Genomic DNA, 59,115 nt, shown 5'->3' on the forward strand with positions numbered 1-59,115 from the left:
AATTCCTTTGTTTTCACTGTTTTATTGAAGGAAATTATTTTTGAGGTGTCATTACATCAGAAAATATTAGCTTCAGATTCAGTGATGTGCTTGAAATGCTTCATTTCACAAAAGGCTCAATATCTCAGCTTCTAAATTGAAACGTGTGTTTTTGCTGAAATCCACCTATCTTCTCCGGCTGATAACTAAAGAACGGAAAATGATATCAATAAACTTTTTTTTGCTGATGATAGAAGAGAGTCTCCTTGTTCTTTGAGCGTGTTCGGTGTTTACATAGTAATATCACACAATATTCTGTGGGCCTCGAGAAATCACTGAAAACGCTCTGAAACTCTGGCACTGGGAGCGTCCGTTCTCCAAAAGTGGCTGGCACTCAATGAGTTAAGGAGCCGCGTGACGTAACATGAAACCGTCTGGGAGAACTGAGTGTAAGGGGGCGTGGCTTGAAGGAGACTGCAGGGAAGCTGGATAGGGAGAAATCCAACTCTGACAGTTCTGAGGTTGTGAGCACTCATTACAGGGAGGGATGACAACAGCATATATGCATTTAGAAGTAAAAACAGCTTTTGCACGGAATGGGACCTTTAACTAACAAACGACTTCTAAATAGCTTCTTGCTATTGGCAAATTAGGCTTGTGTTCCCTTCTTTAGTAGAGGAAGTCCTGCCTCAAACACCATACACAAATCATATATCTATAGCTTATTCTGTCAGCTTTCATTGGATGTTTTCAAGGAACAAAATGGTGGTTGTACCGTACGACGGTGATATTAAGCCTTAAACCATCAGAAACGAATTTCCGATTTCTGAATGGGCAGAGTCTATATAAGAACTGTTCATTTGTTAGCAGCGAGTAAATTATCAAATGATCTAAATGTTCCTTTAACTCTGTTCTGACTGCAGGTAATGCCCCGCCCATCACCATGGAAATGGCCCCGCCCAACCCGGCTGATGAAGGACTGGATGATGACATCACTGCTGATGTCACCACTGAGCATGACTTCTGAGATGAATGGACAAAGGAGAGGCAGAGAGAGGAAGAGCAGTTGTTATTTTGTCAGTTGCTTATACGTTTCTCTAATTTAGGCTAATTGATTAAAAAGTTAGTTCAGTTAGACATATTTGGCTGTTTATGAGTTGAGGCCACGTCTCGTCATAGACGCTGGTTTAGTTGGCTCAGCCTGGCTGGGGGCGGGGTCAGGGTGGGGTAAAAACCCCCATTCTATCCATTCAGCAAAGTTAGAATTTAGCTGATAGCCCAGCCCAGGCAGACACGATCAGGGATTTAACCACCGCAGTAAACGCACATCTGAGCAGACGTCTTGTGTTCTGCTCTAGAACCCCCAAACATGTAGTTTAGAGCCGCAGCACCGTCTTTTGGTGAGTCAGCCTATGAGATATATGGGCGGTTTTACCCCACTCGCGCGCCAGCCGTTTAGCATTTTGTGGGCGTTCCCAGACATGCGGACTGTCTCTATATGAGCACAACTGTGAGTAAAGCAGTTGTCTGTTTAAGGCAGCCATTTACATCATGCATAAACTGACAACTGCCCATATAATAATAATCCTGTTTACATGACTGACACATTTATTTTCATTATCCAGACAGAAGGGCCGAGGTTCTTGTAAAAAATACAGACCCAGACAGACAGACAGACAGACAGACAGACAGACAGACAGACAGACAGACAGACAGACAGACAGACAGACAGACAGACAGACAGACACACACACACACACACACACACACACACACACACACACACACACACACACACACACACACACACACACACACACACACACACACACACACGGTGGCACTGTCAAAGTGAGACTGTATGGTTTCTGATAATAAAGCAAAGAAAGGTTGACCACTGGATGGGAAACAGAAGGGTCAAAACATTTTTGTTTTACATGATCAGAGAGGGTTTAGCAGCTCTATGAGTCTGCAGTGTTATTTCTCTTATAACAGCTCTATTTATTAGCTCTGTCTGTCTGTCACTCTGTCTGTCTGTCACTCTGTCTGTCTGTCTGTCTGTCTGTCTGTCACTCTGTCTGTCTGTCTGTCTGTCACTCTGTCTGTCACTCTGTCTGTCTGTCTGTCTGTCTGTCTGTCTGTCTGTCTGTCTGTCTGTCTGTCACTCTGTCTGTCTGTCACTCTGTCTGTCTGTCTTTCTGTCACTCTGTCTGTCTGTCTGCCATAGCTTAATCTGACAAATGGACAATGATACCAAGGATACAATATTAAACATGATCGTCTCCAGATTGACAGGCTGCCTACAGACTGAACAATATTTAGACAGTTTTGTTTGCATCAGTCTTTTGCAATCCTTACAATTGCAGTCCATGGAGTAGAAGCTTGTGAATGTGCCCCAGACTCCCAAACACTGGCACAATAATCTGGTAGGGTCATAATATGTCAACAAAGGGCTGATACTGTATTTCATATTTGGATATTTGGACTTTAGCTGTGAAAAAAGTGTTCATATACCAGGTCAAATGAGCAGCCACTTTTTATTCCTCTGTTCTGTTTTATTTTTGCCTTGGTTATTTTGTTTTGTCGTCCGTTCTCCTGTTTTTATTTATTGAATGAAATTAAATTAAATTAAATGAAGCACTTAGATTTGAGGCTACCATAAAACAAATGTATTATGATTACTATTATACTTGTGTTATTTTGTCATGTCAAGACAGGAGATTGTACTACTACTGGTTTATATTTGTTTGGATTAATGTTCCAGTTTCAATAAAACTTCAAATATTTACACCTTGTATTTCTATGTTTTAGAGGCGTGTAATTCAGATCAACTTTATGTTATTGGGTTACCCACATTCTGACTATTTGGTGATGTAGTTCAGCCGTCTTTTAGGCGTTTAGCGGAGGAATACGGTAGTGTTAGTTGGGAGGAAATGTATATTCTATTCACATAGATTCATGATATATTATGGTATACAGCCTACCTGTGACATCAATGTTTTGATTAATCTACTGTCTAAATGTAGCCTATTACTGCATGACTGATGCTATGATGTCATTGTAATCACACTCAGGTGTGCTTTCACAGGACAGGTGGTGTCCATTCAATCAGCCTACCTGTCTTTATAATGGCTGTCTTGGCTATGGCCGAAACTGTTGTCAAATAGCGTTAAATTACACTTTCTTGCATCTGGAACCAGCAGATTCCCCTTCTTATCAACATACTCGTTTAGTTACATTCCAATTCATCAACTTTGGAGGTTATTTACCCCCCCTTCCCGACATGCTATAGGTTGACATGCTTGGTCCCACTCGATTCCTTATTTCTTCTACTTTCATATGGTATAAAGATCACCACTCTAGCTTTAAAAATGAGCTCACTGTCAGCCATCGATTTACTGGCCAAATTCAGTTTAAAAATGTGGGAGTTTAAGGTCGGGGTTTTTATTAGGAAAAATGACAGGCTATGCAGCATGAAACATTAATAGGAAAAGATAGCGCTGCTTGGTGGACCATTTGCACACCAAATTTACAGACCCGGATAACTTGAACTTAATTGACTTACTTGCACACGTTGCATATATCTCAGTGTTTGCGAAGATTTCTGTGTTTACCGCGGCCGCCCGCTCTAAACTCTCGTGTTGGTCACGTAATGCAATCCAACAACTGTCTGGCTTGTGAGCTAACTTACTGCTTGATAAAAAATAATAAAAAGAGGAAGGGGAAAATATAATATGCTGCTACTGTCATGTAAATCTATCTATTAGGCTACTGTCATGTCATCACAGCAAAGTAGAATCTTGATGTCAGCATTCACTTTCTACAATGGAGCTGGATTCAACAAGGTTTTGAGACTCATTCATCATTGGACAATACAATGTCCATCTTACCGATCTATCCAATCAACATCCCTGTGAAGTGCATGTGTTTTTCAACCAATCATATTTAGCATGAGATAAATTGCAGAGGAAATGAAACGCCCTAGGGGGGAATGTTTTTCTACTGTACCCCTGAGGGCACGACAGACAGACCCACTGGCACAGACCTGGCACAGACTCTGTCTGCATGCCGCTCCATCAGTGCCCTACAGGTGTCACTGTTGTTGAAGCATTTTAACTCATTGAGTGCCAGCCACTTTTGGAAAACGATGCTCCCAGTGCCAGCCCTTTCAGAGGGTTTTCAGTGATTTCTCGAGGCCCACAGAATATTGTGTGATATTACTATGTAAACACCGAACACGCCTAAAGAACGATGAGACTATCTTCTATCATCAGCAAAAAAAAGTTTATTGATATCATTTTCCGTTCTTTAGTTATCAGCCGGAGAAGATAGGTTGATTTCAGCAAAAACAGACGTTTCAAATTAGAAGCTGAGATAATGAGCCTTTTGTGAAATGAAGCATTTCAAGCACATCACTGACTCTGAAGCTAATATTTTCTGATGTAGTGACACCTCAAAAATAATTTCCTTCAATAAAAGAGCGAAAACAAAGGAATTTTGATGGCAAAATAATATTTTTTAGCTGCAACCAGCAGCGCTGGCCCCTGCGTGCGCAGACCCTACACCTTCTTGCTGGTCTTGATTTACTGCTGGTGGGCATCAGATATTCTAGCTTGTGTTTGTTGCCAATCTGTCCATCGAGCCTGCTGTCTGGGTCTGTGTTGTATGCTGCCCTGCATGCCCCACCCCCCTCCTCCTCCGTGGGAGTGTCTCTGGTGGCTCTCTGCTGCGTTTGCTCTGCACTGAAAAGTGCGCTACGCCCAGCTTTTTCACAGCGTTCCGCCCTTTTTGTCGCCGGCTCCCAGCTGAGAATAATGTAACTTTTCAGAAAGACGCTGGTGTCGGCAACTAAATCATGTGGAGGGGCTATCGCAGTGGAGACGGAGGGGCTCAATTGTGGCAGCAGATTGGCTGCTGTTCACAGGCACAGCTAACGTTATGCTTCATACATATCGATGCATACCGATGCCGTTTCCGTTTCCCCATGACTTCTCTGTTTTTTCCTCACCTTTCTCTAATCTGGAGAGCACTGTCGCCACCTAATGGGTCTGTAAAATAGCTTCTACACATTTGACATCCCCCATATTTTCACAGGAGATGCATCAGGCTTTGATCCACGTCCCACCGTCAAAAAACGCAATTGACGTCTTTAGACGTCATTGGCACTCTACGTTATTATTTGAATTGACGTCTTTAGACGTCATTGGCACTCAATGAGTTAAGAATACCATGAATTTTTATTAAGAAAAAACACATTTGATTGATATTTTATAAAAAAATATATATTATTATATAAAATCCTGCATCTCCTCTCAAAAATAAGGGAGGACCATCCTCCATAGGATACATTAATAACCTCCACTGGTACAGGTCAACCATCTATCTATCTATCTATCTATCTATCTATCTATCTATCTATCTATCTATCTATCTATCTATCTATCTATCTATCTATCTCCTCTATCTCTGAAGCTGTACATTTAAACACAATGGACACAATAAATAGACCCTTCTCACAGGGGCCATTTTGTGTTAAAAAGGCAGGGTAAACACAGGTGCAAGCAAAACACCAATGAGGGTTTCAAACTTCCATGATTGGAATTAGGAAACCCTAATTAGTGTTTTGCTTGCACCTGTGTTTATTCTGCCTTTTTGACACAAAATGTCCCCCATGAAAAGGGTCTATAGTTCTCAGACAGCTGAGCTGAGGTCCTCCAATATGCCCACCAGAGGGCGCTACATCACCTGACATCCTTCACCTCCCCCCCCCCCCTTTATTGGCATGAGAAACATGTTTACATTGCCAAAGCAGTTAAATACATAGAAGAATAAAGAAGTGTGTAAACAGCTGTAACATTGCACTCAAATTTTATATACATACGAGGAGGTAGGCTAAAGTTAGCTTAAAAGTGTGCTTACGATTAAAGATACAGTGGTTCTCAACCTGGGGGTCGGGACCCCCCAGGGGGTTGCAAGATTATTTTGGGGGGTCGCGGGATGGTTGTCAAAGGAGAAAAAAGAAAAAAATAAGAAATGATTTCTCTCCCATGATGATTGAAAAACGTTCTGCAAAAAAACCACTGCAGTAAGGAAGTGTGTAAACAGCTATATGGAACCTTGCACTCAAATGTATAGGCCTACATAAGTACATAACTTAAACACGTGCATACAATTGAAGATCTATAAAGAAGTGTGCAACATTGTAGGAAAATGAAATGCACATAAGAGTTGGTAAAATTAACTAAAAGGCTACTTTTAGGAGTCAATGTTTACATGTGTGTCCTCAGTTGCTATACACATGTTGTCATGCTGTAGCGATAGTGTTCTGTACATAAGTTTACTCTGGGTGCGGTGTTGTGATTGTGCCACTTTGAGGCGCTAAAATGCTACATAAGGACCCATGCTTCATCATCACTGTGAGTGGAGAGAGGTGTGCCCATGGCCACCTGGCTTGTTCAGTGTTCCTGTGCCAACTCAGCCGAGCTAAGTGCCAGCAGCAGTACTAAATAAATAAGCCACGAGGCTAAAGAGAAGATAAGCCGTGTAAACAGGGCCTAAGTCTCCACAAGTTTGACTGTCAAGAGTAGTTTTCTCCGGGTGCAATGCATGAGAAGTTGTGCATCTGCCACCTTTACCGTCACAGGTACAAAGAGAAAAATTGTGCTTAAATGGCTGTTGAGTGAAATACAGGTAAGGAAAGGTAACTAACTGAAAATAGAAGGTAGAAAAAATTTGGACATTGCACATAAGTTGGAACTGTGTAAACACTGCAATGTTTGATATTTTTACAAATGTATTTAAAGCTATGTGTTGTGTTTGTACAGTATGACTGAGGAGACTCTCTCTCTCTCTCCGCAGGTCGTACGGTCCTCCCAACAAGATGTATTTTGGCACCACGGCCCGAACACACCGAGCACACCGGCCTCCTCTCGTCAACCTCCCAGGACCCCGTCGCCACGGCGACCGCCTCCATGCCCTCCTCTCCTTCCTCTAGGGGGCGGTACCAAGGCCTAGGCCACACCCCCAACTCCACCCCACATTCCATTTCTGCGTGATTTCTATTTGCACATAGGTTACGCAATAACCACGCCCTGTGCCCGCCTACGCAGCAGTCAAGTGCCGGGATTGGCCAGGAGCAAGTATCTATGGTTTTATATTGCATGTTTTGTATATGCTATTGGTGTTTTACTTTATTGCTATTTATAATTTATTTTACTTTTGGTTTTATTGGTTGTGGTGTGTGTTCAACTTTATCTATGGTTTTATATTGCATGTTTTTGTAGTTTTTTGTTGGGACTGGAACAGGGATTCCCAGCTGTTCTGTAGAGCTGGACTTTAGAAAAAACACTGTATTCTTTTATTGTATTTGATTTGAGATAAAATGTCTGCTTGTTAAAGCTTGGGACTAAAGCACCTGGGTTTTTTCATCTTTTAAAATAAAGATGTTTAAAAAAACTATAGCTTGTTACATTTTCAGTGCTGTACCTTTTCTCTGGGTAAGAATTGAGCTTGAGTACATTGTGTAGATTATTATTATTACAATTATTATGCTGCCTATTATTATTAGCCTACTATGCTAAGGAAGGTAGGTGACCATAATTCATTTCAATGTCCGCTCTCGAAATCGCTGTCCGTTCTCAAGAGCTATTCAGTTGGTTCATGAAATCGCTGGGCTGCGTGCCCTCCAGTGTTTGCGGTGTGGGAGATTCCAGCTGTCAAAAGAAGAAGACAAAAGACTTGCTCCTGGCCAATCACGGCGCTTGACTGCTGCGTAGGCGGGCACAGGGCGTGGTTATTGCGTAACCTATGTGCGAATAGAAATCACGCTCATTTCTGCTCCCGCAGGGTTCACTACTTCCTCTTCCTGGGATGACGACAGCAGCGACCAATCTGGTTCCTCGCCGCCGCAGGGGGGCGTGACATCACTGCAAGTGTGACGCCTGTGGCGGGGCTACTAGGCGAGTACTCTTCTATTAAAAACCGACAACGCCACCTAGGTTTAAAACAAGAGCCTAGGACTCCATTTAAATAACACTAAAATTTGGATGGGATAAGGGTGACAAGGTATAAGGTACAGGGGGAAAAGTCACAATGAATCGATCCAAACAAATATTAAAACAGGTTCGTTCTATCGGGTGGAGAGCAGTGGTGTATAAAAAAAAGGTGGACAAGAACACAGTGCCAAGGAAGGAGTAACAATGTTTAATGTCTAAAATATTAAAATACAAAAACAGTGACTATCTAAATCTAAAAATAAAAAGACAGGGAGTTCAAATGCAGCAGCTAAAATGTCCTCTTTAAAATGCAGCAGCTAAAAATGGCCCGGCTAAAACTCTGGGCCAAGCCCACAAAGTGCACGTGCTGGATCACTGGGGGGAATCCTGCGTCCATCGGGGCCTCCTTTCCTCCTCAGGTCGACCCTGCAGGCGGAGACTGGACGGGAGTCAACTGTCCTATGTTATAACACCCTTATTACGCGGTAATTCCACCGACACAGGAAACACATCTGAGACTTACGCGGAAGGGAGAGATTTGACTCTCTCCCTCTGCTGGCCGCTAGAGAGCGGTGTCTCAAGGCTGGGTCTGGTCCAGGTCTGCCCCACTTGCTCTGGGTCACCGGGGGGATCCTGCATCCCCCGTCCAGGGGCCTCCTCTCTTCAGGTCGGACCTATAGGCGGGAACTGGAGGGGAGTCAACTGTCCCTTTATGTTACCCCTATAGAGAAGGAATGAGTCCGGAAATCATCGATGCTAACAGTCCTGGTTCTTCACAGTTTTCGCCTATGGGAGTTTTGAATGGGTTTTTGGCGCAATGCTTCTAATAATCTCTCTGGGCAACGCTGGCTTAATCAAACGCGAACCAGTGTTTAGTAATATCAATGACATGTTCAGAAATACAGAAGCCTCTATATACGAAAACATGTAAATATGCCGGAGTTAGCTAATGCTAATTTACATCCGTAGTCCCCAATAAATATCAAAACAATCACTCATTACATTCATTCAACGCACAAACTGAAATATGTAACGTGTCATCGCAAAAGATACCACAACATTACAGACATCAAAATTACAGCAAAACACAGACAGGATGTACGCAACAAACTGATATACCAGTAACGTGTCATCGCAAGAGATACCACACATTACAGACATCAAAATTACAGCAAAACACAGACAGGATGTACATGCAGCATGTCAGTGCTAAAAGAAGAATACTACACCTTCGACAGGTTACATGATAACAATACATAGATACAATATGAAGGCTACTCTACTCTCTCTTAAGTGCTACACTTAAGTGGTGAAGTGCCTAGTGCAGGAAGAGAAGAAGATTTGGAAGGCAGCTATTAAGCTAGTGTTCACAAAATTGGTTTGTTTTAAGCCATTTTTTGAGCTGGCTTTTGAATGCCGCAAAAGTGGGGCTTTCCCTAATAGCCATAGGCAGTGTGTTCCAGCTAGTGCTGCCATTGATCGACCAGTTGTTTTTTGAGAACGTGGATTTTCTAGCTTGGACTTCGCAGTCCCCCCTAGCTGCTGCCCTTGTGCTCAAATTTCTATTCTTCCTTCTAATGAACTCCCCTAGAGGAGGAGGAGCCAAGCCGTGTAAACATTTATAGATTAGACACATGCTTTTAAATGTTCTAAAATTGTTAAAGCTAAGGAGCTGATATTTCTCTAAGATTTCACAGTGATGATGTGATTGTGGTTTTTTGTCAAACACCTTGATGGCTTTTTTATAGAGCTGTTCAAGGGGTTGGAGCACAGTGACACCAGCGAAGGACCAAACAGTGGAGCAGTAGTCTATGTGAGAGAGGATCAGTGGAGATAGGCTTTAGCCGCATCCGTTAAAGGGCCTGATTTGTTTGAAATTCTGTATGTTAAATCTAACTGTATTTGACACCTTTTTTTACATGTTTTTTGAAAGTGAGGTTAGAGTCCAAAATAACTCCAAGGTACTTGAACTGTGGTACCAGTTCCAGTTCTTCTCTCTCCAGGAAGACATAGGATCTGCTCAACTTATGTGGTTGCTTGGTGAACATCATACAGTTTTGTTTGACATGAGTCTCGTAACCATGCTTGTACCTGGGCCAATGCACTAGTTAGCTTGGATGCAGTTAACATGGCATCCTTACCATGCGCAATGATGGCTGCATCGTCAGCATACATCAGGACGCCTAATTCCTTACAAACATCTGGAAGGTCATTTATATATAAGGAGAACAGTAAAGGCCCTAAAATGGATCCTTGAGGGACACCGACATGATTGTTAAGGTAAGTAGATTTAACACCATCAACAGAAACACACTGTGTTCTGTTTGAAAGATATGACTTGAACCATAACAAAGCATCCGCTGAGAAATTGAAATAAGAGAGTTTAGATAGTAGAACCTGATGGTTGACAGTGTCGAAAGCCTTCTTGAGGTCAAGAAATACAGTTCCTACACATGGATTTTTATCTAAAAGGCACTTAACCCGTTCAGTGAAAAGGCAGTTCGCTGTTTCAGTGGAGTGGTTAGCCCGGAATCCAAACTGCATTGGATGTAACATGGAGGGGCTATTGTCAAGATGTGAAATCAATTGGCTCGCAATCCATTTCTCCGCGATCTTAGAGATGATTGGCAGGATGCTTATAGTCCGATAATTGGCCACAAGCGTTTTGGACCTGGATTTAAAAATGGGTGCCACGGTAGCTACTTTCCATGATGATGGAACTGAATTTTGACTGATTGACTGATTGACCATGATGGTGATGGGTGGAGCTAAGGCATTGATGTGCGTTTTCACAAAGTTGGTATCAATCCCATGTACATCCCTAGCTTTGGAGCCTTTGAGGGCACCAGTGATCTTTAAGACATCAGCTTCTGTAATAGAAATAATCTGGAAAATTGGTTTATCCTTATCTAATTGACATGGTAGGATGGTAGAAGGACTAAAAGAGGTTGTGATCTCTGAAACACTGTCTATGAAATAATTATTAAAAGAGTTTCCCACTGCCGTGGGATCCTTTACCAGGACACCGTTTAGTTCTAGTTCAAGTGCCTTACTATCCTGTTGGTTGCAAGCCGAAAGAGGAAATCGTTAAAAATGCCCGACTTTGCAGTGCTCTTCATAATCAGGTAAGCTGCCTGAACTGAAACTGTAGGCTGCTCAGCCACATCGCTAGGTTAGTTAACGACCAAGTAACGTTAAATAATGTCATTATTAAGTTGAACTGATTGGAACGAGGACATCATTAAAAATGCCCGACTTTGTAGTGCTCTTCATAATCAGGTAAGCTGCCTGTAGCTGTAGGCTGCTCAGCCACATCGCTCGGTTAGTTAACGACCAAGTAACGTTACATAATGTCATTGAATTGTGTGCATTATCAACATAACAATATATCTTTGCAAGTTACAGAATAATTATCTACGCTATCCCCAGTTATAAAGGAATGCACGATATGTATTGCCGGCCACTAGGCTTGGCCAATTGACAGCGCCAGTGCGTATGGGTCTGTAAGACATGTCCCATTAAACAACGTTAATTTCGATGCATAACATTGCTTATCACCAGGCGATAAGCTGTGGTAGTAAGCCGAGAACTGCATTTTAAAACTAAAATATAACTGTGTGTTGCAGATGGGCATAGAGCAGTCCTGACAGCGGGGCTTTGACAGAGTTTTTGCTGTCTGTCTATGCAAAGCTTACTGCTTTCTGCCTACACGTTGCGCGCGCAGCTCAATGTTGACAAGCTGTATAAGGGGTCTATAGCTTGTGTAGCTTTGTTACGCGCATGAGGGAATTTTTGCCTGTCGGTAGACAACCTGGAATGCAGGCTTTGTTTGAGCAGCTGATCTCTAGATTTTATTAGAGTTCTACAGTGGTTATCTAACCATGGTAAGCTGCCACCTTCCTTGGTCCTACGGCTCCCTCTACTGGCAAAAGAGGACATCACCTCCTTGAGTTTGTTATCAAAGGAATCACAGTTAGAGTCTATATTGGTGGAGGACAGAATTTCCATCCAGTCTACAGTTTTCAATGCAGCATTGAGATTCTGTGTCTGGTTCTTGGGGATAACATTATAAGCTGTGTGGGGTGTACCTCTATGAGAATTTACGAACCTCAGCTTGGTAAGCTTTCTTGAGAAAAAAATACAATTATGGTCCGATAGGCCCGTCAGAAAATTAAAGGTCTTAGGGATTCTGTCTGGTTTGTTAGGGAATACTAAATCAATCCTAGTCTGGGAAGAGTTTGTTATTCTGGTAGGTTTCTCTATGAGTTGCACTAGATTGTGGTACTCTGTGGTTCGTTTGAGGTTACTTCTGTCTCTTTTATCATCCCAGTTAACGTTAAAGTCACCTAATAAAATAATCTCTTTGTTGGAATCGCATGAATTCAACATGGTTTTTAGATGGTCATAGAACTCAACTTTGGCACTAGGGTGTCGATACAGGCAAAATAAAATAAAAGACATTTCGTGTGATAGACTGATTATTACACCAACACAGTCAAACATAATGTTCGCTGGCAATTCTAACTGTCTGCAAGTTAAGCTGTTCTTTACATATAATAGTACGCCTCCACCTTTGCCTTTTTCCCTATCCTTCCTAAACACGTGATACCCAGGCATGGTAGAGAGGGTTGCAGCAGATGAAGGTTTCAACCAAGATTCCGAGATCCCAAAACAGTCAATATTAGAATTACATAGTAAATGTTCAACCTGCTCATATTTGTTTCCGATGCTTCTGATATTTAAATGTCCGCATAACAGGTCCTTTGGTTTACTACGAGGGTCCCATACAATTCTGTGTGATTTAGAGTCTGAAACATTTTGATTCTGCTGTGTTTTTTGAGGACCGGATTTCTGGGATTTACCTTAGTAGCTGTGTGGGTTGAAAAGGTTGCTGGTTGGGGAGACAGGTAGGAGGCCGTATTCAGAGTCCTTCTGCCTCGCGTAGAGGTAGCCAAGTCCCTGTGCTTCGCTAGTGTTCGCTGGTGTTCACTTGTAGAGACCGGGTGGCCGATCATAGGCCGCGGGGGCCCAGCCCGCAACCGTGTTGTGGCGGCCGGATGGCCAGGCGCTGCTAAGCCATCACCAGATGATAGCTCGATGCAGGCTCTAGCCAGATGGTCTGCCGCCGGCCGCGGGGGCCCAGCCCGCGTCCGTGTTGTAGCTGTCGGATAGTCTGCCGTGTCGGATGTGGCTGGCGCTGCTAAGCTATCGCCAGGTGATAGCTCGATGAAGGCTCTAACCGGGTGATCAGCCGCCGGCCGCGGGGGCCCAGCCCACGACGGGGGCCCAGCCCGCGACCGTGTTAAAGTTGTCGGATGGTCAGCCGTAGTTGTCGGATGTTCAGCCATGGGTCGCGGCGGCCCAGCCCGATCCCGTGTTATAGATGACGGATGGTCTGCCGAGAGCCGTGGGGGCCCGGTAGGCCTACCTAGCAGCCTAGCTAGCGGCCTACCTGGCTGCGGGCGCTCGTTGTAACCACACTGCAGCACGCTCCGATGCGGACGCTCACCTGGATCGACTCCCCTGAACTGCCACGGATTGGAGGGAAGATACGGCTGGCTGCCCGATGGACCCTCCATGGAGTTTTGGGACGAGGTAGGGTGGAAGAGATTACCTCCGGCGGGTTCTATTCCACTTAACCACCTGAAGACCGGTGGAGGTAAGTGAAGCCATGCTAATATGTTAGCTACTGACTGTTGAGGGAGCCAGGCTATTTGTTGGATTGAGCGGTAGTTGTTATTAGCCTCCGTACCTCCGGTATACGGTGTGCCCTTAGCAAAAAGAAGTTTATACAAGTGTACAATTAGTATACTTTAGTATACTTCTTTTAAACTTAAAATGAGAGAGTATACTTTCAGTTTACTTTGTATATACTTATCAAATATATACTTATAAAAATGTTACTTAAGTATACTTACACTTGAGTATACTTATACTTAAGTGTACTTACACATTATCAAGTATACTTACATTTAAGTATACTTATACTTAAGTATACTTACACAGTACACAGTATACTTACACCCAAGTATACTTACACCCAAGTATACTTACACCCAAGTATACTTATACTTAAGTATACTTACACCTAAGTATACTTATACTTAAGTATACTTACACAGTACACAGTATACTTACACCCAAGTATACTTACACCCAAGTATACTTACACCCAAGTATACTTACACCCAAGTATACTTATACTTAAGTATACTTACACCTAAGTATACTTATACTTAAGTGCACTTACACAGCACACAGTGGGCTCTATTCTCCCACAGGCCATCGGCGCTATTACGGGCCTTAACCGCAAAAAAACGTGCCTTGCGCCTGTTTCGGCAAGATAGCAATAGGCTTTAGGCTGCCAAATGCGCTTTAGGCCGAATGGGCGTGGCGCAGTCCCAAAGTGGGCGTGTCGGCGCTAAATACCAGCCTAGTAATATCTTGGGAGCTGGCCTACATTTAGCGCTTTGCGCTTTTGAAAAGCAGGCCTATTCTCTGCCTTCACTGCTTCTTCTCTGTCACCCTTCTCTCTCTCTCTCTCTGAGTTCCCAGCATGCATTGTGTTTCTTCATTTCGCTACTAAATAGCCACCAAATGAGCCAAAATAGATATAAAAGGTAGTTCTAAATTAATGTGTAATGGTAACACAGCCTGCCATTGTCAACATTTCAATATTGGACCAAATAAAACCTCGAAATGAAAACACCACCCTATGTGAAACATATATGTCCTCCTGGGCCTATATATATCCCTTGTCGAGTTAACGTGATTTAGAGAAGTAACAGCGGAACGCGCTTCGGAACGCGCTTCTAATGGCATCTGCTATACTGTGATGTCCATCCAATAACTTTTAAAAACACATTTATGCAATGACTTGACATAATGTAGGGTATATTTATGTGCATCATCCTTCCTGCAGCAGGCGAGAGAAAATGATATCTTTCTGGACAAACTTTCACCAATCTAATAGGCTATATTTTTCTAGCTGATGCATAGAACATTATTTTCACTTTGATCTTGCTTGTGTAGCGTATTTACATGCTTGCAGTATTGAAACTGCAGTTAGATTGGTTTGAGAAGCATAATAATATGGAATAATAGCCTATAATGCAGACAGACAGGCTGGATGAAGGGAGGGGGGGGGGGGGGGGCAGAGCGTTTGGCTTTCGTCTGGTTTTGCGGGATCACTGGAATTGGAGCTAAAAAGGCAAGCGTGCGATTCGTTTATTGCACTTATCCAATGAGCATGACGGTGCATAATTTTACGCCTAAAAGGCGTGGTTGTAATGCTTTGGGCTGCATCTAGCGCCAGCACGACGATATCAAGTGCGCCTTTCCACGCCCACTGCTTTGATCTGCGCCTGCCGCTCGGCCTAGAAACTGCGCCGATGCAACGATAGGGGCCAGTATACTTACACTTAAGTATACTTATACTTAAGTGTACTTACACAGTATACAGAAAAGTCTAAGTATACTTGGCTTGTACTTGTACTTAAACTTGTGATTGAGATACACACAAGAAAAGTATAAATAAGTATTCTTGCCTTATACAGAAATTATAAGTATACTTGGCTTGTAGTTGATTTGTTTTATTTGAAGTAGGCTACAGCAGTTCTGCATATAAAATGGAAAAATCAGGATATCACAATAAATCCCAGAGGCTTATTTCCATGTGGTCCCTTATAGTCGATAGATTATAGCCGATTAAATACTTTTTCAGACATATCGGTTTCTTTGAGGTAGTATACACCATACACATTTGGCTGGTTTTATTGACAATTCTCCCATATATGAGAGTAGCAGACTTGATGTATACTGGCTGCTAAGGCTACCAGAATATATGGAGTGCTTGAGTGATGTCACTCAGCACACAATTGCTCAACATCATATGTGACATCATCAGTGATGATGTCATAGACATTAATTCATGAATGAAATCATCAGAGGGACAATTGAAACAGAGAAACAAACAGACAAACAGAGCCCATGCTCCCTTTTATAGGCACAATTAAAGCAATACAACTGTGACTTTTGCTTCGCTGGAAATTATGGTGGTGTCCAGACATGGTTTCCAGAAGTACACAACCTGCCTATGACCATCCCCTGATCACAACCCACCGCCATGCAAATATTCAGTACAATGCCACCTGGGATGTGGGTGTCAGGTGTTTTCCAGGACTTTCCAAGTGGTTCCAGGACTTGATGAAGTGCCCATGACCTTCTCCGGATCATAACCCCCTGCCATGCAAGATTTCAGCCCAATCTGACCTGGGGTGTGGATGTGAAGTATTTTCCAGGTGGTTTCCAGGATTTTCCAGGACTTTCCAGGTGGTTCAAGGACTTGGTGATGGACCCATGACCTTCCCCAGATCCTAACACCCCGCCATGCAAAATTTCAGCCCAATCCGTCCTGGGGTGTGGGCGTAAGGTGTTTTCCAGGTGTTTTCCAGGATTTTCCAGGTCTTTCCAGGTGGTCCCAGGACTTGATGACATGCCCATGACCTTCCCCAGATCACTACCCCCCTCCATGCAAAATTTCAGCCCAATCCGAACTGGGCTGTGGGCATGAGGTGTTTTCCAGGTCGTTTCCAGGATTTCCCAGGACTTTCCAGGTGATTCCAGGACTTTCCAATCTGCTCATGACCTTCCCCAGATCATAACCCACCTCCATGCAAATTTTCAGCCCAATCCGACCTATAGTGTTAGAATAGAGACAGATACACATATAGTGGTATGGTCAACATTCACTACTTTACTCAGCTGAACGGATAGCCAAGTGGATAAGACACAGGACAATCTGCTGAAAGGAAGGGGCCCTGAGTTCGATCGTACTTTTTCCTTAAACTTAAAGTATACTAGTAGTATACTTACTTAGTATACTACTAGTATACTGAATTAGGCCGATTTAGTGCCAATTTAGTGTCAAGAAGTATTAGGCAAGTACACTTGGAGTATACTACTAGTATATTTATATTAGTATACTTGGTGCATAAAGTATACTGAATTGGGCCAATTAAGTTCTAGAAGTATTAGGCAAGTACACTTGGAGTATACTACTAGTATATTGATATTAGTATACTTGGTGCATAAAGTATACTTGGGTATATAAGTATACTTGCATAAAAGTACACTTGGTCTTTACTTAAGTTTACTTAATAAAATAAACTTGAAGTATACTTCTTTTTGCTAAGGGGGGGCCTGGGCACGGATGGATGTCGCCCGAAATCAGCAGACAGATGGAAGTAATGTGTCTGCTATCTCCACTTCCCTTTGCAATGAGGGGCCGCCATTTACGCCGTAGTAAAGAGTCATACGTTGCCACAAGTCCATAGCCAAAGTGTTTGTTGCTTGTCGTACTGTCATCGGAAAGGTAGAACGTCGGAAAGTTCTCCATGGATTCATCAACTATCTTCTGATGTAGAAGTGTTGGTCGCAAGTTTTTTACCGTGGCTGTGATTAAAATCAAGGTGCAAAAAATATTTAAAAAGCTCAATAATAGGCTTGTTGGACGCCGCTGCGAGCACACAGGCTGCTGCTGTTGCAGCTGCCGCCATGATAGAGGAGGAGTCATGACTCCTGTGATGTGATCTGAGCTGAGTGATCTTCACACACGAGGACCACTTTTATGAGTTTTTAAGCTTTTACGTGCCGTTAATAGGGCGGCTAGCTAGCAAACAGCTAAATGAGACTACACTGTTGAGTCGATGGGATATTATATATGTCAATAACGTCACCACTTCAAAGGACGAACACGGAAATTCTCTTTCCCTCACCTGGTTCAGCCCGTTCAGCCCGGGGTAATTAGTGCACAGCAGCGCACACAACAACAGTCCAGTTGAGCGCTGACGTGACGTGGAAGCCTATGTACTGTGTGTAGTTCTGGATTAGCTTAGCTCAAGCTTTTTACTTCTAGGGCTCGCATTTACGCTACAAAACTCATGGAAGTGGTCCTCATGTGTGAAGATTATCCGACTGAACTCTGGTTTGCGTTTCATTAAGCCAGCCTTGCCCAGAGAGATTATTAGAAGCATCGCGGCAAAAACCCATTCAAAAATCCCATAGACAGAAACAGTGAAGAACCAGGAAGTCCGGGACTTCCGCGTTCTGACGACAAAAATACGTCATCCCTGCGGCTCTCTATTACTCCGCAATACCACAGGTACAAGAAACACCAGAATAGACTGAGACTTACACGGAAGGGAGAGATTTGACTCTCTCCCTCTGCTGGCCGCTAGCGAGCGGTGTCTCAAGGCTGGGTCTGGTCCAGGTCTGCCCCACTGCTTCTCGTCCGTTCCTCTGGCCAAGTTGGCTGCTGCTGCTGCTGCTGCTGCTGCTGCTGGGTTCTGCTGGTCTGGTGTGCTCCACTGTCAGTCACTGTCTCCTGTGTGTTCCTGTATCAACAGTTTATATACTCTCAACCAACAGGTTAAGTCCCGCCTCTGGAGCCAGCCAATTGGTTGGCTCAGCTCTCTCTTTTTTCTAATAGGCCACCTGCACTGTCCATCTCCCTTGCACAGGTGTGTTTCACTCAGCACAGATTGGTGGTAATTGATGCCAAATGGGCAACAGGTGTGTAGCCATGGTCAAGCTTGAGACAATTAACAAAAAAACAAGTCTAGACAATAAGAGCATGCATAAATTCAAAAGGAAACACAACAAAACAACCCAAAAATAATTAACACGTTCACTCCCGTGGACGAGATATCTTGTCAAGCAGAAACCAACGGTTGACTGCCGTGGACGAGATATCTCGTCCAAAATTTTTTTTTTTTTTTTTGACGGTGGGACGTGGATCTAACCCTTTTACATCTCCTATATAAATATGGGAGCCACCGAAAGTGTACAACCCATTCCACTGACCCAATAAGTGGCGACAGTGCTCTCCAGAGTAGAAAAAGCCGAGCCAAAACTGCAGGGGAAAGCGCGAGGAAACCATTCTCATACTGTAGAATGGTTTGGCGAAAACGCTTTCGCGCTGGCGCACAACGGTGGCGCACAACGGTGGGGGGTTCCAAAAATAGACTGGGTGCACACTTTGAAACACGCAGCATAAATAAGCCCAGAATCGCAAAAGCTTCATCAAAGCTCTCAACCGAAACCCCAAGAAACGAGCGAGCCCATCCAGACTCGCCCGACGAGGGGCAGCCAGGCAGCAGCCAGGCAGCAGAAACTTGCTTGTGACACGCCCGCTGCAGCAGGAGGAGAACACACACGGAGGGAGGAGTTTGAAGGAGAGGGGGGTTTCCTGCTGTTATGGAGGAAATTACTGTTCAAAACTATTGTTTAGATGTCTGACGTCTTACTGATGCGAAAAATAAATGGTTAAAGTGACTGTTCTATCGAATTTCACAAAAAGCCATTTATCTCAGCTTAAATTTTCAGACGCTGAAACCATGCTGTATTCAACTGCTAATGCTTACATAACTACTAACTCTACAAACTAACTCTTTTAGACAGAGAAAGCACACATTGTATTAGTTCTTTTGAGATATTTTGTATTCACAAAATCCTAGCAGAAAATAATCCTCGGCTCTTGAAATATGAGCCAGAATCCTCAAAAAAAAAACTTGGCAGAAGCTACCTACAGTAAAAAAAAAAACTGTTGGCAGTGAATGTGTTAAACACTGCAAACAAAACCTACACATGCTTGTAAGTAAAGCACTGCAAAGGAAATAATAAAGAAATACAAAACACTGTCTCACTGCCCGGCTCACACAAGCACTTAGGAAGGGGATCATGGAACTATGTGTCGTTCTATCCTTTCCTTCTGTCCTTTCCTTGTCTCCTCCCACCTCCCTCCCCTGCTTTGTGGTGATGAACAAAGAAACTATACGATTCTGTCAGTTTCTATAGCAGTTTCCAAATGAAGACATAAGTGTGGACTCGTCTGAACTCTCCTTCCCAGTTTATGACAAGGAAGGAATCAAAGCTGGATGGATGGAGACAATTAAAAGCACAGAGAAAGGAAAGCAGAGCAAAGTTAAAGTTGAAAAGTTTACATTTGGAAAATGTCAGCCATGTTTGTTGAGAACCTAAAAGTATGCTTTTTTTGTAATTATTACCCAGTTTTAAATGTTTGAAATCTGTATTTTGATGTCATGATAAAGCTAATATGTAACAAATGATGTCATTTTGAGAAGTGTTTCAGTGAGCAGTTGTTGTCATAAGAAGGTGTTGTGACCTCAGAGAGAATCAGGTCCTGTTCAATGTGTCTTCAGTTGAGGAGGGAACAGGCCTAATGGACAAAGAGACTGTTCTCTGGGGTCAAACCCACAGCCTACTTGAAGCTTCCTCATTGCTCCATGGTGAAAACATCTACATCAATAAATGGCATTGTTGTCCAAAATGCATTCTAGATGTGGGATTAGTAACCTTAGACAGTTTTGGCTTTAGAGGGACTTGATCAGACAGACGTCTGAAAAACCGGAACAATCCCACAATATGTTCAGTTTTAACTTGATGTAAAACTGTTAACATCATTTCAATGTTTGACCTTTTCTAAAAGAAAAGCCCTCCTGCTGTTTCTGACTGAAGTGATCATGTCATCACTGATCCATCTGGTTGATTTAATGTCTAGATCATGTTCAGCGTGTTACATGTAGCTCATTTGGTCAGCTATTGCCTTGTTAAAAACTGTTGGAAGTTTGGTCTTAGTATGTAACTTCTATAGTATAGAAGTAAGATTGTTGTATGTGCTAAATGTGGGGAGGAGTGTTTTGGAGAGTGTGGGTAGGAGCTAGACTAGAGTGTCTTCTCTGCAAAGATAATTGCACTATGAGTTTTGATTGGGAAATACCAGCTCTGGTGACGTCACCGTCCCAGCTCATGACCTTTGAACCATAAGATTACCAGTTCCCAGTTATGAAGGAATGCACGATTAACCTGCCAAGGTCCTTGGCTGGCCTGGCAGGCAGTCGAGCCAATCGAACATCGCTGCATCTGTAAGTGGAGAGAGAGTCTCTGCCTCCACATCAGTGTCAGTTCTCACTAAACTCCTCAACTCTCCAAATCCCAGCAACATGGTCAGCACTGAAGATAAATGAGACTCAGGTTGGTTTGAGGTTTTGCACGCAGTCAGACAAGACTTCTGAGAAAACAAAGACTTTACTCCCACATCCCATGTGGTCTCATAAACCGTTCTGACCCCAGACTAATACCTTTTTTACCATAAGAGCTTTCGGGAGTCCAGCTCAACCTGAGTTGAAAGCCAGGGAGAAAAAGTGAGTCTTCAAAGAAGACTTAAAGATCTCTAGGGTCTGAGCAGATCTAATGTGCCAGGGCAGGCTATTCCAGAGCCTAGGGGCAGTAATTATTATTACTGTCATATATTGCAGACTGTGTTCCAGATCCAGTCTACTCAGCAGTGAAAGGAATCTGAGATATTGCTTATGGTCAAATCACCATCAAACCACCCAACAAGAGAGGTAGATGTCCTCTTCATATAGAAATATACATTTTTATGACAAACCTGCTACCAAGTAGGTGTGCCTTCATCATGGAGGAACACCTTATCACTTACATCACATTACCAAACAGCTGATTGTATATTAGGCATACATTACATACATAGAATGCAGTATCATTAGCAAACAAAGGTTATAGCATTTTACATACATACATACATACATACATACATACATACATACATATATACTATACTTTTCACACTACATTTAGCCGGGGTTAAGTCAGTCAGTCTCTTAGCCTGGGGCTAAGAGAGCTGTTAGCCCAGGGCTAAGAAAGCTTTCACACTCGCACAATCCTGGCCCACTCCAAAGTGGGCTAAGTCCTGCTCTGGAGCGACTTTCCATCTAAACAAACACAGGGCTAAAAGTTGCCAGTGTGAAATGGGGACAGAGACGGGGCCAAGGAAACAATCGACCTGAACCTGGGTTAACAATGCGTGTGTGAAAAGGGGCTAAGTTAGCCTGGAGCTATCTTAGCCCTACTCTTAGCCCGGGGCTTAGATAGCCCCAGGCTAAGAACATGTAGTGTGAAAACCCCTTTATGGCCCATTTCCACCGCTGGTATCAATGCGGCCCCACCTAGCTCGTCTCGCTTTTTTGTCTCATTCCACCGATCAAAAACCTAGCCAGCCCGGGTTGAGTCGGGGTTGAGTCGCGCTAGTTTTGGTCGTTTTTAATTTTAACGTTATACGCTATAGCCTACTTCGGCTATGGGCGGAGGGCAGATATGCGGTCGCTATGACGACCAGGTGTGGGTGGAGACAAGTAAACTTGCTATGGAAACAGAGTCTATATCAAGTAGAGACGTGTAAGACCAGGTCGAGTAGAGCTGTACTGTGCTGTTATATGTGGTGGAAATGAGCCATTAGTGTACTAACTTCACCAAACTCTTAACCCATTGATACCTGATGCAGCATTTGCGTGTATATCCCTCATTTGTGTGTGTATCCCTTTAAGGCCGCGAACCGTGTGACACGGTCTTAAAGGGATACACACACAAATACTGCATCAGGTATCAATGGGCTAAGTGGGGGGCATCACCTGAAAGCCCTTTATTGCTGTTCCAATTCTTCCAGATGTTTTAAGTGTGTGTGTGTGTGTGTGTGTGTGTGTGTGTGTGTGTGTGTGTGTGTGTGTGTGTGTGTGTGTGTGTGTGTGTTCAGACTCTCCGTCAGAACCAAAGGTCTTCAACCAGTTCAACGACTGATGTGCAACTGCAACTGAACCCCGAAGCCTCTTAAACCCGGTTTCGGTCAACAACGTTTCGGTCAACATCGTTTCGGTCCTTCGACCTTCATCAGGTAAAAGGTACCTGATGAAGGTCTAAGGACCGAAAGTTGTATTAATAAAGTGTATTGCAAGTAAAGGACAGTGTGCGCGGGAATCCTCTTTTCTCTGGCCTAGTGTGTAGAGGTAAAAGTACTTGCCTACCACCACCACCACGGAGACCAGGGGGCAATTCCCGGCAGTGGTACTTCCGGTTTGGTCAGACGTTCCTACAGACACCATTGGGTGTCTGCGGGTGGGAGGTCGCTGTGCTGCCTCTTCTGGTCAGTTGGCCAAGTACAACTGGGTTGAAAATGGGTGAAAAATATATACAGTAAAAAATGTAGTCAGACTGTAGAGTTTTCCATCACCCAAGTGTGACAAAAGTCCAACATGGCTGCTTTGGGGGAAAAAAATATACTACATTAATTTGTACATCTTTGGAATGTAGTATTATTTTCTTTTCCTCTTTCTCTTTACTACATTACACAAGCCATAATGCTTATTCTTTCATAATTCATACTGACATTTCTATTTAATTGGATCTGATGATAATTGTCTTGTTTTATGCCTACAGAATATAGCCTAGTATAGTGTATACCCCATTTGCTCTATTCTTATTTACATGTATCTTTATAGATTGTGTTATTTGCTGTTTAAAAATCGTATTTGTCATCTTGTGTTGTATGTGTGCGTGCTGCACAAAGCCGTCACATGGAAAATGAAACTTGTTCTTTTGTTGCTTGTGGTTAATGCGTCCTCTCTCTGTGTACTGTGAGTGTGGCAGGCGTCTGTTCCCCCGCTTGGTACTGAAGAAAGACCGCAACACCATGCAGGGACTTTCCTGTGTGTGTGTGTGTGTGTGTGTGTGTGTGTGTGTGTGTGTGTGTGTGTGTGTGTGTGTGTGTGTGTGTGTGTGTGTGTGTGTGTGTGTGTGTGTGTGTGTGTGTGTGTGTGTGTGAGGGGGGGGTGTATATGTGTGTGTTTGTGGAGGAAGGGGTCCTGCATTTCACACTTTTGTACATCCTGCCAGAGGGCGTAAGTGTGAAAAAGATGCATTGGGGTGGACATGTGAACTGGTGAGATTCACTGTTGATCTCATATCACCAAACTGTACGATGGAGGTCACATCGCTACAATGGCTGCTCTGTAAGTAGAATCTAATGTGTGTGTGTGTGTGTGTGTGTGTGTGTGTGTGTGTGTGTGTGTGTGTGTGTGTGTGTGTGTGTGTGTGTGTGTGTGTGTGTGGCGTGCGTGCGTGCGTTAACTTTAACACGTTCAAAATTGATTGTGTCCCGTTCATCAGAGTTGAAGCTGTCGTTTCCTGGAGTAGAATCTTATCTTGGTCTTTATTTAATCTTGTTGAAAGAATTATAAGTTATTAGTCAGAGCTGTTTATGAGACCACATGGGATTAGAAGGTCAGTCAATCACTTTCTGAAAGGCACACATCAGTCCAGTACTTGTTGAGTCCTATAGAGCTACAGGTGCAGCCAATGTAGAAAACCCCTCATGTGTTCATCCTGTATCTACATCCTGTGTAGAGAAATCATTCTTTAACATTATATATAGATCTAAATTATATTTAGATCTATCTATCTTACCGTATCTTCGTCTAACACAAAATACAATTTATCTGAATGATGGAAGATATAACCAATGTTTTCCACATACTAGACCTCTGAGTTTCTGAGTTGTCTGACGGTGTGTAAAACTTCAAACCAACCAATTTTTAAGTCTTCTTTGAAGACTCACTTTTTCTCCCTGGCTTTCAACTCAGGTTGAGCTGGACTCCCCGAAAGCTCTTATGGTCCTTTGCATTGTGTTGTATATTGTGGTATTGTGTTGTACTGTATACTATGATATGTTTTTTCTGCTTTATTGCATTTATTGTGTCTGCCTTTTTATTGACCTGTACAGCACTTTGGTCAACTGCGGTTGTTTTCAAATGTGCTTTATAAATTAACTTTGAGTGGAGTAAAAGGCGATGCTGCTGCTGCTGCTGCTGCTTTCCTGGGTAACAAAATAAGGTGTATTAGTGGGACTTTTGATGTAAAAAAGGTATTAGTCTGGGGTCAGAGCTGTTTATGAAACCACCTGGGATGTGGGAGTGAAGTCTTTGTTTTCTCAGTAGTCTTGTCTGACTGCGTGCAAAACCTCAAACCAACCTGAGTCTCATTTCTCTTCAGTGTTGACCGTGTTGCTGTGCTGCAGACCCACACAAGGTTGGTACAAACTCTCTCTTAAAAAAAAAAAAAAGACGGCACCGTGGCTCAGTGGTTAGCACTACGGCAAGAAGGTCCAGGGTTCTAACCCCGGTCTGTCCCAGGTCCTTTCTGTGTGGAGTTTGCATGTTCTCCCCATGTTCATGTGGGTTTTCTCCGGGTGCTCCGGTTTCCTCCCACCATCAAAGACATGTATGTTAGGGTTAAGGCTCCTGTCAAAGACATGTATGTTAGGGTTAATACTCCTGTCAGTGCCCTGACCAAGGTACTGGCAAAAAGAACTGGAGTTGGTTCTCGGGCGGCGGGCGCTGCACTATGGCTGCCCACTGCTCCAAGTTCTAGAAAGGTTCCAAGTAGAGGATGGGTCAAATGCAGAGGATGAATTTCCCCATGGGAATAAATAAAGGATAACTTAACTTAACCTAACTTGTGATGTTACAATGGGCCTTTGTAGGAAACCCTTTTAGAGAGCGTGTGTGTTTTGGATAGCATAATAGTTTTTGGAGAGAGTTTAGGAGTTAGGGTGAGAAGTGACACTGACAGAGACTGTGTAAGAGTAAGAGTGACTCTCTCTAGTTTCTCCTGCCACATCCTGAAAAGACACCAAATCTGAATTTAAGCTTTAAAATATGATCTCTAGATGTTTATATGTGTATATAAAAAAAAAAAAAGTGTTTCAATAGTTGCGTGCTTAAAAATACATCTTTATGGGGAAGGAAATGATTCAGTTACTACAGTAAAATAAATAAATATATGTTTTATTATATTTTATAATATATTTAGTGTAGTGTTAACAAATATAATTGAATAATTTCCTTCCACATAAAAATCATATTTGCCACGCCCATCTGTCTAACCGCCTGCCAGTCAAAACATCATCACATTCATTGTCATTTCCCCCTGGTGTGGTCAGTAGTCTGACTGTGGTTCAATCAGGAGAGGCCAGTTGGTAGGATTAGACAAACTTTATTTAGCAATCGGCATGCATGGCAAATACTTTGGCGCTTGACTCCATTGGCCAGTGGCGCTGCTCTTGAGGCAAGAGGAGGGCACCTGCATAGGCTAGAAGATCCCCCCCCGTGGGGGATCAGGAGTCAAGACTCGTTGGTGGCGGACTGGGGAGGTGGGTGGGGCAAATGGGGAGGTGGGTGGGGCAAAACAACGCTTCGGAGGCCGGCTTCAAGGGAGATGGACTGCCGTGAGCTGCTGCTGCTATGATCGGCCAGAGAGAGAGAGGTGACGTAGAACCCTTGCTATATATGAGGATTAACTGACGTCATATTTGACGTCATAGCAGACGTCATACTAGGACTTTTGACTGACCACGTTATGCTAGAACTTGACTGTCGTCAGGGGATGATCGGATTATGCGTGAGTGGCCTTCTTCTTGAACTATGGTCTGGAGACCTCACTTCAATCAGGAGAGGCCAGTTGGTAGGATTAGACAAACTTTATTTAGCAATCGGCATGCATGGCAAATACTTTGGCGCTTGACTCCATTGGCCAGTGGCGCTGCTCTTGAGGCAAGAGGAGGGCACCTGCATAGGCTAGAAGATCCCCCAAAAGGAAGATCTGATTACCGGAGGTTAATTGAGATCTGCAGGCGCCAGTAGTTGATTGCACTTTTCCGGCCTTCGACCTTTTTAGCGACTTACAGCTATTTGCGGCTGGCGCTCCCAACTTGGTCGGGCCTTCGATCTTGCTTTTCCTGCCTTCGACCTTTTTAGCGACTTACAGCTATTTGCGGCTGGCGCTCCCAACTCGGTCGGGCACCTCGCGATAGCGCTTCCCAGCTTGGCCTACCTGGCCGCCTTGGCGCTTCGCGATTGTACTTTTCCGGCCTTCGACCTTTTTAGCGACTTACAAGCTATTTGCGGCTGGCGCTCCCAACTCGGTCAGGCACCTCGCGATAGCGCTTCCCAGCTTGGCTCACCTGGCCGCCTTGGCGCTTCGCGATTGTACTTTTCCGGCCTTCGACCTTTTTAGCGACTTACAAGCTATTTGCGGCTGGCGCTCCCAACTCGGTCGGGCCTTTGATCTTGGTACACTAATGTTTGACTTGGCGCTTCCCGGCTTGGCCTACTTGGCCGCCTTGGCGCGACTACCCTGACTTTCTCCGACTCTCTCTTTCTCTATCCCCCCCAAAAATGAGCCGGGGAATTTACTGCGCCTTACTGGGCGCCATGCTTACGGGGAGCCACCACCAACGAGACATTTTAAAGTCTGGGACACTGTTCGTTGCCATGCTCGCCGATTGGAGTAGTTCTTCGTCGGGAGGTTGCATTGCTGGAGCGTCTGCTTGAGGTGCAGGGTGAACCAGGATCTTGTCATGTGGTGACAGGGTGCGATGAGGAACGGGGGAGCCGAGGGGCCGGTCCGGGGCGGTGACGGCCGGTGATGATGTCATCAGATGGCAACCATCTGCCACTCTGGGCAGACTGAAAGGTCCATGGGGCGAACGGTTCATTCTGGCGGCAGCAGCTGAAATGTAGTGCTTAATGCATGAGATATAAAGAAACTGGTTAATAAACAAGTGAGAGAAAGCGATGGTTTCACCGCCTGTTAGTAGGGTGTCTATCTACTCTTTGTCTATCTCCTCTTGTTGTGTTAGTGCTTGCAGCGAGGTGGATGAGGGAAGCTGCACCGTTGAGAATCCCTGCCCTCCCAGCACCCTCCGAAGAGGGACACATGAGTTGGGCGAGGGCACCGACGTGCCTACCCCCGCAGCGGTTAGAGACAATGAGGCGGTCAGCCCCCTCCCGCCCAGTGCCTTCTTCGATTCCGTGGGTAGGTAGGGGCTAAGCCAGATCACCGCTCTGGTTTGCTACTAAGAGGCAGAGCCGGACAACACTCGTGTGATGCAGATCCTCCCAGCACCTTGATGGCTCCGCAGCCATCGCACCCCCTCGCTTCCGTCTAGATCTCTCAGCTGGACTGCATTTTAGCCCCTGCATTTAATATAGTCCAGGGTGCAATAATGGTAATTGACACGGAATGTATACTTGCCTGACGTATTTTGTATTTTGCTACTTAGACATTCCACTTATTTTTGCTTCTAGCGCATTTACTAGTTATTCTATGCTATGTTGTGTTTTTTCTGCTTATTGCTTACTACTGCATTTGCATTGCATTTACTACTGTTTATTTTATTTTAAGCTATGTGTGTTCTGTGAGCGAGCTACTGTAACTTGTCCCAATTTCCCTTCGGGGATCATTAGAGTCATTCTGATTCTGCTTCTGAAGAAATGCCGGAGGCATTTTACTTTGAAATTCGTTGAGCACAGGAAGTGGTGTATTAAGGCCGGGTAGCTTGACACGGAAAAGACGTCAGCATTCCCTACGCCGTCTGCGTGATTTCTAACCCCACATGGAAACTTTAGGTCGGCCAGGGTGGTACCTCTCTTTATAGTACACAGATGCCGTGTACATCCCCCATTGTCCACGCCTCTTTCATTTCGTCCTCCATTTCCTCCTCCCCGACCCCCAGCAACATTAGGAAAGCGCATAGGCACCAGGCCGTTAAGGTTCTGTCCTCCTTGGGAACAGGGACCGCCACGTAATAAACGAGTTCGATTTCTGGCGTGTCCCAGCTCGCCATTGCCTCGGCGATAAGGTCCAATTCGATCTCCGCCTGGTGCTTCGCCTCTAGCTGCTCTTCCTCGCTTTCTCCGCATCCTGGGATCATTTCAATCAGGAAAGAAGATGTGCCTATGGACATCCAAAGGGGAAAGTTTCTCCTAATTCCGTCCCTGCAGGTGATCCCCATCTCGCTTAGGAAGAATCTACAGCCCTTTCTGTAGGCCGCGTTCATGAAAGCTAGTTTTGCCTTTTCTCCTCTACTTCTCTCTCTTGCCTCCCTGAGCCTCCTCGCCCTCGCGTCTGCCCTCCTCCTCTCTCTTCGGCTTCTCCCGCTCATCGAGCTCCATGGGCCAGGGGTGTTAGAATGGCCCCTTGCGTGGTTATTATTATTATTATTATTATTATTATTATTATTATTATTAAATTGTGACTCCCGCTGGCCATTTGCCAGAAAGCGATTTCCGCCAGCGTTGCCAGACGTACGATAATTATCGTATGTGTACGATAATTTCGACCTCCGTACGATGAGCGATCAACGATCCCAAAATCCCCCGCGCCGCGCTGGGGAGGGGGCGTACGATAGTTTCACTCCAAAAACGATAATTTTGACCCTCTGGTACGATAATTCAACATTTGCCATCTGGCAACACTGATTTCCGCTTAGGCGTCGGTATTTCTGTTTGGTGAGGCGGGCCGTTGCGGGCGGACGGAGTGTTAAATAGATGAATACGTCTGAATTTTACTGGACTGGTAGATTGCCCGTTTAAATACTGAAGTAATGATACTTTCCTCTCATGGGTCCTTTCGCGTCCACGGGTGGCTGGTCCTCCGGGGTATGCTTGGTGAGCTGTGGTCGTCAGCCCCGTCCTTGGTAGAGCCTGGGGACGCGATGATCGCGGTGCGGAAGCCTGGATGCTTGGACGCCTAGACACCCGTCTGATGAAGAATAGTGGGGCTGCATGCAGCTGCTTGCTGGACGAAAATGTTAGTCACTGATTGTCAGTCTGAAAGTCTGTTGTTGACTTGGGGCGGACTCCTGGCTGGAGGGAATTGGCCGCTTTGCTTGAGCCGATTTGCTCCGTGAATGGAGATAGCAAGGAAAGATTGACGACGTGCAAGACAGCGTAGAACGTGGCGTCTCACGGCGGCCCCTCGCAGTGGAGCGCCCCGCGTTGGCAGCCTGCGGCCCGGCCGTCTCGGAAGGCCAATGCGCTCCGTGCCGACCCGGAACAGGGTATCGTTGTTTGAGCTGCCGTCGCTGCCCTGGACTGTTCTGGCTCGGGATCCGACAACCGGGAGTGGGGAGCGTTGAGAGATCCGCGATTGTCCACGGGTAGAGAGGACTTGGGGGTGCTGATTCGGTCTGCAGATATGGTGCAAAACAACGCTTCGGAGGCCGGCTTCAAGGGAGATGGACTGCCGTGAGCTGCTGCTGCTATGATCGGCCAGAGAGAGAGAGGTGACGTAGAACCCTTGCTATATATGAGGATTAACTGACGTCATATTTGACGTCATAGCAGACGTCATACTAGGACTTTTGACTGACCACGTTATGCTAGAACTTGACTGTCGTCAGGGGATGATCGGATTATGCGTGAGTGGCCTTCTTCTTGAACTATGGTCTGGAGACCTCACAACAATTTTTATAATGGAAAACAGAAAAGAAAAGATTTGAGATACAAATGTAATTATTAGGTTATTACCTGAATAAAAGTAAGGAAATATATTCTGAGGTAGTATGGAAGTGATTTCAATGGGTTCAATGGGTTTTTAAAGACATATTGCAATATGGGGGCCGTGGCCAAAGGCTAATGCTATTTGGGGGCCTTGGGATGGAAAAGTTTTGGGAATCCCTGCTTTAAAACATACATCATGTTTCAAAGAGCTAAACTACACAGCTTCGTACTCATTCTGACTGGCCAAGTCAGTATCCAATGCTTCCTCAATTGACAAAAAAGGGCTTGAAAATGCCTCAACGTCAGATTGCTCTTATATCAAGTTTTATTCAATCCAGGAAAGTAACAACTGCCACAAAATAAAACTGAACTGAAACTACCAAAGGGAAATGCAATGGTGCTTATACGCACTCTGATCCTGCCAACGCTGAAGACTTGTGACATGGCCTCCTGAGGGGGAACTGGAAGGCCCTCTTATCTTTACTTCCTAGGCTAAATAAATGGGAAGTGAGTTCAGAAATTGCAGTTATAACCAATAATTTGTCCTTCCTGCTGCCTCTCTCCAGCCTCTCTGGCTGTGAGTCCCAGCAGATCTCAGTTCTTTCATAGAAAGTTTGTCTCTCTGAGCTGTGAGGACCACAGCTCTGCTGGACGGACGGTGTGGAGGACAACAACCACAGGAATACTGTCTGAGTGTGGAGATTACTGGGGGATGTCATCACGTTTTTCCTGCAGCATCGCTTACACAGTCCCAAAAGACAGTGGAGTTTACTGGTGTCAGTCTAGCGAGGGAGACAAAAGCGACACAGTCAACATCACTGTCACTGGTAAGACCATATTATTGTCATATGTCCAGTGTTGGGGGTCGTTACTCAAAAAAGTAATATATTACACATTTCACATTGCTTAAAAAAAAACAATGCCTTATGTTACTTAATTACTCCGTGGAGAAAGTAATTCATTACACTACTCGTTACATTACTTTTGCGTTACTCCGCAACATCGCCTGAGGTGTGAGGTAATGAGCATATCTCCACCCCTCAAAGGTTGTAGACCACACTGCCATTTCCCCCCATCTGCCTCGAACTCCTAAGAAAGTTGGTGCTACAATGGATCAGCTGGAGGGACGACTGCCTCTGATTGGCCTGAACCAACCAACCAACCGTCACTAAACCCAAACAATCACTCCTCCCCGTCCCACCAGCCCATCCATTCTAGCAATTAACTCACTTTTACAGTCAGCTATTGTTGCGCAATCGTGCATGTTTGATGTTTTTTCCATAACCCTGCAGATTCAACCCCGATCCTCCAGATAATTGAAGAACGTATCTGTCTGTCTGTCTGTCTGTCTGTCTGTCTGTCTATCTATCTATCTATCTGTCTGTCTGTCTGTCTGTCTGTCTGTCTGTCTGTCTATCTATCTATCTATCTATCTATCTATCTATCTGTCTGTCTGTCTGTCTGTCTGTCTGTCTGTCTGTCTATCTATCTATCTATCTATCTGTCTGTCTGTCTGTCTGTCTATTTACCTATATCTAGCCTATTCTATGTGTGAAAAGGGATTGTTTAAAAAGACTAGAACATTAAATTAGTGATCCTTGTATTGATGAAACTGTCTGTAAATGCAACCTGATCTTACCATGTGTACAAAATAATAACATGACTTTACACTTTCAAATAGTGATACACCAATGGTCTCAGACCCATGAGTCCCCCCCCCCCCCCGATTTTTTAAATCCCATTTTTATCCCCCATTAGTGCTAATTTAATTTATTTATCCTGGTTGCTACTCCACCCTCTGCCGATCTGGGGAGAGCCGAAACTATGCTTCCTCCGAGACATGGGCAGTTAGCCAGCCGCTTCTTTTCACCTGACAGGGGAAGCTTCACCGGTAGGACATAGCACGTGGGAGGTTCACGCTATTCCAACCAGTTCCCCTCCCTCCGAACAGGCGCCCTTAACGACCAGAGGGGGAACCACATTAGCAACCAGGATATTGCATGTTTTGGTGAAGGGGGTTCCTATATGAAGGAAACCCCCGGGAGGCACGGGAGAACATGCAAACTCCACACAGAAAGGCCCTTTTGACGACCCGGACGGTGGGCACTCGAGGACATGCGGACGGGCACGCATTCCTTCAGCGTTCACAACGTCCCAGGTGGGAATCGAACCCAGGACCTTCGAGCTGTGAGGCGACAGCGCTTACCACTGCACCACCGTACCCATGAGTTCTTATGCTGATACATTACGTTATTGCATGCTGCAGATCTGTCTCTGGGTCTTGGACACTGCTCACTCCAAACTGCTGTTGGGATCCTGGCTTCTGATTGGTTCCCCCAAAATCCTGGGGTCACCAATCAGTAACGACTTTATCGATCAGTCGCACCCACCCAACCTGACTCTGTTGACTTTTGAAAATGAACCACTCTCTTATTGGTGCTACGACCTGTCAGTCATTCAAATGTTCCACACTCAAAACAGCAGTGGGGGCTGCAAAGTGGCACAGACTCATTTATGCGGAGTGCAGCGATTCAGCGTCATATTTGAGTATGGGGAGAGACTAATACGCCAACTGTGTATTTTGTGAGCAGGAGATACGCTTGTCGAGCAACACGAGTGTAAAGCTAGTCAGAATTAGAACATCTGTTTTCCTGTCGTATAACTTTCACAATAAAAGCCCCTGCAACACGACCAATTTGAAAATGTTAGAACGCATCTCTTATTCCCACGTCCACCACGTCCGGTCTATTTGAATGCCACGCCTCTTCCTGGTTATAGCTCCCAACTCTTTGGTGTATTCACTGCACGCAATTTGAAAGTGTAAAGTCCTGTTACTGTACTTGTAGTCTTGGGCACAGATTGAAGAGAGCGGGCTGGTAAATAGATTAAATGATGTCATGTCTCTGTGTTCAGATGGTCATGTGATCCTGCAGAGTCCTGTCCTTCCTGTGATGGAGGGAGATGATGTCACTCTGAACTGTACAACCAGGACTGCCTCCTCCAACCAAGGTTATTAGTGGCCGGGCCAGCGAAGCGGCAGGGCCACTTTTTATATTTGCCTGTATTCTTCTTCTTCTTCTTCTAGCAAGTTGGACTTCCCCTGCATGAAAATAAACTAAACTTTGCACAAAGGTGCAGTCCCATGTCAAACTTCTTTGACGCGAATGTGGCGCCAATAGTCCTAATGGTGGCGCTACAGCGACCGTCAAAAATTGAGCCCACAGTGCATCAAAATGTTGAATTCTGCCCCCATGTATAGCCTAAAGAGCATCTTAATTGCCCTAATTCAGAGTCAGAGTCAGTTTATTTACCATTTGCAGTCGGAACTACATTGGGATTGGGGTGCAAGAGCTTAAAACATAGACACATATATGACAAATCATGACATAAAAGAGCATATAAAAAGACAAACAATAAAAAAGTAAGTAATGATGTGATGTCACTCGAGCAATGATGTCATCAGTGATCTCATCCTTCCTGGCTGAGCAGACTGGGTGGGTGATGTCATTGTTGCTATGATGTCATCGGTGATGTCATACTTGCTATTGTGATGTCATCGGTGCATGTCATTATGCCAAAGTATAAATAAGCAATGTTTCAGTATCTCTCTCTCTCTCTGCCCACTAGCTCCACTGTCCCTACTCTCTCCGCCCCTCTGTTCAACTGCCACGTACTTAACCTGCTGCAGCCTTACTTCTGCCCCAGCCCTGTCACTAATGGCAGTGTTCTAAGCAGACTGGATTGCAGGCAGCAGATTAGACTATAGCTAAAAGACTTGAGACTTGACTTGGAGTCTAGCTCAAAGACTTGAGACTTGACTTGGACTTGCAAAAAAATGACGTGAACATCTATCTCTGTCAGTGCTCGGCCACGACCCATTGCTGCGCAGCAGCTATAATTATAAATTAGTTTTGCATTTTTCATTAGTTTTTATTTCTATGTCATTTAGACTTTTTGTTTTCAATTCCAGGTTAGTTTTAATTTGTTTTTGTTTTTTTTAATCCGGTTTGCTAGTTACGTTTAGTTTAGTTGTTTTTTAACACTTGGTTTTAGTTCAGTTTTTATTAGGTTCAGAAACGTTCACTGTTGGTTTTAGTCTTGTTTTGTAATATGGGGTATTTGTCAGGTTTTTATTTGAGTTAACTAAAACGTTTTTTCCCCACACCTAGTTTTTGTTATTTTGTTTGTTTTCATTAGCGACAATAACTTTGCCTCCACCCTCCCAGCTGATTTCTATAAAGATGGCCACCTCATCAGGACCGAGCCAGGACAGATGACCATCCACCATGTTTCCATGTCTGATGAAGGTTTCTACAAGTGTCACGTCTCTGGTCATGGAGAGTCTCCACTCAGCTGGCTGGCTGTGAGAGGTGAGGAAGTTACTCTGACATCAATACTTTCTCAACACAAATATTAGCTTTATTTTTTATTATGCCAATACCTCAATTTATCTATTTATTTATTTATTTATTTATTTATTTATTTATTTATTTATTTATTTATTTATTTATTTATTTATTTATTTGTGTTTGTTCTCTTTTGATGTAATATAGTCATCTCATGTTGATATTTTCATAATTTTTTCCTTTTGAGGTAGGACTTTTTATAAGCCCTTCACATGTACAAATAAATAAACTCTAAAATCTAATTTCCTGCATGGAGTTAACAGCTGAATTCCATGAAGCATTGTGTGTTTAAAATAATCAAACTTCAGACTTCTGAATACAATACATTTTAAACTGACAATGTATTGTGAATGTGTGTTTCAGTAGATTTTCTCTCTGTGTGCTTCTCTCCTTAGCTCCGCCCACTGCCACAGTTCTGCCACCTCCACCAGCTCCCCTCATGCCTAGTGACAGACTGGTGTGCCACCTAGTGGTGTTCTGCCCTTACTTCATCTCAACTCTCCTAATTCTGTCTCTATATTGCAGGCGTAGAGGTAAGAGACCCTCTAGGCTAGACGATCTGTAGTCCTACACCTGAAATTGACAACTCTGTCGGTTGGAAACTCAAGGTCAAGGTTCACTTTACTACCAATGACACGTTGTGTGCTTTAGCGCCGGGTGGAAGATATAGGACCCATTTAGCTCTTATCAAAGCACAATCTACTTAACTAACAAACGACTTCTAAATAGCTTCTTGCTATTGGCAAATGAGGCTTGTGTTCCCTTCTTTAGTAGAGGAAGACCTGCCTCAAACACCATACACAAATCATATATCTATAGCTTATTCTGTCAGCTTTCATTGGATGTTTTCAAGGAACAAAATGGTGGTTGTCCGACAGTGATATTAAGCCTTAAACCATCGGAAACTAATTTCCAATTTCTGAATGGGCAGAGTCTATATAAGAACTGTTAATTTGTTAGCAGCAAGTAAATTGTCAAATGATCTAAATGTTCCTTTAACTCTGTTCTGACTGCAGGTAATGCCCCGCCCATCACCATGGAAATGGCCCCGCCCAACCCGGCTGATGAAGGACTGGATGATGACATCACTGCTGATGTCACCACCGAGCATGACTTCTGAGATGAATGGACAAAGGAGAGGCAGAGAGAGGAAGAGCAGTTGTTATTTTGTCAGTTGCTTATAAGTTTCTCTAATTTAGGCAATTGATTAAAAAGTTAGTTCAGTTAGACATATTTGGCTGTTTATGAGTTGAGGCCACGTCCCGTCATAGACGCTGGTTTAGCTGGCTCAGCCTGGCTGGGGGCGTGGTCAGGGTGGGGTAAAAGCCCCCGTTCTATCCATTCAGCAAAGTTAGAATTTAGCTGATAGCCCAGCCCAGGCAGACACGATCGGGGCTTTAACCACCGCAGTAAACGCACATCTGAGCAGACGTCTTGTGTTCTGCTCTAGAACCCCCAAACCTTTAGTTTAGAGCTGCAGCACCGTCTTTTGGTGAGTCAGCCCATTGAGATATATGGGCGGTTTTACCCCACTCGCGCGCCAGCCGTTTTTTGTGGGCGTTCCCAGACGTCTCTATATGAGCACAACTGTGAGTAAAGCAGTTGTCTGTTTAAGGCAGCCATTTACATCATGCATAAACTGACAACTGCCCATATAATAATACTCCTGTTTACATGACTGACACATTTATTTTCATTATCCAGACAGAAGGGCCGAGGTTCTTGTAAAAACAAAAAACAAAGGATATTCCTGGCCTCATTGTTATTTGATCTCAACAGTTTAAAATACAGACCCAGACAGACAGACAGACAGACAGACACACACACACACACACACACACACACACACACACACACACACACACACACACACACACACGGTGGCACTGTCAAAGTGAGACTGTATGGTTTCTGATAATAAAGCAAAGAAAGGTTGACCACTGGATGGGAAACAGAACAGAAGGGTCAAAACCTTTGTGTTTTACATGATCAGAGAGGGTTTAGCAGCTCTATGAGTCTGCAGTGTTATTTCTCTTATAACAGCTCTCTTTATTAGCTCTGTCTGTCTGTCTGTCTGTCTGTCACTCTGTCTGTCTGCCAGATCTGTCTGTCTGTCACTCTGTCTGTCTGTCTCTCTGTCACTCTGGCTGTCACTCTGTCTGTCTGCCAGATCTGTCTGTCTGTCACTCTGTCTGTCTGTCTGTCTGTCTGTCTGTCTGTCACTCTGTCTGTCTGTCACTCTGTCTGTCTGTCTGTCTGTCTGTCTGTCTGTCTGTCTGTCTGTCTGTCTGTCTGTCTGTCTGTCACTCTGTCTGTCTGTCACTCTGTCTGTCTGTCTGCCATAGCTTAATCTGACAAATGGACAATGATACCAAGGATACAGTATTAAACATGATCGTCTCCAGATTGACAGGCTGCCTACAGACTGAACAATATTTAGACAGTTTTGTTTGCATCAGTCTTTTGCAAGCCTTACAATTGCAGTCCATAGAGAATAAGGTTGTGAATGTGCCCCAGACTCCCAAACACTGGCACAATAATCTGGTAGGGTCATAATACGTTCAACAAAGGCCTGATACTGTATTTCATATTTTAATATTTGGACTTTAACTGTGAAACAAGTGTCCATATACTAGGTCAAATGAGCAGCCACTTTTTATTCCTCTGTTCTGTTTTATGTTTGCCTTGGTTATTTTGTTTTGTCGTCCGTTCTCCTGTTTTTGTTTATTGAATGAAATGAAATGAAATGAAATGAAGCACTTAGATTTGACGCTACCATAAAACAAATGTATTATGATTACTATTATACTTGTGTTATTTTGTCATGTCAAGACAGGAGATTGTACTACTGGTTTATATTTGTTTGGATTAATGTTCCAGTTTCAATAAAACTTCAAATATTTACACCTTGTATTTCTATGTTTTAGAGGCGTGTAATTTAGATCAACTTTATGTTATTGGGTTACCCACATTCTGACTATTTGGTGATGTAGTTCAGCCATCTTTTAGGCGTTTAGCGGAGGAATACGGTAGTTCTAGTTGGGAGGAAATGTAGTGCCGAATGAGATTTTCAATGCAGATTGAAGAAAAACAAGATGGATGAAACAGCTGACACACAATTTAGAGTTGGTCAGATTGTGTGTTAGTCCACAAACCCTTATATATATACTGTATGGACTTTTCTTCTTTTTTCTTCTTGTTTCAGGATTTATCTCTATGCATTAGGCTGTGATTAGGCTACTATTTATATAAATCTATTTATTCACATAGATTCATGATATATTATGGTATACAGCCTACCTGTGACATCAATGTTTTGATTAATCTACTGTCTAAATGCCTATTACTGCATGACTGATGCTATGATGTCATTGTAATCACACTCAGGTGTGCTTTCACAGGACAGGTGTTGTCCATTCAATCAGCCTACATGTCTTTATAATGGCTGTCTTGGCTACGGCCGAAACTGTTGTCAAATAGCGTTAAATTACACTTTCTTGCATCTGGAACCAGCGGCTTCCCCTTCTTATCAACATACTCGTTTAGTTACATTCCAATTCATCAACTTTGGAGGTTATTTACCCCCCCTTCCCGACATGCTATAGTCAGCCAAAGTTTGCAGTTTTAGTCGCGTGGTGGTGAAGTTGATGTTTTCACCCAGGGCCTATTTAGCTGTTGGACACATTCTGAATGCACCGCCCACGAGGTCTGTGGTTGGTCAATTCATGTGTCTGTCACGCATGTTTTTTTGTTGTCTTGGGGGCGGGCGTTAACCACCTTTGAGAGTTGTGCTCCAGACGTAGATATGGGGCCCTATTCTCCCACAGGCCTTCGGCGCTAAAACGGGCCTTAAACGCAAAAAAACGTGCCTTGCGCCTGTTTTGGGACGATATCAATATGGCTTTACGCTGCCAAATGCGCTTTAGGCTGAATGGGCGTGGCGCAGTCCCAGAATGGGCCAAAGTGGGCGTGTCGGCGCTAAATACCGGCGTACTGCTATCTTCCAAGCTGGCGTACATTTAGCGCTTTGCGCCTTTGAAAAGCAGGCCTATTCAGTGTGCCAGTGTCAAGGAGTGCTCTTCTGCCTCTCCCCTGTCACCCTTCTCTGTCTCTCTCTGAAACCAGGCCTATTCAGTGCGCCAGTGCTCTTCTGCCTCTTCTCTGTCACCCTTCTCTCTCTCTCTCTGACTCCCTCGCTCAGACAGACACAACACATAGCAGCACCCAGCTTCCCATAGGAAATAGCAGTTGTAAGTTTACTGCCTGTGAATGTCCCTGTCCCAGCATGCAATTGGGTCCTCCATTTCGCTACTAAAAAGAAACCAAATGAGCCGAAATAGATATAAAAGGTAGATCTAAAATAATGTGTAATGGTAAGACAACCTGCAATTGTAGAACATTTCAATATTGGACCAAATAAAACATCGAAATGAAACACCACCCTATGTGAAACATATATGTCCTCTTGAGCCTATATATACCCTGTGTGGATTTAACGTGATGTCCGCTCCAATAACTTGGCCCTACTCCACATTTAGTTTTACAATAAAAACACATTTATGCAATGACTTTACATAATGTAGGCTATATTTATGTGCATCATCCTTCCTGCAGCAGGCGAGAGAAAATGATATCTTTCTCGACAAACTTTCACCAATCTAATAGGCTATATTTTTCTAGCTGATGCGTTTAGAACATTATTTTCACTTTGATCTTGCTATAGTGTAGCGTTTTTACATGCTTGCAGTATTGAAACTGCAGTTAGATTGGTTTGAGAGGCATAATAATATGGAATAATAGCCTATAATGCAGACAGACAGACTGGATGAAGGGAGGGGGGGGGGGCAGAGCGTTTGGCTTTCGTCAGGTTTTGCGGGATCACTGGAATTGGAGCTAAAAAGGCAAGCATGCGATTCGTTTATTGCACTTATCCAATGAGCATGACGGTGCATAATTTTACGCTTAAAAGGGTGGTTGTAATGCTGTAGGCTGCGTCTAGCGCCAAGACCAAGATATCAAGTGCGCTGGTCCACGCCCACTGATTTGAGCTGCGCCAGGCGCTCGGCCTAGAAACAGCGCCGATGCAACGATAAGGACCATGATCTACGGCTGGCACTGTGAGACTAGGTTTGACCAGGTGAGTCAGACTAGTTTGAGCAGGTAAAACATTAAAACAGTTTTGAACAGGAAGTTGTGATACAATGGGTCAAGTGGGCGGGGCTACATAAGGATGGTGAATACTTCCTTCTGTCTTTTCCTTGTCCACCTCCCTCCCCTGCTTTGTGGTCATGGACAAAGAAAGTACAGTATACACTTCTGCCAGTCACCTATCGAGGGAAGCAAAGAGAGGAAGCACCTTGCTTCCTCTCAGATAATGACCTTCAAAAAGAAAAGCCACTTTCATGGCTTCTCTGTATGATAGGCTTTTTGACTTAGATATTTTTATATTTAATATTATACTAGTATATAGTATAGTTAGTATATACCAGTGGTGCCCAATTTGGGGCCCGCGGGCCAAGTTTCGCTCTTTTTTTTTTGGCCCGCCACGGATTTGGGGGTAAAAAAAAAAAAAAAAATTGCAGGCCAGGCCACCGGGCAGTTGCCCGACGTGCCCGATTATGCAGCAGCAGTCCGCGCCTGAATGGAGATGTCGGGACTCTTCTATCTACAATTAACGTTAATTTTGTGCAGCTGGTATTCTCTCTCCCCGACTCTATCACACGGGTGTGAGGCATTGCTATCTGAGGATTGATTGCTCCTGATTGGTTGGCTGAATCACCTGGTTGGGGGGTGAGCTCTGATATTTGATCCCTCCCCAGTCACTGGCTTTACACCAGCTCAGCAAGATGGACAGATCATCATCACGGCAGTGGCACACTGACAAAAGAAAGTTTAGGACGGAGTGGCAAGACGAGTATTTTCTTCCCCGAAGTAAATTCAACAGCGGTTTATTTCATTTGCAGACAGAGAGTGGCTGTTTTGAAAAGAGTACAATATACGTCGCCACTACGAAACTGATTTTCAAAGTACCTTGAGGATTTTTCCTCAAGTTGTGAATTAAGTCAAATTTCTCTCTTGATTACAAAGGTGGAAAATACAACTGTTTTTAACTGAGTGTTTACTGATTAAATGTTTAAGCTCCCCACAAATGCAGATGTTTTTTTTAATATATATAACCAATTGCAAATTATTACAATTACCAAACAGATAAAAAGTAGATTATTATATTGAAATGTTATTTTAGATTTAGAATGTTAATTTTCTATAAAACACAATACATTTTAATGTAATTCCACAACGTTTATTTTTGGCCCTCGGCCCTCCACCCAGATTGAGTTTTGGCCCTTCATGGGAAATAATTTGGGCACCCCTGGTATATACTATACTATACAATATTATGTTTCTATAGTCTGAACTCTTCTTCCCAGTTTATGACAAAGAAGAAATCAAAACAGGCACTGGATGGATGGATGGATGGATGGATGGATGGAGACAATTAAAAGCACAGAGAAAGGAAAGCAGAGCAAAGTTAAAGTTGAAAAGTTTACATTTGGAAATGTCAGCCATGTTTGTTGAGAACCTAAAAGTATGCTTTTTTTGTAATTATGACCCAGTTTTAAATGTTTGAAATCTGTATTTTGATGTCATGATAAAGCTAATATCTAACAAATGATGTCATTTTGAGAAGTGTTTCAGTGAGCAGAAAGGGAGAGCTCATGTTGTCATAAGAAGGTGACCTCAGAGAGAATCAGGTCCTGTTCAATGTGTCTTCAGTTGAGGAGGGAACAGGCCTAATGGATAAAGAGACTGTCCTCTGGGGTCAAACCCACAGCCTGCTGAAGCATCCTCATTGCTCCAGGGTGAAAACATCTACATCGATGAATTGCACGTCACATTCTTGTCCAAAATGCATTCGTCTTCCAGATGTGGGATTATATCATAGTCTAAAACAGTTTTGGTTTTAGAGGGACTTGACCAGACAGACGTCTGAAAAACCTGAACAATCCCACAAGATGTTCAGTTTTAACTTGATGTAAAGGTAACACTTTATAATAATGTTCAGTAGTAAGTCATTTATAAGCTATTTAGTTAATGATGGACTAATCATTTACAAAACAAATGTGTAGATGATTAAGTTGTAAGTCATTTGACGTTTTTATATTCCAACCTGTCTCTATACACATTTGTTAATCATGAACAAATGATGAGCAAATCATTAGTAAATGAAAAAATCATTAACTAATAGCTTATAAATGACTTACTACTGAACGTTATTATAAAGTGTTACATTACGGTAACACATCTGGGGCCTGTACTACGAATGTTGGATAAGAAGATCCAGGATCTGTCCCTTGATCTGGTTTGTCTAAACCAGATCAGCTCGATTGTAGTTAACTTGTACTACGAACGTCGATTGCCACTCGTTAACGCGAACCAGGTTTTTCTAATCTAGCTGACAGCTCGTGCACATGAAAATGCCCGTGCACTGGAGCTCGTGCCCGCAAAAGAGGCGTGGTTTTTAACAACTGCCAATCACAGTGCAATATGGACTGCTCCAACTCTGACAGCGCCAGACACGCCTATTTCCTCATTGAATTAAACCGCAAATACAAATCTGCGTTGGATATTATTACTGTTCCCGAATGACTGTCTAAAGTGACCACTTTTATCCACACCAGTAATTTCTTTGAAGAGCGGTTTCGTAGGCTATCTACAGCTCTCTATCTACAGTCTTTTGTGGAAGCAATGTGTAATCTATCTCAGTCCAAAATCCGTATGTATAGACCATTTAGTCTCAATGAATAATAATGATCTCATGATGTGTTTAGTCGCACTGTGCGACTAAACACATCATGAGATCATTATTATTTGATTGAATAATTCCTATAGGCTAATCAATAAAAAAAAGAATGATAATAAAATAAAAAAAATGCTTCTGAACTGAATCGACACGGTACGTGCGGGCATACATTTCATTTATAAAAAATAGCCTATTTTGTGGTCACATATATAGGCTATTGTCAGCAGAGTCGCATATCTCCATATTTCATATAATGATGCTGGAAATATGAAGTTCAATCACATCATACAGGCCAAAAGCAACACAGTTGCAGCTGCAAAATGCAGGAGTAGCCTAGATATGAATAAGATGATTAATCATCATGATGATGATATGTGCAGGTGATCCCATATTAAATTGCTTAGATGTAGTAGGCTATTCTAGCATGTAGGCTATGACCATTTCAATTCCAACCCAACGTCAGCCTCAGCTCCGTTGCGCACATGGCACCGTGCGCTTTGGAGACGTTTATGTAACCTTTTTATGCCGGTTTAGTGATATTTCTCCACTCACTATTCAGCTGCAATGGATCAGCGGGGTCAAACAACGTATCTAGGCTACTTGAGAGCATTAAAATGAATATATAAAAACATATTCCAAAATGGTAAGTAGGGCTTAATTAAATTATTCGTCCTTGATTAATTCAACATTACAATTCGTGCTCCTTCCTAGATGGGAAACTCATCCAGAAAGGGGTTGGCCATTTTTCCAAACTGCTGATTCGATTGGTTCGTGGGCGGTGTATTTAAGGTCTAATCTTATCCTTGCAACTTAACCTGCTGCGGACCAGGTTAAGTGTGAAGCATAAGTTGCTATGGAAATATATGTCGGTAAGAAGTTAACTTGCTTTGTAGTACGGCCAAACCAGGTTTAAACCTGAAGTTACCTCGCTAAACCACTAATCTTGCTTTGTAGTACAGGCCTCTGATTAGCACACTAGCTAACATCTCTCTCTCTCTATCTCTCTCTCTCTCTCTCTCTCTCTCTCTCTCTTTCTCTCTCTCTCTCTCCATCACTCGCTCGTTCACCATCTGTTCACCTCCAATTCAAGATGCAAGATTCAAGATCCTTTATTGTCATTGTCATTTTCACAACAATGAAATTGAAGTGCATCCTCTGCAGTGTAAAATGTTAAAAAGGGAATATAAAAACAGTCAATAAACAAAGACAAGGACAACAAGGACAGACATCATATCATATATCATAAATTTTTTTTGTAAACAAGACCCTAATAATAAAAAGAAAGCAATCAGTCATTCATTCTGGGCCTTCCTCCTATTGCACGTTGCCACAAATTGCACTAAGGAACAGTGCAACTGACTAACTGGTGCATCCTAAACAGCATTCAGTGTGATTATTGCTCTAGGAAAAAAAACTTTTTTAGGCGGTTTGTTCTTTACATCCCTCAATTACACATGTGAGGGGTATTTTCCCACCTGCCAACGTGTCTATTAAGAGTTCCTCTGTTACACGCCACTGCTGAAAGACCCTTTTCACAGCAGACACTTTGTGTCTCAAAGCAGGGTAAACACAGGTGTTTAACCAATAACAATGAGGGCTCTCCCACTGAAACACCTAAATGGAATCATTAATACTATTGGTTACAGCTGTGCTATTGGTTACACCGGTGTACACCTGCTTTGACACACAACATAGCTGCTGTGAAAAGGGTCTATTCTACTGGCATTTGGCAATGTAAGTTCAATGTCAGTTGTTTTGGGGAAAGCAAACCCTGGCTCCACCCTGGCTGGGAATTTTATAAACCGATTTCTGTCCATTATCAAACATGCTCTGTTGATGGTGTGAGTGAGTGATGCTTTGTGAAAAACAAATAGGAAATCCACAGGTAGCCTCTGTTGCCAAAACAAAGGCAACACTTTAGTATGAGAGGTAGGAGGAGATTTCACAAGGTTTGTTCTGTATCCATGACAACAAAGCAATTACATCCCATGCGTATAGGGTGTGGCGCCCTCCAATTATATGGTTCAGTCAGACATTTACATCAATATGAAGAAGCACTGAAGCTGGACCAACAGCCTGTTAACACACGTCATGTTGTGGTTTACTTTATCTTGGCCTGTTACCTGTATGTCCATGTGGAGTGTCATCAAAATGAAATAGTCTACACTGACTGTACTTGGTGAATAAAGTGAATCTGATCAATGTAGCTGTTTTGGACATTCTCTTGTAGTCATGGGAGTTAAGAATGTGCACACACCACAGTGATCTGCTAACCAGCTGATGAAAGACTGAGGTTAATTTGACAGTTTGGCAACACAGTCTCTCAGGAAATTGTGACATAGTAACATTGCTCCACAGGCAAAAACCTTTCTATTGCACAATTCCGGCTCTAAAATTGTTAAATGGAAACTTTTTTTGAATGGGAGTTCTACACTGCTGCTGTCAGTCTCGGACCCTCCACCTCCCCTTCTCCACCCAGTCTTCGCAGACCCATCAGATTCTTCAGTGTGAAGAGTCTCATCAGTCTCAGGAGCGGCATCACCACCACCAGTATCTAGACTCTACAGGGGGATATATCTTGGTGCTGCTCCGGGCTGATGCAGCTCTATCTCAATATCTCCCTGTGGTGTCTAAGCGCCAAAGACTATTAACAATACCTTATTCTCATCATACTTTCTGTAATGCATCATTCACTTTATTGTAATTCATATTTTCTTATTCATTCACTAGTCTCTCCTGATTGAAATGTTGGTGTGTTCCTTTAAAAAGCACCCGGTTCTCTATTGAAGTCTATTTTAAAAAGTGACTAATTTAAGGTGCCATTAAATATCGGAAAACTGTGAACATTACACCTCGTAGAATATGAATTCAGTTAATGTCTGAAACATTAGTGTCTACTGGTAAATACGCCACCCACTTTAAAACACCAAGCAGCATCACAATGTCAACTTTTCCTACTGGTTTGCCCGTCGGCCCTGGCTAGTATGCTGCTAGAAGACCGGTCTTATTGTTTACACATGATTTGGCGTGGCCAGACCAAAGCAAGTTGTCTGCCTCCCTCCATCTGCACTTCTCCATACCTGCCAACATTGGGCTGTGAAAAAGAGAGAGATTTTCTGGAGTATCGCCGAATGGCCCACCCTCAACGTCCCCCCCCCCCCCCATATAACCCTATACCACAAATTAATAGAATAAATACAAGGATGTAAACTAAATCACTTTTAAATTAGTCTTAAATTTATAGCTTACAGTAAAATAATTATAACATTAAAGGTCCCATTCGGTGCAAAAGCTGTTTTTACTTCTAAATGCATATATGCTGTTGTCATCCCTCCCTGTAATGAGTGCTCAGAACCTCAGAACTGTCAGAGTTGGATTTGTCCCTATCCAGCTCTCTCCTGCTGTCTCCTTCAAGCCACGCCCCCTTACACTCTGTTCTCCCAGAGGGGTAGGTGTTACGTCACAACGTGACTTTAGCATACTGCGCGCGATCTCTCTCACACAAACTATCTGCGCCATTTTGTCTATTCTTTGCCATAGCAAGCTGTTTCAGCGCGAGATTCATCATGAGCTGTTGGTCTGTGCTAACCATTTCAGCCCAGAATGTTTCAACAATCTGGGGCAGTACAATCAAGGTTTAGCCACAAAATTAACACTTCTAGCTGGAGCGACGCCAACTGTACGTGATCCAGCAACTGCGGAGGTGCATTCGGTAAGTCTAGGCATTTTGAGATGTCCTGTTTAGCGTAGCAACCGTTAAGTTAGCGATAGCTCGTTGCTAACGTTAGTTGTGGACACAACCTAGCGTGCTGGTCCACGGACGCTAATCTGATTGGAGCCTGGGGCGGGCTCTCCCCCAGCGGCCAATGGGAACTGTTAGTTCTGAATATATTATAGAAACAGACCATTCCTGGGAAGCGACGAGATAAGGAAGTGAGAACAGCGTCAATCCGAACGGGTTTGCTATATTTTCGACAAATTAATCCAGAATCATGTTTTATGGACCAGAGACACATGGTTTTAAGAGGTTACAACTGCACGAATTGGGATCTTTAAATTAAACAAACATACAAAATGCACAAAATATGTGATCAAATGTCAGTATCTAAAATTTACATCACAAAAAAAATGAAAAAGAAATGTTCTGGGCGACTATGGCCATTTGCCTTGCTGACTTGCTCAGCCTCCGACACACCTCTCATGAGAAATGTGAATGTTAATTTCTCTCTGTGCTTCCATAGCTTGTGTTTGGCATGTTTAACGTTAGCATGATTGTTTGCTGTTAAACGTCATTTTCCCATCGTGTTCTATGCTACAGTCTGGCCGACATAGCTTGTAAAATGTATGGTGTTTTGCTGATGCGGGTAGTGGTTAGACAAGGGATGGTCTCGCACCAATGGCTCATTTCCACCACATATAACAGCACAGTACAGCTCTACTCTACCTGCCCTTTCTCGTCTCTACTTGATATAGACTCTGTTTCCATAACAAGTTTACTCGCCTCCACCCACACCTGGTCATCTTAGCGAGCGCATATCTGCCCTCCGCCCATAGCCCAAGTAGGCTTTCACTAACACAGATCACACCATGGTTAGAAAAGAATATGATAAGTGAGTGTGGTGCGATTGCGTGAAGACCTCTTCTGGTACATGGCACGGCCGTGTCAGGAACCAGGAACCCGGGGGTTGAGACTCTGGGTGGGGGTTGCGCTGCGTCTCTGGGTGGAGCCCGCGTGGCTCTGCAACCCAGGATGAAGACCGCTTCTCTGGGCGGAGCCCGCGTGGCTCTGCGTCCCAGGATTGTGGGCGATCTCCATCTACCCCCGTGGTTCCTGTGTGCAGAGGATAGAGAGGCAAGATTAGGCATGTGCGAAAACATATCTTTAGAAGTCTGCGGGAGGAAACCGGAGTGCCCGGGGAAAACCCACGCAGCACAGGGAGAACATGCAAACTCTGCTCGTGCTGCCCGTAGCGAGATGTGAACTAGGGGGTGTGGAGTGAGGGGTCGTCGTGATGACGGGACAAACGGGAGAGAAGTGGTATGGCAGTGTTTATATAGGCTACAGGTGATTGAGCTGATAGAACGCTGGTGTGACTCGGTGATTGGATTGGAGGAGAGCAGGTGAATGGGTGAATGGATTAGAGTAGGTGGACGTGGTGAGATATTGTGTGGACATGGTGTGATCTTGTGTTCCTGAACCTCAGCTATCAAGATAACTCCATATAATGTGTAACGTTAAAATTAAATCCATACACAGAACTTTTAAACTGGTTTAGAAATACTGGTGCCTCTAAGGTTTCTTTCACATATAAGCTGTTTGGTCCGCTTTAAACGCACCAGAGTTTGTTTCCTCGGATAGTGCGCTTCGTTTGGGGTGGTGTGAAAGCGCAAACGAACTCTCGGGCGGAACAAACAAACGAACTCTGGTCCGCTTGAAAACGTTAGTCTCGGTTCGCTTCCAAGTGAACCCTGGCACGGTTCATTTGTTGTGTGAAAGCAAACCGGACTAAACACAAGAGCGCCAGTGCATCTGATGCACTCATGCAGAAGATGCAGAAGATGGTAGAATGTAGAAGGGAGCAAAAGAAACACTGCGGTGCGCCCACACGTGTACTACAGTACGTGCGTGACTTACGTCGTCATAACAAGACATCGTTTCTCAACAGCTTTCTCTTTCGGTACGTAGGCTACTCGTCTCATCTGCAGAATGAAATGTTCAACAGCTTGCTGCCTCATCTGCTGCTCATATTGGGCACATTCTTGTCAAATATTTATTTGATAGTAACACCAAAGTAAAACCAGAAATCCCAATATCACAGGTGGTGTTGCTCCATGGTTTGTGTTTTGCGAATTCACTTGTGTTTTTCAGTCAGCCCTCAGCCAGGCAAGAAGCCTGCTGAAGAGAGGAGAGATTTCCCTTCTCTATTCTGTCCAATAGACGAGTGACTGTTTCGACTACGTGACATTGTTCAGAAAGTTTGGTGCGCTTGTGACAAATTGTTGTGTGAAAGTGAACCAGACCAAATGAAAATCGCAACAATGTTGCAACTTTACGCCCCCGAATCGCACCGAGTCCACCAGCTTACCGGTATATGTGAAAGCGACCTAAATGACCTACAGTGTACATAGGCAAATGTGACAATTGACCAGGAGAATGGATATCACTTTGTTGTTACTCACATGCATGCGCTGCGCGGCGGACGGGGGTTGCGCTACGGGGAGAAGGGAAGCCACTACCCCGGCGGCAACTCACCAGGCAAGACCGTGGCTTCGCTAAACCCCCGCCTCCGGCCTAGCGGAGCCGACGCAGCACACAATTACAAGGGGTTCCCGAGCAGCGGCCTTTTTCTCTCTCAAAACAATTGAAAACCACCGCCATGTTAAAGCTGAGCAAGGAGATCGATTTTATTTCACCAGAGCCGAAGGCAGCAACACAAAAGACTGATGGAAATAACGAGAAGGTAAGTCCCACTAAACTGGTATCCAGCATTGACAGAAAGTATTATTCCAGATAGAGTAAACACGATTCTGCCTGACCAGTCGTCTGCAGTGTTTTCACGTCACCGTATGGTACCGGCTGGAACCTCAACAAAGCAGGGACCAAAACTAGCACGACTCAACCCCGACTCAACCCGGGCTGTCCAGGTTTTTGATCGGTGGAATGAGACAAAAAAGACGAGCTGGGCGGGGCCGCGCTCATACCAGCGGTGGAAATGGGCCACAAGTGGACTGAAATTTGGTAGCGTATCTCTTCTTTTTGGGACCTGTTCCAGTGGTGCCCCGTCTATGTGCCGACACCCTGCAGTGCCGCTAAGCGGACCACTGTGGGTGGTCGGCATGGATGGACCCCGTTCCGGTGGCAAAGCAAGCAGAGCGCCTCACCCAAGATCTGCTTGAGCGAGCGCAGTCACGCACCATGCGTCACTCGTCACTGTCTCTGGCTGGGTTGGGTTGCCAGGTACCATGACACTTGAGCCGTTTTCCCACATGCGCTTTGTACCGCTAAATGACCGGAACGTGGTCTATTGCCTGCATGTGAGAAAGTCGTCGTGCCGGTGTAAGCGCGACCCCGTCGTCGCGGAGATTTCACCACTTTCGAGCCAGTCAGAAGAGCGGTATGCGCTATAACGGACTCAAGTGAGAAACGGGTGCAGTCATTTTCCGCGACACCGGTCCTCCTTCTCTCATGGGCAAGGTGTACACACGTTGCTTAACGTTCACTTCCAGCGTGCATCATCTAATCATTCGCGCACATCAAAGCAAACTACTTCCACATTTCGCTTCACGCATTTGCTTTCTCTACACACATAGGCTACAAGCGTTGGGCAGCTTGCAAGCCGCTGCCATTCTCGCTGTGTCTGTCCTGTGTCAGGCTGCTGCGGAGGACTGAGTGAAGGACTGGCCTCTCTGGAGCAGAGAGGTGAGGGGGGAAATCGGCTGTGTTTATTACGCTGGCTTGACGCTGCAAATGTCAAACGAGTGTGATTTATTGTGTGGCAAGTTTTGCCGACCCCCCAAATAAGCTCCCCCCTCCCCCCGCCCCCCAACATACCGGCTATTTGACGACTAGATTCCCACATGCAGCACTAAGGTGTGAAGGGAAATTCAGGGAAATGTCCGATATTGAATTACAGGTAATTTTCCGGTAGGCATGTGGGAAAACGGCTATACAGTATCCTACAAATCAGGAGATTAGCAGGAGAAATTAGCAAGCGGGAGCACAGCAGGAGAAAGGGTTAAAAATCGGGAGACTCCCACCTAAATCGGGAGTGTTGGCAGGTATGCTTCTCTTCAGTGAAACTGGTCGATTGATATGTTTAAATATAATAAAACTGATAGGCCTACTATCAAACTATAGCAAATGTTATAAATTATAACATTCTTCCAAGAATGAGTAGCAAGAAAGAACAAGTCAATACTTCACATTTGAAAAAGCCATAATCTTCACTCACATAACCTGGGTTAAAGTGTAACCAACCCACAGCAGTTAACTAGTAGCCTACGAGTCGTTCCAAACAAACGTTAATATCTCAAAAACTATACATCACAACGCTTATATTTTGACATTCTGAGTGAGAGCAGAAGTAGCTCAAAAGTTTGATGTATAATATATACATGTCATGTTAAAGTTGTGTAAACTGTTGCAGTTTTTTTTTATGTAAACAGGGTCAGCTGGCTAGAGTCAGACGCTCAAACTCAGGCTCCATATGGGTTCCATTGTCGATGCGGTTTGTTTACCAAAATGCTGCTCAGCTGATCCCTCGTGTTGGGCAAGTTACTTTGAAAATGTAGGCCTAATATACTACATATTACTAGGGATGTCACAATATATCGTCCCACAATATATTGCGATATCAAAACGTGACAATATGTATCGTTGAAATGAAATCTCATATCGTGAGAAAAAGAAGCTGAACATGGTGGCACAGTGAGCGACTAAGCTAAGCATAAAAGCACAAATAATTGACCAAAATCTCAAAATAAATATACAGCATTTACCCTAATAAGAAAAGGAGCAAAATGTTGATGGTTAAAACTGAATAATGACATCACAACAATCTCATCCTAATGTTAATTTAAAATTAGATATTCCTCTAAATCTGGCTTCAAATGGCCAACATTTTAGAAATAGCTAAATGGACCACTTGATAGATAAATCAATCAATCATCAGTGGATTCAGCACACTTTATCTGAGACTGTCATTGGAGATCTATTCAGACCTTAGGTCACCACCGAAAATCTTTAGATTGTGCAACCGAATGTCGCCCCCAGGGCCGGATCTATGGGCAACCTGGGCAGGGGCCCAGGGGCCCTCAGTATGAAGGGGCCCTCCAATTTATTTACGTATTTTTTTTATTTTTTTTGTCGGGCTCATGTTGGGCTCCACAGAACTATGACACAAATCTAAGACCAATCAGAATAAAATAAAATTTGTTTCCAAGAAGATTAAGTCTCATGATTGAGTGTCATTGGATGGCTGTGGGCAAGTGGTGTCCAGGGGCACGGGAAGTGGAGGTGCTTATGGTGCTGCATCATCCTCTGCTGTCTTGTATTGGAATTGCAATGTCAATAAAAAATATATATATATATATATATATATATACATATATGATTAAAATCTGTTTGATATATTTTATACTGCGATATTTAGGGTTTAGTTGAAGACTATGAGCAAAGCAAAGAGGGTGGAGATGTTATTTTTGACCTTTGGTTTATAATAATAAGAGAATAAAATATAATACTAAATAAGTTCAGTGTTTCTGCCTGTATTGCTGTAGTGTAAAACGACCTAAAAGGAAAGCAGGTGGTGACATGTAAGTGAGTGAGAAAAGGAGAAAATACTGAATAATGACATCACAACAGTATAATCCTAATGTTAATTTAAAATGAGATATTCCTCTAAATATGGCTAAAAAAACATCCAAACGCCCTTGCCCTAGTTCACTATGATAAACACCATATGGGGAAGAGTGAGTGAATGAGACCAGTGAACCATTCCGAACACACCTTAGGACTCAACCTGCTCTCACTAAAGGCGCTCACAGGGTTCTGCGCAGCCTCGACTTGGAGCCTTGCCGCCGACTAGCGACGACAGCGATACTGTGCATACTCGAACGTAACTCGACGCGTTGGCTGCGGTATACCTCCAAAACATTAAGTGGCTTGTGGTACAGTTATGTCCATATGACATTATGGTGTGTCGTTTACCAAGAACTTGCAATCATGTCGGTGGGGGGACATTTTATTGTCCCTCCATTTCAAAACTCATTCCGGTGAGTCTGCAGAAGGCTTTGCAAAATGAGGGACAAGCACTTTTAAATTATTTCCTTATTCCTCACAACAACTATGTCAGCGGATATGTGCGTGGCCCAAGGCAACGGCCAATCACAGCTCTTGTGCTGGTCACGTCACGTTGCATAACACCAGTTTAGGGTTGACTAACCTAATCTCTGTCTACCATCAACATTAAAACGTTGTGGTATTTTAGGCTACCAGAAAATTTTCATGGGACCAATTAGTGCAGACTCAATTTTTCTATTTTTTGGCTTGTACCTCATCCAGCACGAGATTTTATTTTTGTATGTGCGTATGTAACGGCGTTGTGTAGGTGGTACTTGCAGCAACCCATGTTAAGGGCTTGTCCAGGGGTGGGTACGAACCGGCGACCTTCGGCTTGGGAGTCTGACATGTTAACTGCAACGCTAAGAGAGCTAGCTCCCTTGGCGGAGCTGATTAACATGCCTTTATACCTGGGGAGTGAGTTTAACCAATCCACTCGCTACCACTCGGGACTCACGAGGAATTTGCGCTGATTCACCTCGGTTACACGTCTACTTTTGTCTACTTTCTTGTAGGCTATTACCTGGACTGGTGGACATTCACACCTCAACACATGACTAAACACAAGCAATGCCAAGCCAGCATCTGAAAGCTGGTTTTACATTTTGGAACTGCTATCTCAGCTTTCAAAAGGTCCCTCAATGAATTTCCCTAAAACATACTTTCAAACAAGTAAATATAATTCTAACTATAATCCTTTTCTTTTGACGGCATATTGCCCATCCCAAATCCCTGGGCCTTTCTAGTGTTCAGATGATTTTTGAATTCACTGAAAACTTCCACATACTGAAAGTTGTTAAGTTCAAGTGTTTGTTGATAAGCTAAACTTACCAGACAGGTGTCAATTTCCATAGCATCACCACCGCAACCCTACTTTTATCAGAGTAATGTAACTGTTGCCAGGTAATGTTGTCTGATCTTCACACTATACTATCATCACACGATCATCACAGGAAAGCACCGTTCAGTTTTATCTGCACTCTGCATTCGATCTTATCGTTTTTCTATTTAATCTTGTAGTTAGTGTGTGTGTGTGTGTGTGTGTGTAGGGGGGGGGGGGGGGACTAAGCTAAAAAAGAACTTAAGCTTGCTAAATGTAAATACAAGGACAAAGTACAGAACATGTTTAGTGCTGGTAACTCACGCCCTGCTTGGGAGGGTGTAAAGTCTATGATGGGGATGCAGTCCAAGAAAGCTCCAATTGCCTGACCTTGTCCTTTCCAACGAACTGAACACTTTTTATAATCGTTTTAATGTTCATGATTTTAGCGAGGAGCCGTCAGGTTTTAATAATGTCGCCCCTGGGCAAAGCAGTGTCCACTTTGATAGGGGCAAGGTCCTAAAACTTTTCTGAGGTGTAAAGGACAGGAAAAGTCCTGGCCCCGACGGCATTGGAGGCCGTATACTTAAAATCTGTGCCGAACAGTTGGCCGACATATTGCCAACTGCCAACTGATATATTTTATTTTCATGTTATCACTCCAGCTCCACATTGTTCCCTGTCTTTGGATTCTATTATTGTGCCTGTCCCCAAAAACAAAGCCCCAAAGTGTCTCAATGACTACATGCCTGTGGCGCTTATACTTCTCTTGTTATGAAGTCGTTTGAGAAGATTGTGAAGGACGAGCTTCTGAACAAAGTCCAGGAAAACTTAGACCCGCTTCATTTTGCCTCAAGCAGCCCTCTTTAAATATGCCCTCTTTTAAACTTGACCTACACCCACCGAGAAGGTGCAAAGAGATTTGTGCATCTGCTTTTTATTGATTTCTCTTCAGCTTTTAATTGCAACCAGCCTCATATTCAGTGTTGGGCACGTTACTTTAAAAAAGTAATATATTACATATTACTCGTTACTATTTTCAAAAGTAATATTATTACTTTACTTATTACTCCATGCCAAAAGTAATTCGTTACATACTTGTTATATATTACTTTTCCGTTACATTCCACACAAATGGCAATAGGCCTTTTTCACTGCAGCGATTTTGTTTCTAAAAGGCAGGAGGTAACAGGTGCACCAAGATGTTAATTAGGTCTTCCAACTTCCAGTCCATTTAGATGTTCCAGTGCCGGAGCCCTAATTAGTTAGTTGGTTGCACCTGTGTATACTCTGTCTTCTAGACACAAATGGCCGTTGTGAAAAAGGCCTATAGCGTTTTTCCTCATCAAAATGCAGACTTTGCGGTGTGAATGTGTGAACTAGGTCTATTATGTGCCGTTCCATTTAAACTAATCGCTTTGCCAGAGCACAGCTTCCTACAGAGATGCTTGATGAAGAGCACACCTGGCTCAAAGTGATGACAAGATGCAATCCTTTAAACAGCTTCTGTTTTATAGAATGCAGTATGCACTGCCAATGCAAACTCAATACGTATAGGCTACATCTTTGTGTAACAAGTTTGTGTCACAAATAAAGTTAGCTCTGCAACATTAACATTAACCTGACAATAATAACAACAATGTTTGCCAGACCCATGGGGTCGGCCTACAGAAGGCTTTGTCGGTCGGTCGGTCTGTCGGTCTGTCGGTCGGTCTGTCGGTCTGTCCCTCTTTTCCTCCCTGGAGGTACACAGGGGGACCGTGCAAGAGTCATCCAGGCTGGGATGCACTATTGGCGGATAGATTGAGCGGGATGAGAGCCTCCTTTTATGGAGCTTTTTTCCATTTTTTTCCATTTTTCGTGTGGTGCTCCAGGACGGACCCCCGTCATGGCGCAGAGGTATGCCCGGCCTCGGTGGCCCCCTCCCGGGTTGGGAGGGGGGTCGACCTACCCCCTCCCCCCCCACACCCAAAAAAAAAATATATTTTTTTTTCGCTCTATCATGCAGAGGTTCGTCCCGGCCTCGGTGGCCCCCTCCCGGGTTGGGAGGGGGGGTCTACCTACCCCACCCCACCCCCCCCCCCCCCCACCCACCAAAAAAAAAAAAAAAAAATGTTTGCCAGACCCAGGGGTCCTGGTGCTCCAGGACGGACCCCCGTCATGGCGCAGAGGTATGCCCGGCCTCGGTGGCCCCCTCCCGGGTTGGGAGGGGGGTCGACCTACCCCCCCCCCCCACCCAAATTTTTTTTTTTTTTTTTTTCGCTCTATCATGCAGAGGTCGTCCCGGCCTCGGTGGCCCCCTCCCGGGTTGGGAGGGGGTCTACCCCCCCCCCCCCCCCACCCAAAAAAATATTTTTTTTTTTACTTTTTTTTTTCTCCGCTCTATCATGCAGAGGTTCGTCCCGGCCTCGGTGGCCCCCATCCCGGGTTGGGAGGGGGGGTCGACCTACCCCCCCCCCCCCCCCCCCCCACCCACCCAACAAAAAAAATAAATAATTGTTTGCCAGACCCAGGGGGTCGGCCTACAGGAGGCTTTGTCTGTCGGTCGGTCGGTCTGTCGGTCTGTCCCTCTTTTCCTCCCCAGCCATTCAGGAACGCTTCAGATTTCAACCACCAGGGGCAACAGAGCAGGTCTGGACTTGCTACCATTTGAACCAGCAGTGAATGGGGACACACTAACAAACATTGAATTACCTTTAATTCAACTGGTTTAAACATGTGCCGTGTAACTGTACAGGATCTGTACTTGTTGTAATTGTGGTGCCTAGTTTGGTTCATTATTGGCCATTAGATCATATTAGATCATACTTATTTATTTATGGAATAGTTAAAAGAAAGACATGTTTAAATGTGGTCATTAACTACAGTACATTAGAGGGCAATAGAGGGCCCACAACACCTGAAGGTAATTTGTATAAATATCACCTACAGCCAACTGATTAATGAGATGGCAATCAATAGTATGACAGCAATTGATCATATTTACACAACCATAAACCCACAACACACTTGTAACATTCATGAGTTGAAAATGTTTTAGCCACTCAAATTGCATTGGGAAGCTGCGTTGGGCAGGTCAGGTGAGCAAGTAAAATCAATGAGGGTCTAATCAACAAGGGACAGGTGAATGTAATCAGACTGGAAGGTTTGCTGGTCTAGCCTATACACAAATCTACAACCAAATACCCCTATACACCCCCACCGTGCTGTATTCCCATTTAATTCCAACAAAATGTTAATACGGCCTAAAATGATTTATACTTTTAACACATTGAGTGCCAGCCGTTTTTTCAATCCTGTAGGTAAGTTGTGCCAGGTTTTTTTTTGAGGATTCTGGCTCATTTTACAAGAGCCGAGGATTCTTTTCTGTTAAGACTTCGTGAACACCAATCATCTAAAAAGAACTAATAGAATGTGTGCTTTCTCTGTCTAAAATAGTTAGTTTGCAGAGTTAGTAGTTATGTAGATATTAGCCGTTGAGTACAGCATGGTTTCAGAGATTTTCAGAGAGTTTAGAGATAAATGGATTTTTAGAACCACCTCACGTGCCTGTGATTATGGGTGCCCTTGGGCAAGTCTGTATACTGTATTGTGTGTGTGTGTGTGTGTGTGTGTGTGTGTGTGTGTGTGTGTGTGTGTGTGTGTGTGTGTGTGTGTGTCTCCAAACTCCTCCCTCCGTCTGTGCTGCGGAGGGAGGAGGCTCCGCGGCCGCTCTCGGCAGTCTGGACTGTAAAACTGGCTCGTTCGTTTCTTGAGGTGTCGGCTGAGAGCTTTGAAGAAGCTTTTGCGATTCTGGTCTTATTTATGCGCAAAGGTACTCGAGTGTGTGTGTGTGCGCGCGCGCGCGCGTGTGTGTGTGTGTGTGTGTGTGTGTGAAATCGAAAGAGTTTTCGCCCAGCTATTTCCTTGAAAATTAGACTGGCTTTCTGCAGCGGACCCGTGGCTGTGGCTTTCTCTCTGTCTGGAGAGAACTGTCGCCACTTAGTGGTCGGTAAAATAGATTATACACATTCTCTTCCTCCAATATTGATATAGAAGACGTAAAAGGGGTTGATTGATGTCCCACCGTCAAAAAAAAAAATGTTTATGTAAGACGAGATATCTCGTCTTTGGCACTCAACGGTCGGATTATGTAAGACGAGATATCTCGTCCATGGCACTCAAGGTGTTAACTTATAAAGTGGTTTGTTGTAGGTGTGTTGGTCTCAAAACCAGACCTACTCTGTTGCCCCTGGTGGTTGAAATCTGAAGCGTTCCTGAATGGCTGGGGAGGAAAAGCCCTTCTGCCCATATTCTGTGCACTGACTGACAAGGGACAGGTGAATGTAATCAGACTGGAAGGTTTGCTGGTCTAGCCTATACACAAATCTACAACCAAATACCCCTATACACAAAATGCTACACACACACAAAATGCCTAAAATGATTTATACTTTTAACTTATAAAGTGGTTTGTAGGTGTGTTGCCTACTAGGAATTTGTTCCTTCTGGGTCTGGCATAACCAGGTCTCCTGGTCTTGTTGATGTCCACCAGCTTGTGAGTTTTTACGTTATCTCTGTATTTTAACAGTTTTCCAGTTTCTGTTGTGCTGTCCTCTCGTCTCGTAACGTTAACGTTAGGAAGTTTGAGCTCGTGTTTTTCACAGTGGAAAGAGTGTTAGTAGCCTACCTGTCCTGGACACCGTTTACATTTGACTTTGATGTTCGCATGTTTCGCACAGTGACCCCTGAGTCAGACTAGTTTGAGCAGGTAAAACAGTAAAACAGTTTTGAAACAACATTGTGATACAATGATCACAATGTGAACGGGTGATCGGGTGATACAGTGATCAGGCTACATAGGGCCGTTTCTCAATAAGGGTTATTGTGTGTTCTTGTGTTCTTGTGTCCCTGTGAAACGTCATCAGTCGCAGCCCAAGTACTATTCCAATAAAGTTCACATTTCGCTAAGAACGTTTAAAATTCCCGGATGTGTTCTCGACATGCCCACTTTACCGAGGATGCTTTGGTTGGTGGCTTGTGTCAACTTGGCAAGGCAGATATCTCAGCATTCAATTCGGCATAAGTGGAGGCATAACGCAGCAGAGAAGACGCCATAAGCTCCGGGACGTTTTTTACAATTTAAAGTTTTATTTCATCACTAAATTAATTTCTGATGACTTTTGATGCCTACAAGCAGGGTAGTAGGTTTCAATAAGTGCCACTTTACCAACATTTATGCCGAAAAACGGCAAAAAAGCTCCAGAGCACAATGGCTGAATCAACATCAGCTCAGCTTTTTATTTGTGTAGTACTGCAGGCGGCCTCTGCGCTGGTATTGCGCAATATACCCTCCGCTCCTCCACCAGCGCAGGACGCCTCGCCCCTCCTTCACTACAGGGGCTCAAAAGTCGCTCATCCCTTTCGCGACTCTTCTCGCCCCTGGCACCTCAATGGTGGAACGAGCTTCCACCTTCGGTCAGGACGGCCGAATCACTGCCGATCTTTCGGAAAAGACTAAAGACACACCTTTTCAGGCTCCATCTGGGCCCTTCTTGAAAAAAAAAAAAAAAAATCTAAACTAACCTTAACTTGTACCACTGTTCTTTCAGAAGTTGTAGTTATCATAGACTGTGTTACATAGTTGATTGCTCTATTGCTGACAAAAATGTGTTATTGTAAGTCGCTTTGGATGAAAGCGTCTGCCAAATGACGTAATGTAATGTAATGTAATGTAATGTATGTAATGTAGAACGCATCATCTCAAACTGCCAACAGCATTATGTGTACTTCTACTAGCAAGTTCATTCTTCCAAGAACGACTAGCAAGAATGTTCTCAAGAACACAAGACCAAGAACACATTCTTGGTATTGAGAAAGGGCTCGGGTGAATACTTCCTTCTGTTTTTTCCTCGTCTCCTCCCCTGCTTCATGGACAAAGAAACTACTGTATGTGATTACAGTTACCTAGTGAAACAGACAGGAAGCAGCTTGCTGCTCTCTGATAACGACCCTCAAATAGCCAAGCCACTTTCATGGTTTCTCTGCACGATAGGCTTTTTGACTTCGATATTTTCATGG

The 59,115-nt window shown here is 43.9% G+C and overlaps 1 protein-coding gene across 1 annotated transcript; it reads left to right on the plus strand.

The window, feature by feature from the left end:
* Nucleotides 1-10,241: 10,241 nt before the first annotated feature.
* On the plus strand, nucleotides 10,242-37,426 carry LOC310779466 (uncharacterized protein; the record flags this gene model as incomplete). Its single annotated transcript, XM_083639998.1, has 8 exons — nucleotides 10,242-10,253; nucleotides 24,922-24,932; nucleotides 27,544-27,661; nucleotides 30,822-31,014; nucleotides 33,101-33,196; nucleotides 34,414-34,557; nucleotides 34,989-35,126; nucleotides 35,610-37,426. The coding sequence occupies 8 exons, from the start codon at nucleotides 10,242-10,244 to the stop codon at nucleotides 35,711-35,713; spliced, it is 816 nt and encodes a 271-aa protein (XP_083496124.1). The 3' UTR covers nucleotides 35,714-37,426.
* Nucleotides 37,427-59,115: the final 21,689 nt, after the last annotated feature.

Source organism: Poromitra crassiceps, assembly GCF_964638095.1.
Source record: "Poromitra crassiceps genome assembly, chromosome: 7".
Taxonomy (NCBI): domain Eukaryota; kingdom Metazoa; phylum Chordata; class Actinopteri; order Beryciformes; family Melamphaidae; genus Poromitra; species Poromitra crassiceps.